Source organism: Zootoca vivipara, chromosome 13 (assembly GCF_965207765.1).
Source record: "Zootoca vivipara chromosome 13, rZooViv2.hap1.1, whole genome shotgun sequence".
Classification (NCBI taxonomy): Eukaryota; Metazoa; Chordata; class Lepidosauria; order Squamata; family Lacertidae; genus Zootoca; species Zootoca vivipara.
Window position 1 is genome coordinate 31,644,349 of NC_142596.1, and position 71,293 is coordinate 31,715,641.

The following is a 71,293-nucleotide window of genomic DNA, read 5'->3' on the forward strand; positions in this document are numbered from 1 at the left end:
TGACACCTGGCTTGAGAGCAGTACATGTGAAAAGGATCTAGGAGTCTTGGTAGACCACAAACTTGACATGAGTCAACAGTGTGATGTAGCAACTAAAAAAGCCAATGCAATTCTGGGCTGCATCAATAGAAGTATAGCATCTAGATCAAGGGAAGTAGTAGTGCTGCTGTATTCTGCTCTGGTCAGACCTCTCCTGGAGTAATGTGTCCAGTTCTGGGCAGCACAGTTCAAGAAGGATACTGACAAGCTGGAACGTGTCCAGAAGAGGGCAACCAAAATGGTCAAAGGGCTGGAAACGATGCCTTATGAGGAACGGCTTAGGGAGCTGGGTATGTTTAGCCTGGAGAAGAGAAGGTTAAGGGGTGATATGATAGCCATGTTCAAATATATAAAAGGATGTCATATAGAGGAGGGAGAAAGGTTGTTTTCTGCTGCTCCAGAGAAGCGGACACGGAGCAATGGATTCAAACTACAAGAAAGAAGATTCCACCTAAACATTAGGAAGAACTTCCTGGCAGTAAGAGGTGTTCGGCACTGGAATTTGCTGCCAAGGAGTGTGGTGGAGTCTCCTTCTTTGGAGGTCTTTAAGCAGAGGCTTTGATGGTTTTTCCTGCTTGGCAGGGGGTTGGACTGAATGGCCCTTGTGGTCTCTTCCAACTCTATGATTCTATGAAGTATTATGAGTGAGTAAATGCTATTTTTACCTTTTACAAGTCTGTTTGTATAATTATTGTTTTATAGGGAGAAAGAGGGGAAATACCAGGAGAATCCAGTCTGTCTTAACATCATCATCATCATCATCATTGTATTATTTGTACCCTGCCCATTTGGACTGGGTTGCCTCAGCCACTCTGGGTGGCTTCCAGCATATTACAGAAACATCAAACATTAAAAACTTCCCTTTAGATGTCTTCTAACGGTTATATAGTTACTTATCTCCTTGGCAGCTGATGGGTGTTCCACAGGGCGGGCACCAATACCGAGAAGGCCTTCTGCCATGATGTTGAAAAATAGATAAAGAAGCTGAAAACCAAGACCAAAAAAACCAAATGAAGACAACCTAAGATATATATATAAACCTTTCCCTCAATTTTGTCTTTAGTCTGCTCTCCTTTTAATTCACTTCTCCCTTTATTCCCCTTCTTCGAATCCTTTCTTTCCTTTCCGTCAAATAAAGGATTTTTCTTTCTTCCCTGCACTGCCCATTACTCTATTTCCTGAATTTACCCTATCTCTAGTTTTATAATTGTATCCAAGTATTCTTTTGTAATTGTAACCAAGTGTTTTTTAATAATTGTATTTCAATAATTGTATTTTTTTATAATTGTATTTTAAATTTTATCTAGTCCCCCCCCCCTTGTAATTGTGTCTTTAGTACTTGTAAGTGGGAATCCTTGCTGTGACCTTTATGCAATTGTTACATTTGGCATCTTTGCAAATGGAATTGACTCCTTTTATCAGCGTTTGTTCAACTTCTCAATGATTGTAACTACTTTCAGGAAAATAAGAATTGGAACCCATGTATTCAAATTGAATCACTTTATTGTAACCATGAAAGTACAAATGTTATTTTTAGCCTCAAACCTAATCATTTCCACTCAGCTCCCCTTCCTTCTTCCTTAAAGTGCCAGACAACCAGATCCATTTCCTTTGACCCTTCAGTGAGAAGAACTCGGCTTTTAGATAAAACTCTCATGCCTATTGTTATTCTAGAACAGGCACATCCAACAGGTAGATCGTGATCTACTGGTAGATCACTGGATGTCAGTGGTAGATCACAGGTAGATCATTGGCTCCCCCAAATAAGCTGAACAACTGTGGTTCCCCTAAAAAAAAAAGTTCAACATTTTACCTCCTCCCTGAAAATATTTGACCCAACCCCCCCCCCCAAAAATGGGCCTTCCTCCTTCCTAAAAAAAGCTCATCAACTTTGACCTGAACCGCAAAAAGGGGGTAGATCACTGCCAGTTTTTAACTCTTTGAGTAGATTGCAGTCTCTTGGGAGTTGGCCACCCCAGTTCTAGAAAAACCGGATTACCATATCATTTGCCATCTCTCCCTGGATTTCCGAAGTATTACCTTACTTATGTAGATAGGATTTGCACCCCACCTTGTTGCACCCGAACCTTCCTTCTGCACCCTGCTTCCTTATCTTGTAAATTGACGAACCTGTGACGAATAAGACCACCCACAATTGTGACTGCATAAAATTCTGAACTTATCTTTGGGCAGGGTTCCTCATACCTTTGGTCACCTTTGCATAGGGAACCCGGTTGCAACCGAAAAAAGGATCGTTGCTTTCAAAACGCCGCTTGGTTCTTTCTCTCCTTGGTTGGACATCACCCATCTTCTCCGACCATAGCAAACCCCTTTGGGGCCCCGGGCCAAAATTCTAAGTGTTTTACATCAGCCTGATTCCCTGTACAGTGGTACCTCAGTTTAAGAACAGCCCTGTTACGAACTATTCGGTATACAAACTCCGCAAAACCAGAAGCAGTGTTCCGGTTAACGTACTTTACCTCGGTCTACGAACGGAAGCCGAACGGTGGAAGGGCACTGGCGGTGGGAGGCCTCATTAGGGAAAGCGCACCTCAGTTTAAGAACGGACTAAAACTACATGCTGTTTATTTATTGTTGCAAGTTGCTTTCAGTTACTTTCATTTAAGGCAGTGGTGGTTAACCTATGACACGCGTGTCAGCACTGACACACATAGCCATTTTCGGTGACACGTGGCCACATGCCGAGACCTCACTTCCGGCTGGCGGAGGAATGCTGCAGGCGACGCATCTCTGGGGGCCTTGTGGACTTCCGGCGAGGCAAGATGGCGGTCGGCCTGGAGATGCGGAGCTCCTGAAAGTGACTGGCGCTGCGGGAGCTGCCGGACAGGCTCCTGAGCCACCGAAACAGCCACCGCCCATACACTGGGGGCCACCAGTGCAGCAACCGGGGAGCTGCCGGACCCCACCCCCACCCCGTGAAGCTGACAGATGGCCTTGAGGCACTCTGGAGGCCAGAGGAAGAAAAAGGAAGCCCCAGCCCTGCTGCCGCTGCCGCCGCCCCCGCAAAAAGGAGGAAGAAAAGAAGGGAAAACAAGGCAAATGAGAACAGGGGTCCGCTCGCTCTGTTGCCGTCCCCATCACCCCACCTCAAGGGAGAGGAGGGGGCCCTTGGAGGAGGGAGAAGAACCCCAACCTTGACCTCGCTGCTGCTGCTGCCACCACTGCCAGCTCACCGCCATCCTGGGAAGGGAGAAGAGACACCCAAGTAAGCTGAAACCCCTTCCCTGTTACCCCACCGTCGCGCAAGCATAGCAGAGTGAGGGGAGAGGTGGGCTGAAGAGGGCCACGAGGAGGCACAGGTCCAACCCGAGCCCACCTCCCCAGTAGCAGACCCTGAGCCCAGAGTCCCACTGGGAAAGACCTCTGGGTTTTGCCTTATTTTTTTCCCCTTTTTAAAATTTTTTTTTAAAAAAAAAACTTTAATAATTTATCCCCTCTCCTTTTTCTTTTTTTTTAAAAAAAGGGGAAACAATTATACATTTTTGTTATTTAAACTATAAATATCGCGAAATTGTGGTTTTTTTCCTCGAAATGACACACCACCTGAGTTATGCTCAGTTTTTTGGCAAATTTTGACACACCAAGCTCAAAAGGTTGCCCATCACTGGTTTAAGGAGTGACTAATAAGTTTCATAAATAATTATCATCATTAGCAGCAAAAAGGAATAAACTGTTCTTAACTTATTAGATGGCTGGGCTTCAATTATGTTGTGGTTGTTCTTGCCTTTTTATGTTACTTTGAATATACTTTTTTCTACGTAAAGAATACAGATACACTTTTAAAATAACTGCAATTCTTACGACATCCAGTTAAACCCCAGTGATGGCTTGTTCAATTTGCAAATTATGAGTTTAATACAATTTGCCTGCTGGATAGGGGGTAGGTGAAGAGGAAGAAAATCTGGGGTTTGATTTGTGGCATATCAAGCTTCTGAATCCAATGTTACTAGGTACACTGCCCCAATAATGCTAATTAATGCTGGTTTGTTTTCCCGAAAACCTCATTAACTCACTGGAGCGGACATATTAATTAGCAACTACATCCTGCTTCTTAAAAACAACAACAACGCACAAAACCAAATCCATAAACATTCCCTAAAAGAGTCAATTATATCATTAGCATAATAGCTCTCAAAAGAGTCTAAATACAAACCCAGCAAACGAACTAATCCCCTAACAAGCCCAGGACAGATCCTGAAACCAACTTAATAAAGAAATTATATAGGCAGTGGGTAGACATCGGTGTTCATATACCTGGTTGCTAAAGTGCAGAGATTTGGCTCTTCCTGCAACTGGTTGAATTATCCAACTGAGGAGCGCAATGAAATCACAGGGTCAGCGAAGCAATGCCAGAGAGAGACTCTAGAAAGTTGAGAGGTCAGTGTTGGGGTAAGGCGTTGCAGGACTCATAGGAGAATATAGGAACAGAAAATGATCTTGGCTGCTGCATCAGGGCAGTGGTCCATCTAATCCAGCATCTTGTTCTCACATTGGCCACATTGAACTTAAGTGCAACAGTATTCTCCCCACCTTTGACTCTCAGCACTTGGGATGAGAGAGGGGGGGGAATTCACTAACCACTTTCTCTGCACTGTGCACCATTTTATGCACTTCTATCACATCAGATCTTACTCACCTTTTCTCTAAACTAAAAATCCCCAAATGCTGCAACCGTTCTTCATAGGGGAGTCTTTCCCTCCTTTGATCATTTGGGTCACCCTTTTGTGAGCCTTCTCCAACTCTGCAATATTCTTTTGGAAATGAGTTGACCAGAACCGCACGCCGTACACCTAATGGAGGCTTTCAAGGTCAAGGGGTTCTTCAGTATGTCTGACATTGTGGAACTAAAACTGACAGATTCGGCTATCCCGAATTGTCAGGAAAGGTTTCCTCCTGCAAAAAGTCAGAAAGAATGAGAGAAAAGCCAAGAGAGTTGTGGGTAAGCCAAACGTAAGCGACAGCAAAGATGATCTTGTTAGAAAGACACTTTTAAGCGTTGCTATAGAAACAGCAGCATGCATCAACGGCCGAATGATCAAATAGAATTTACCAGTTTTACCGTGGAGAAATCATTGCCTCTTTATTCAGAGTGCTGGTTGTTGCCAAGGTTGATTGCTTGAGTTTAGCAAGAGCTGCATCAAGATGTGTCAGCTCATGAAAATTGGTTTCCTCTTCATCAGCAACTTGACTATTCCAAGGTTGGTGTAAGGTTTTTTTGTTTTGCAAATGGAGTAGCATCTCCATTGTTTTATCACAGTCTGGCTGATGGAATGGCTGTCAGACTTAAATGAGTTTGCTGCCCCCCCAAAAAAAACAACAACAACAACACAACAACAACAACCCTGTAGCATTAGACTACCGGTAACCAAAATATTATACCAACTAGTGGCCATTGATCATATGCTGCCAGAATGAAGATCTAAAGACAATTCAGTGGTGTTTCTCTGAGGCTGAGGGGACCACAAAGCAGAGCCCAGTTAATTCTGAAAGCCTTCAGATCTCCTTTTGTACTTCTTTCAAAAGCCTTAATAAAATAGCTATCGAATGCCAAGGAACTCTGCAGCTCATTATTTCGACAAGAAATACATGGCTGGCACAGATTTCTGGCAATATTCCTGAGCAAGTCTCCCAGATGTGGCTAAAATCCACTCCTGATTCTTTATTACCACCATCCTCTTGGCCGAATTGTCAAGAGCTTAGTTCTGAAGACACTTCAATGGTTTTATTAAAAAATCTAACTCTCTTTTATTACAATTAATATTAAATTTATATCCTACCTCCAAGGATCTCAAGCTGGTGTACATAGTTTCCCCCGCCATTATGTCATCCATTTAATCCCCACAATAACCCTGTTAGGCAGGTTAAGCTGAGAGTCTGTGGCTGGCCCAAGCTTCAGGGTTGTGTAGGGACTAGAACCCTGCTCTCCCAGGTCTTAGTCCAGAACTCTAACTACTACACCACACAGGCTCTTCTTTTCATCGTTCCATCAGCTGGCCTTCTCTGTTGTGGACTCCAGACTTCGGAACACTCTTTTCTCGGAAGTCCAGTGGTGGAGACTCTGATGATTTCCCAACCATGAGCTCCTTCTTCCAACAAGCCTTCTAAGTGGGAATTTTGATTCCTATCAGTACGTATCTGAATTTGTTTCAAAATGTTTCATGCATGGAGTTCTTTTTACGCAAAACTAAGCCTTATGAGGAGCGCTTGATGGACCTGGGTATGGTTAGTTTGGGAAAGAGGAAACTGAGAGGAGGTTGTTGTTGTTGTTTAGTTGTGTCCGACTCTTCGTGACCCCATGGACCAGAGCACGCCAGGCACTCCTGTCTTCCACTGCCTCCCGCAGTTTGGTCAAACTTGCCAGGACACAGAACAAACTTGCTTCAAGTGTTGTTTGATGCTTTCATTACTATACACTCTGGTTTTTATTGTAGTGTGAAATTGCTTCGATATGCTTCATGGAAAGATGGTTAAGAGCGGTAGTCTTGTAATCTGGCGAACCGGGTTCGCGACTCTGCTCCTCCACATTCAGCTGCTGGGTGACCTTGGGCTAGTCACACTTCTCTAAAGTCTCTCGGCCCCATCACCTCACAGAGTGTTTGTTGTGGGGGAGGAAGGGAAAGGAGAATGTAAGCCGCTTTGAGACTCCTTCGGGTAGTGATAAAGCGGGACATCAAACTCTTCTTCTTCTTCTCAAATGAAATAAATAATGATACTCCTGTCCTCACTGGCTTTTACAGTAAAGTAGTAATCACTTTTCTTCAGTTTTTGTCCTAACGCTGTTGTTCTGTCGCTTGTTTTTATTAATTTGGATTGTTTTTCATAATCATAACTATGATGCCTATGTTTTCCCTCCACTGTCAAGGCAGTAAATGCCTCTGTATACCAGCTGCTACGAAGACTGTTGCACTCAGGTCTCGCTTGTGAGCACCTCATAAGCATCTGGTTAGCCACTGTGAGAACAGGATGCTGGACTAGATGGGCCCGCTTTGGCATGATCTCCTCTTTTGCTTCCCCATCAGTTGCTCCAGAAGAAAAAGGAGCAGGGAGGCAAACTTCTGGGACATCATTTAATTAGCCTCTTTGCCACAGAGGCTTCTGATGTACTTCAAAGCACACATAGGTCTTCCTAGTCCAGCATCCTGCATACGTTACCATCCCTCAGATCGGTCCTCGGCAACTGAATACCAGCCACTTGGGAATGAAGAATTGTGGGAGAGGGACAATGCACACAAGTCCTGCATATTGGCTCCCAATAGGCACTTGGCTGGCCACTCTGAGAACAGGATGCTGGACTAGGTATAAATATATATAAATAGATATTAGTCATTGATGGAAACCACCCTGGGATGTGATGATGGGTTGCCTGTAAATGATATATTTTATATAAATGATTTGCATAGGGGTTTGTTTGATTTTTGTTATGGAGGATTTTGTAGTGCTGCATCGCAATCTCCTATTTGGACCAGGTTTGCTTGGTCAGGGTGTGCGAGGGGGAGCAAAGGAGAAGGCGGGTTTTTAAATGGCAGTTCCAAACAGCAGCAGGGATCTGAATAAAGCAGGGATGGAGGGACACAGAGGAGCTGTGAGGCGATGGAGATTTGAGTGAGGTTTAAAGGGAAGAGGGAGGGGTAGACAGGGCTGGTGAGCAATATGAACAGGGACAGCAGCCCCTAGCATCTCCTTATCTTATCTGATCAATAGTTAACTTGTGTGTGCAGGTTTCAATTTTTTGCTGAATTTCACATTCATGCACATTTCATTTCAGTTCTAGGGCATGAAAACAATGCAAGCCACGCGAACCAGACACAATTCCCATTGTGGTCCCCTTTTATAAGCTCGTGTCTAGACTTGCTTTCTTAGGTTTTGTTTCATTCTAAGCTTTGTCCCCCGTGGTCCTGATAACAAGCTTCACTGCTTTCTATATAAGTGTGCCTCCTTGTCGCAGAATTGCAGAATTGTTCTTTTTCTTTAACTTAACCTACTGGTGCAATATTTAAGGGAAATGATAAAATGCTAAAATTCCGGGAGTGGTGATGTACGTAAATAACTGTGCACCCTGAAGCACTTGGAATCTTTACCAAGAAAAAAGGAGTCTGCTAACAAAAGATTATGGCACGAGACAATGGAAGGGACTTCTGAATATTCAGAAGCAAGTTTTAAATTAGTAATTACTAAAGCACAGCAGTGTAAAATATGCAGCACCAATACCCTAGCAAAGGTTTTCTGGAACAGAGTCATGTGTTAACCTCTTTCCTGACAGAGAGGGGTGGGTGCCAGGGCAGACCCCGCCCCTGGAAGAAAGCTTCAGGGGCCTCCACTAACTTGGCAACCTGTTCCATTTAGGCCCCACCTGCACTACCCATTTGAAGCACTATGACACCCCCGTAACCAGTCACAGCTTTCCCCCAAAGAATTCTGGGAACTATTGTTTGCTAAGGATGCTGTGAGTTGATAAGACCCCTCCCAGAGCTACAGTTCCCAGAACGCTTTAACCATCGATCCCTCTTCCCAGGGAACTCTGAGAATTGTAGTTCTGTGAGGGGGAATCGGGGTCTCCTAACTCCCAGCACCCTTAACAAACTACAGTTCCTGGGATTTTTTTTGGGGGGGGGGGGAGTGATACGACACAGCTTTAAATGTATTGTGCAGAAGGGGCCTCAGAGACAGGTGGCATCACAAGGACAAAAATACTGGAAGGCCTCAGATGATGACCTAGGCAAGCCTTCCCTGACCGAGTGCCTTCAAGATGAACCAAAACTTCCATCAGCCCCAGGACCCTATGGCCACATGGTCTACTATCGGCACATCTGTGTGGGTTTTGTATTCCAAACATCTGAAGGGCCCCAGGCTGGCAAAGGCTGACCTAAGCAATCAAATGCTTCTGTCTGGGAAATGTGTAATTACTAGGGATTTTAAAATAGAGCGCTAATTGTACTTATTTCTCTGGGTGATGATTCACAGGTAGATGTTGTTGAATGTCATGCTTATCCATCATAGATCATTAGAACTAAGGATCTACCTTGCAATTACTCCGCATTATTTATTTTTTAAGAGAAAAGACACAACAAAGTTTCATAACTGCATTAATCTCCCAGCAGGCGGCTCGGCAATTAAGCCTGATAATCGCCTTCAATGGCATTTCAGCATTTAACTGACGTTGCCTTCAGATCTGGCACTGAAAATGCAAGCGCTTCCGCAGCAGCCCGGCTGGATGTTTCCATGGCACGGACCAGGATGACACAAAGGGATCGATACTTGCAAAGATGCTATTACAAGGTCTTTTAGAGCCTGTGAAAAGATCCAGAGCTCAGACAGTTCTGATCAGTTCTTTTTGATATTAGTAGCTCATTGCCAACATTCGAACGATTCTGCGATTAACCATCTTTTGTCCAAAGATCAATCTCTCTTTAACACCCCCCACAACCCATCTCTCCTGCAAGCAGCACATCCTGCTTCTCGATAATGCCTTGTTTACACATATTTATCAAGCCTCATGCCTGAATTCAGCCTCAAAGAAAGATGGGAAGTCATGCTGTGTCCAGAAGCCTTCTTCGGGCTTCAGGGAGCGCTGAAGTCAGAATGCAGGAACGAACATAGGGAGCTGGATTAAACCGTTGATCCACTGGCAGCAACGGCTCTCTAGGGTTTCAAACAGGGAGTCTGTGTGACTCTGCAGCAGGAGACTGTGTGGTAGTGCCACTCAAGCCTGTGGAAAACTGTTGCCTGAAGATGCATGCAAAGCAGATCAGGAATAATAATAATAATAATAATAATAATAATAATAATAATAATAATGTTGTTGTTGTTGTTGTTTAGTCGTTTAGTCGTGTCCGACTCTTCGTGACCCCATGGACCAGAGCACGCCAGGCACTCCTGTCTTGCACTGCCTCCCGCAGTTTGGTCAAACTCATGTTCGTAGCTTCGAGAACACTGTCCAACCATCTTGTCCTCTGTCGCCCCCTTCTCCTAGTGCCCTCAATCTTTCCCAACATCAGGGTCTTTTCCAAGGATTCTTCTCTTCTCATGAGGTGGCCAAAGTATTGGAGCCTCAGCTTCACGATCTGTCCTTCCAGGGAGCACTCAGGGCTGATTTCCTTAAGAATGGATAGGTTTGATCTTCTTGCAGTCCATGGGACTCTCAAGAGTCTCCTCCAGCACCATAATTCATTATTTAATTTATTATTTATACTAATTATAATTTATTATTTATACCCCGCCCATCTGGCTGGGCTTCCCCAGTCACTCTGGGCGGCTTCCAACAGAAAAACAAAACACAATAATCTATCAAACATTAAAAGCCTCCCTGAACAGGGCTGCCTTCAGATGTCTTCTAAAAGTCTGGTAGTTGTTTTCCTCTTTGACATCTGTTGGGAGGGCATTCCACAGGGCAGGCGCCACCACCGAGAAGGCCCTCTGCCTAGTTCCCTGCAACTTGGCTTCTCGCAACGAGGGAACCACCAGAAGGCCCTTGGTGCTGGACCTCAGTGTCCGGGCAGAATGATGGAGGTGGAGATGCTCCTTCAGGTATACTGGACCGAGGCCATTTAGGGTTTTAAAGGTCAGCACCAACACTTTGAATTGTGCTCGGAAACGTACTGGGAGCCAATGTAGATCTTTCAAGATCGGTGTTATGTGGTCTCGGCGGCCGCTCCCTGTCACCAGTCTAGCTGCCGCATTCTGGATTAGTTGTAGTTTCCGAGTCACCTTCAAAGGTAGCCCCACGTAGAGCGCATTGCAGTAGTCCAAGCGGGAGATAACTAGAGCATGCACCACTCTGGCGAGACAGTCTGCAGGCAGGTAGGGTCTCAGCCTGCGTACCAGATGGAGCTGATAGACAGCTGCCCTAGACACAGAACTGACCTGAAAACAATACAGCTCTGAAGAACAGGGCAGGGGATCTTTGGCCTCATTAGAACCAGCGGCTTTTCCTGAGTAGGGCTGGGTGATATATCAACATATCGTCCACAGTGGCGGAGCGTATGCCCATGCTGCCCAGGGCAGGTGTGCTCCTGAGGGGGGTGGGGCGCAAAGGGTGCCCTCCTACACGCCACAGTTCAGGGTAGGAGAGGGGCGGGGAAGCTACTGCTCACTCTCCTCCTGGTCTCCACAGCCGGGTCTGACATGACCCAGCAACGGAGCTGCTGCTGCCAGGAGCCCCTCGCCACGGCTGAGGAGGGCTGCTGTCTGCCACTGGGTCAGAAGAGCTGCTGCCTCCAGGCATGAGGTGTGCCGCCCACTCGCCTGCCATTTTGTGACCCCCCCCCCCAGTCATGACACCTAGGGCAGACCACACCCACACACCCCTTTCTACGGCTCTGATCGTCCAAAACCAGCTTGAAGTCCATATTGTGATACCGGTATCAGGTTTTGACCTGGCAATATCATGATGCGTGTTAGGGCTGGGCGGTATATTATCCCAAACCAGTTTCAAGTCCATCTCATGGTATTGGTTTCGTAATTTTTGACCTGGCAATATATTGCGAATTGTGGTGTGTGCTATGCAAAAATCACAATGTGGTGAAAACCAGCCAATGCCTCTACATAACTCCATCCTTATTTCAGACATCACATCGTTATATCGTGATGTTTAGCTGGTGATATATCGCAATGTTGAAAACCACAGGTACCACCCAGCCCTATTCCTGAGCTCGCCCTTTCTCCAGGCCAGGAACAGATGAGTCAATTGCTCCCAAAATAGGTCAGCCAGGGCCCTCTCAAAGGCATTCATCAACTCACCTAGGTCTTCGCTGCTCCAACTGCTTCAGGTTCCTTTGTGCTTCCTCCACAGAAAGGAGGACCAGCACTCACTGATTTTATGGCGACCGGGTCAGTTTGTGACCAAGGTGAGATGGGAACACCAGAACATACAGTACCAGTAATAGGAAGCTGCCTTGTGACAAGTCAGACTTCTTGGTCCATCTGGCTCAGCACTGTCCACACTAGGGTGATGACTTTTTCATATTTTTTTCTCAAAAATTATTTCCTGTAGCACAAATGAATGAACTTTTGCCTATTAATGACTCAAACGAGGTATATTCCATTGAAATATTAAAAAGGGTTACGCACAAACCGTTTTTAATTTTTTTGTATGCCGTTTTACCATTTCATAAAATTGTATTAGCAATTCTATATATATTTCGTATCGAATTTGGACACAACACCACATTCCACAATGGGGAGTGTTCTTAGCAACATAGGGTATACAAATGTCACACCTGCGCAAGGTAAAAGGCCCTTTTTGGGACCTCAAAACTCAGCCAGCAGACCCTGCCGGGCATGCTGGGAAAAGAACCTACAGGAGAGGTAGCAAAACATCGTCCTCTAGCGGCATCTATACTGTTACTGCAGCTAAAAAAAGCTTCCTTGTGTGTTTGATGACCCTATATACTGTTGTATATATGTGACTCTAAAGCTTGGGTTCAATTTTATATCTGCTTACAGTGACTTCAAAAATGGTCAAAAAAACTGATAAATTTTTTAAAATCATTTTGTGAGCGAGGTTTTTTTTATCAAATCTCTTTGAAAGATTTTATCTAATCTTTAATGAGAGCTCATCAAATTATGATACAGGGAAATGAGGTTGTAAAAAAGTCATCACCCTACTGCCCACACTGATTGACAGCAGCTCCTCAGGGTCTCAGGCAGGCAGCTTCTCCTGCGTGGAAGTGCCAGAGAACAAACCTTCGACCTGCTGCATGCAAACAGATGCTCTACCATTTCCTTAAGGACGTAGCAGCTTGCACTCTTCGCCACAACACCATGTTTTGAGGACACTACCACCCCTCCCCACGTCGGGGTTTATAAACCACCAAGTCTCCCAGATAAAAGGCTCCAGTCTCCAGCAGACAACAGTCCACAACTCTTGGCAACATGTCTGCATTTTATTTCAACACAAACCAAAAACTGGGGGAGGGAAGAGAAGCTCACATTCCTATGCAACTGAATTTCTCGTCAGTCGAGGCAAGTGGGTCGCTCTCCTCTACCGGAGGGAGCAGTGGCTACTGATATCCTGCTAGTCTAAGGATGGTCGGGTATCGCGATCGATGCGCCATGCATTTCTGCCTGTCAATAAAGATGCTGTTGGCCTTCACGGCAATCTCCTTCTCAAGATGCATCCGAGAGTCGTCGAGGTTGCGCAGCGCCTGCTCTGACTCCAGTAGCTTCTTCTTGAGAGCCTCAATGGACGCTGTCAGTTCTTCGATTTCACTGACCAGCCTGGAAAGTGCGAAACAGAGCAATGGATGTCAGAGGTGCAGGGAATAATTTTCTTTTAAATAAAGAAGGTTGGGCTGGAGGAGCGGGTGGTCCAGCCTGCCTAGAAACCACACCATCCAACATTTATTTCACAAAATTTATATGCTGCTTGACTGTAATAAAACCTTGGTGCAGAAAGGTTTTCAGAAAGAGTAAAACAAAAAAAATTACAGTGAAGGAATCTGTCTGGTGTTCATAGGCAGGGAGTTCCAAAGTGAAGGCGCTGCCACAATAGAAAAATATAAAATCTATTTCCTACAAGTGCAGAATGAGTATTATGTGGTGCCTGTAACAGAGTCAGTTTCACAGATTGAAGCAGCTAAGTGGGCATATATGGGGATAAGGCAATCTCTTTTTCTTTTCTTTTTTCCAGAGCTGTTAATAATACTTCTTTTTTTAAAAAAATTAATCACTTTTACACATCAAACAAAAAAAGAAAACAACTATCCATCACCACAAAGAGAAAGAAGAGGAAAAAAAGGAAAGGAAACTTGATATATCAACTAATATTCTCCTAATATTGAAATAATAATTGTATTTTTCTGTCATCTACTCCCCACCTCAAATTCTCATTGTTTATACACTGCCACAAGTTCTATTAAAGTTTGATCATCTTTGATCTGACTTATCTTTTACATCCTACTTAAAACTACTGCTGAAATTATTCGAACGCTGCAACTGACTTTAAACTACCATTGTTATTTTTTCAAATAAGTTTTAAAGACTTCCCATCTTGATGTAAATACCTGTTTTGGTTTGTTTTTTATTTTCTCTGACAAGCTACGGTATCTAGTTCCGCATATTTGGCCAACTTTTTGAATCCATTCTGATCTTGACGGAACTTTGTCACTCTTCCAATTTGTCGCAATCTGACAGGTAAACTGGCCCCAGGTTGTCAAGGGCTTTATATAGCAATAACAACTCGGACAGATAGCAAATGTCTGTCTCTATGCTAATGGGGTCTCACTCGTCAGCAATTGTGCAGCAGCAGTCTAGGCAAGCTATAGATTTTGGATCAAGCGCAAGGGACACCCCACAGAAAAGCGCAATGGAGTAATCCAATCTCAAATGAAAGAGGACTCCTCCTCATGCAAAGCAGGAGCTTCAGATCTAGACTGGTCAGCAATTCTCCTTGCCATTGTTTGCATTTGCCTCTGGACTAAAAACCTGCCTACATCGTTTATGGCTCATACAAAATCAATTTTGTAATACTGTACAGGGAATGAGAATTGCGGGTCATTTTTGCATGTCTAGTGAACATCTTCTCTCCTTGGAGCTGTTCAATGCCTGTTTCTAATTTAGAAGACCAGCAGGTGAAAAGGCATCAAGCAATTTCAGCCTTTTCTTCTCCCTCTTCTTTTCTCGGGTGTTCCGTTTTGTACAAACATGTCGGTGACGGGAGACGTCCGTCAAACATGTTTGCAAGCTGATAAATGCCCACTTTGTTACTTCTGCACTCAAGAGTTGTAGATAACCTTTCTGCCGTAATGGCAGGCCGCAATTAGAAGCACTGCAGTGAAAAGATCGTGTATGTGTGTAGGTTTTTAAAGGATGTATTAGTAATATGCTGCAACCTGGAATCAATCTGTTCTGTACAATCCTGTACCCTAAGTACAGTGTACAGTCCCGCCCCCCGCCCCCGAGTACCTTTTTGCAAGTGAGTTTGCTAAACAGAACTTAAGAGGAGCTGTTAGAATTCTGTCTCACTCACTCAAAACTACCACAAAACACTTGTCTAAACATAGATACAGGCCCATGCAGCTCAGTTTCCTGGGAGCATCTATGCTGCTTATATAACCAGAGGTGTAGTGTGTGTTTATCAAAGACCTGTTACTATTTCTTCAGCAGGGTCCCAACAAGGTCCCCGTCTCCAGTATCCTAGAACCACTCAACCAGGATGAAAGGGGAGCTTTTTCCTCCCCAAGAAGATTACTTTCCCCCCATTGTGCTGACAAGAGCCAATCAGAGTAAAGGAGGCGAGTCAGCCTCAGAGGATTGGCTCCTAGGGTCCCTCTAGAGAAGATGTGCAGGAAGAACATCAAAGAGTTGTTATTCTGTAGGCTCCAAAGCTAAGCATTTAGGAACACTGGCCACAAAAGGGGCTCCAGTTTCAAGGGACTGGTGTGCAGGTTCTGTTACATACAATGGAACTTCAAGGAAAATTAAGTCATTCCAAAAGGATGTATTGGAGCACTCCAAATCATTTGCCCACGTATAGGCATAGAACCTAGTAGATCTAGCTGAAGGGCAACACATGGAGATCTGAATAGAACATTGCAATGCATTCCAAGTTCTTACCATTGTATATTTTTAAAATTAATATGAATTCTTAGAAGGGGCTGTGAGGATGAGTGGCTGCGATGATCATGAAGGGATCCCATATTCTTAATTTGCCACTACATCATTCCATGTAACATCGGAATCAAGCTGAATAGTGAGTGGGCCCAACCTTGGAACTGATCATCTTGGGCAGTTTGAGAGCCAAACTGTGCATCACTTTAGAGGTCCCCCATTGGATCTGCCGGCGCATTTTGCTCCATCAAGCGACACCCAAAGGAAGCCATGGTTTGATTTCAGGTAGAGCTGCCATACATTACAGGGATTTCAAAGGTGGAACTGACATCCAGGGAGGATTTCTGAAAGGCGGTGCTTTTGGTTTTTTTGTAATAAGTAAATAAAACTTAAAAATAAAATAAAATGGGGCCACCCCACTCTGCAACTCCAGCCCAGTCCTCGCCTTCAGAGCTGCTATTAGTCATGGCTGGCCAGCAAAGCAAAAGTGCTTGAAATGAAATCAAATGAATCTGTTTCTGGCCTCTTTCATATTTTTACCCATAATTCCATTCTGCCCTATATCCACAATAACCTATGAATTATTTTAAACCTATGAGCATATATTTTTGAAAAATAGTCAAAATATGTGTTAGTGTATTTTCTCGCCAAATGAGCTTTTACTATTCTCTCCCTAAAAGAAGTGTTTTAAATGGGCTTCCCCCCCACACACACACACTTGATGTATATTTAAAGGCATTTTTCCAGAATTCATGTTTAAATGTATATTTTCTCTGAAAACGGGACTTAAAATTCATATCTCTCCCATATACGTATTTTTTCTTGCAAAAAGGAATATTTAAGTTGCTGAGAATCATGTTACCACATTCAGAGAAGTGCAAGGTCTGCTGGGTAATTCTATTCCAATGGGCACATTAGGTTAGTGAAAATTAGGTTATTTCACAGAAAAACTAGCATAGATTTTTTTAAAAAAAAAATCCCTCAGACACCCCCCCCCCCAGGCTTGAACAACACTTACCTAAACTGGGCAGCGTCTCTGCAGAGATCCACATTGGGCCTGAATGAACGGTCATAGAGCCTCGTTTGAGCTACCTTGAGTGGAGTTTCCTTGTCTTTAATAGCTTGCTTGAGAGCTTCAATGTTGTGCTCTTGATCTCCAATTTCCTTAAGAGTCTGTTTTAAAATAATTAAAATAAATAATTTTTTTTTTATTTATACACCACCCAACTGGCTGCATTTCTTGGAGGCTTCCAGCACATACACAAAAAGGGGAGGGGGACGCTTTAGAAATACTTTGGGGCATGTTTAGATGTCCAGGTCTTTTATACACAAAGTACTGTATTTTTCCGTGTCTAAGACGACCCCTATTTTGGGGGACTCCAAATTAAGTAAATGGGGAGAAATGGCCAAGAGTTCTTGAGCTTTATGGGGGGTGGGGGGGACTGCCGACAATCGCTCACCCGTCTGACCGCCGCTGCCAATCGCACACTTGGCCAAAGCCGCTATTGGTGTGCCCGCTCGTCGGCAGCAGCCGCAAATCGCCCAAACAATTTCCACAGCAGCAGCCAATCGCCAGCAGGCCTTGCCGCGGCCACCAATCACCCGCCCAAATGCCGCTGACAATCTCCTGCTCACGGCGGACACCAATCACCCGTCCCCCCTCCGCACTATCCGTGTATGAGACGAGCCCCAGTTTTAAAGATTTATTTTCAATAAAAGAACCTCGTCTTAAACACGGAAAAGTATGGTAAATCTGCTTGCAGTATCCTGTTAGGCAAAGGGTGGTGTTGGTTTGCGAGTGAAAAGTCACTGCTGGAGACAGAGTCAGCGCTTCAGTTAGAGAGCTGTTCTGAAAACAAGGAGGATACACCACAACACTTCAAACGGAAACTACAGTGGTACCTCGGTTTATGAACACAATTGGTTCCGGAAGTCTGTTCATAAACTGAAGCATTAATAAACTGAAACGAACTTTCCCATTGAAAGTAATGGAAAGTGGATTAATCCGTTCCAGACGGGTCCGCGGAGTACTTAAACTGAAGCGTTCATAAACTGAAGCAAACTTTCCCATTAAAAATAATGGAAAGTGAATTAATCCGTTCCAGATGGGTCCGTGGCGTTCGTAAACCGAAAATTCGTAAACAGAGGTGTTCATAAACCGAGGTTCCACTGTAATTTGAAGGTATAAAGTGCACTAGCTGTTGCTTTGTCAGCGGCCTGGTTCCCACCTAACACTAAACCACAGGTTGTCAACATGCCCACCGGCACCTTCTATGGCACCCACTGGGGACCCCCCACCTCCCAGGAGAAATTTTGCTCAACTTGCCCAAACACTTATTTTCTTCCCTCCAATCTCCTCCTGTGTCTCTCATCATTTGTATCTCCCTTGAGGTGAATGGTGGATGGGGAACAGGGGGCAAGTCAACTCTACTGCAGAGTAATATGCTCCTGGCCGGAGATCAAGACGGGGGGTGGGGGGGTGGAGCAACAAATATCTATTTTACCTTTGTACAGTAGGCTAGTTTCCACACACACACACACACACACACACACACACACACACACACCATCAAAGCAAGCAAGGGGCATTATCAGAGTTCAAGGACACACATTCCAGCCAAGCAAAAACACTCGAGGAGGATGTGAAGCAGACCCAGTGAGGGCCTGTGGCCTAGGGACAGTTCTACGGACAACATTGGGGCCTTAGGTTTCCTAACCCTGCTTTACAACATGCCTGGGCTAGTGTCAAGGGCCGGCCTATTCAGGTATCTGTCAAGCTGCCACTGTCAATGTCATACCCTCCAACATGTTGAGTCCCTAAACCGGAAAATGCATCTTCCTGTCTGTGCTCCCATGTGAGATCACAGAGCCCAAAAGACATGCTTTTTCTGGGACTCAAAAACTCATGTTTTTACACGAGAACGGGGAGGGGGGCAAGATCTTGACGCTAAATTGTGCGAGATCATGGCGCCCAAAATAGCGACTGTGCTCTCACAGGGGGAAACAGGATGTCCTCGTTTTCCTCTGGGAAACTTGTAGGGTATGCAAGGTCTCCCCCTGAGGAAGTAAATTCACTGAGGGAAGGTGCCTTGCTCAAGCAACCCCCCCCCCAAACCCAGTGCTGATATTTGGGGTGGACCAATCCAGGAAGCTTCTCCCGTACTTTCTTCAGGTGGTGCTCCAGCTTGTGCTTGGCATCCTCCAACACCTCCAACTGCTTGGCGAAGGCTTCGTTCACCCGGTTGCACTGCATGCGAAGGTCCTCAGCCGTGTCACGGAGGATGTTGTCGATCAGGGCGCGGAGATTGATGGATGCCAGCTTCTCTCGCTCGGCCCGGTAGATGTTGTCGTGGCTGTGCTTGGCCCACGTCTCGGGTGTGGAAGCGCTGTGGCGTGGGCCCCGGGGAGGAGCGACAAGGGCAGAAGCAGATGGGAAACAAAACTGTGAGCGTCACAGCATCCGCCATCCCCAAATGGGGCTAGGGGACATTTTGTCTGACTGAGGGCCACGTTCCCTTCTTGTGGGGAGCGGGAATGCCACATGGCAGTGGCGGACGGGGCCCGAAGCAAACGTGGGCAGAGGAAATGATGCAAACGTTGCCTATGTATAGTAGGCTAGCTTCTACACAGATGCACACACTGCTCTCTCTCCTCCATCCAGCCAAGCAAGAGGCATCCTCAGGGTTCAAGGACACATTCCAGCCTGGCAAAAATCAAGGAGGCCTGGGGAAATTTCCAAGGGCCAGACAGAGTTCAGTGGGTGGCATTTGGTCCCCACTCCTGGACTGCAGGTAAAAGGTAAAAAAAGGTAAAGGACCCCTGGACGGTTAAGTCCAGTCAAAGGTGACTATAGGGTTGTGGCACTCATCTCGCTTTCAGGCCAATGGAGCCGGCATTTGTCCACAGACAGCTTTCCGGATCATGAGGCCAGCGTGACTAAACTGCTACTGGTGTACAGAGGGTCGTAACAAGTGCCAGAGCACATGGAAACGCTGTTTACCTTCCCACCACAGTGGTACCTATTTATCTACTCGCACTGGCATGCTTTTGAACTGCTAGGCTGGCAGGAGCTAGGACAGAGCAATGAGAGCTCACCCCATCGCAGGATTCAAACTGCCAACCTTCCGATTGGCAAGCCCAAGAGGCTTAGTGGTTTAGGCCACCCGCGCCCCATCTTTGGGACTGCATCTATCTGGACTGCATCTATGGGGCATTCACATTTAAAATACAGTGGTACCTCGGGTTAAGAACTTAATTCGTTTCGGAGGTCCGTTCTTAACCTGAAACTGTTCTTAACCGGAGGTACCACCTTAGCTAATGGGGCCTCCCGCTGCTGCCGCCGCCCCACAAATTCTGTTCTCATCCTGAAGCAAAGTTCTTAATCCGAGGTACTATTTCTGGGTTAGCGGAGTCTGTAACCTGAAGCGTCTGTAACCCCGAGGTACCACTGTACTGTGTATGGTTCTGCTCACCTCACCAGGGCGGGGGGTGGTGTGTTGGGTAAATTGTTGGACTTTGGGGAGACCCATGTTCAGATCTCTGCTCAAGCTGTGAACGTCACTGGACGGCCTTCATCCTGTAGAGGTTAGTCCATTGGGATGAGTGGGCCCAGCAACCTCAGCCTGCCTTTAGCCAGCCCCTCCACCCGCCTTTCTTACTTGCAACCAGTTCAGTGGGGTAGCCCTCCCTATTATCTTCCTCTTTAGCTTCAATACTGTCTTTGTACAACTCAGCAGAGGGGATAGTTACAAAACTAGAATTAGTTGGCTACGCCTGTCATCGGCTTTGGCGCCACCTGCTGTTGGTCTCCTGGCCTTCCTTCCTACCAGTGGGCTCCAGCGGCCGCTGCAAGTATCTCTCAAATACTGTACACAAATGGTGACACCTAAGGGTAGATACAATGGATTCCTTACTCTGTGCCGCCTTCCTTCCCAGGTGTAGGTGATCCAGAGGTACTCACCTGTCCTCGAACCTCGATGTGTTTGGATGGAACTGGATGTTCGTGCTCTGGTTATTGTACCTCCCACATTTCTCGTCAATGTTGTAAGTTTCAACTTTGTCAGACCAGTCCATTTCACAGATCTCCTTGTGATCTCGATTTAATCTGCAGAATCAAACACCGCAAACCTCAGAATGGAGGGGGGCCTTGAAAGCACACTCCTTCCCCACCATTCACCTTTGTTTTGTGAGCAAAATGCAGCCTACACACCCAATTTTAGTCAGCCCAAGAAAACCTTGTGAAGTTCAGTTCCTCAGAGATTTGTGTTTCAGAGAGCAGCCTGTCTAAATAGGTACTGAATGCCTAACAGCAGCCTTGCCCAGCCTAGCATCCCTCCAGATGTTTCGGACTACAGATCCCATCAGCCCCAGGCCGTGCTGCCGTGTTTTGGGTTACAACTCCCATCAGCCCCAGCCAGCATGGCTGAGCTACCAGAACTGTATTCCCATACCCTCCAAGAACAGTCCCAGAATTACGAAAGCCAAATGTGATAGCTTTGATCCCCTGCCAGCGCCTCCAAGCTCAGGGAAGTGGATGAGCCGGCCCTCGTCCCAAGCGGCGGTGGCAGATGCAAGGGAGCATCCCGTTGCCTCTCAGGGGCTGCAGTTGCCAGCCTCCTCCCTTGGGCAGCTTGTAGTGGTTGCTGGAGAATGGGCGACGAGGAGGCGAAGCTGCTGCTGCCAAGGCCTGGCCCCACACAATGCATTGGCTCTGAGAGGCAGGCAGAGGGCCAGGACCAACCTAGGCAGGAAGAAAGGTGGGGCAGAGCAGAGTGCAAGGAGTCTTTTAAAAAAAACTTTGCATCCGCGTTCAATCTTGCACCTTTCTTAAAATATATATATATATTCTTGGTGTGTGTTGTTCTTTTTGCAACTCTACCAAAGAATAAAATAAGATAAAATCGAGTTTAAGGGGTTTTCTCAGCACGGTGGAGGGCATATGTGCTGTGTCCCATTGGTGTAGTGATGGTGGCGGCACTCGTCTGTCTTCTGATAGGAAATGCTAGGGAGTGAGAAATGCCCTTATTTTCATCTAAGGAGTGTTGGAAGGGATGTATTCCCCAAGGCATCTGCAGGCCACCAGAATGGAGAAGGCTACCCAACAGCCTGAAAATGTTGGAGAGCCCTGAGATTTGCCTTCATACAGTACCTTATATGGTTCGACACCTCAATAAAAAGACCAGTTCTAGGGGGGGGGGAACCCTTCCATTTAGATTGCTATTCACAGATAGATTTCACTGTTGGATTTGAATCCCAGTGAATATTCAAAAAAGGCCCTTTCCTTCCATCTCTCCATATGACACCTGGTGGCAGTTCCAACCAAGAAATGCGAGCCATCAGCCTTAGCATGATGTTATGCAATGCTGAGAACATTTCAAACTGAAACGCTCATCCAAGAGTAAAATCCATCCTTGACGCGCTCAAGTGAGTGCAATTAAAAGTAATTAGAACATAATTTGAGAAAGGCAAATCAAGTAATTCAGGGTGCACATCAAGATCTCACTTTATATAAAAATTAGAGACAGTCATATTTGCCAAGAATGTTAGAAATGTTTTTTTAAAAAATGTCTGGGAAAAGCCAGGCAGGTGCAAAATGAGGCAGAGGTTGTTTTTTTATTCTGCCAACAAGGGGAACCTGTGACCGTCCTAGTGGCTAGATTACATTTCCCATCATCCCCAGGCTAGCTGCAGCTGATGGGAGCTATAGTCCAACATCATCAGGAGGGCCACAAGTTCCCTGCAAACTTATATGCAAGGCAAACCCACACATTTGTGCTATGAGACAAAGGCATTATGCAGCTTAGGAGACCAGAAACCACCAATTCTGTTTCGAGTTTCTAGTTCTTTGCATTTACCCAAAGGGGGAGCTGTGTTCTTTCCTCCTGCAGTGCTACACACAAGCTTCATATATTTTACTCATCACTTGGGAAGACAGGTGAACTAATATCAGTGTACTGGAAGAAGCAAAAATCACCAGCAATGATTCTTCAACATCAACTTCGTTGGACTGGTCATGTTATGCGGCTGCCTGATAATCGTCTTCCAAAGCAACTACTCTATTCCGAACTTAAAAATGGAAAGCGTAATGCTGGTGGTTAACAAAAGAGGTTTAAAGATTGTCTCAAGGCAAATCTTTAAAAATGTAGTATAAACACTGACAACTGGGAAACACTGGCCTGCGAGCGCTCCAGTTGGAGAACAGCTTTTACCAAAGGTGTCATGGGCTTTGAAGAAACTCGATCTCAGGACTCAAGGGAGAAACGTGCTAAGAGGAAGGCACGCTTGGCAAATCCACACCATGATCAGCTCCCACCTGGAAACCAATGTCCCCACTGTGGAAGGACGTGTGGATCCAGAATTGGCCTCTAGTGTCACTTATGGACCCATTGTTAAAACCGTGTTTATGGAAGACAATCTTACTCGGCTACGAGTGATCGCCAAAGAACACTGTAGTGGGAGAGGGACACAGGCTCTGCTGTGGACGTTACAAACAAGCGTGGGGGACAGGACGCTTCAATCATGGATGATACTCTTCCCCGAAACCATCCCTTTCCATATTATCCAAAGCTGTTCTGCAGCTTGCCTGTGTGTATTCTTGTTTCTTAGTTCATACTGCCATCTAGTGGCAACTGTAAGAGCACATTTTCTCTCTAAAAAGTTATATATATTATAAAGGAAATCGAACATTAGGATGGGGCTAGTTTTGGCTGTTTGGTAGCCAACCAAAACTATGCTCTTACTATGCTCTTACCCACAGCTCCAGGAGGAAGGGGGACAAGGTCATCTGGCATTACACTAAGCTGAAGACCCTGGGGACGTAGGAACACAGCCAGCTCAGAAGAAACTGGGCTTTGTACACTTGATACCAGCATCCATTTATTGTGAAATACCCCAGTATTTCACAGGCAGCCAAGGGGGATATGATCCTCCCTTCACTGCATTCTGTAACAGCTGCAGCTACCAGGCTGCTTCCAAGGGCAGCTCTATGAAGACTAAATTGCAGCAGTCTAGACAGGAGGTTATTAATGCATGAATCCCTGAGGCAAGTGTACTGTGGTCCACTAAAAAGTCTCATGCCAATCAATGATGCAATTAACCATTAATCTCCTAGGACTCTGGTAACATGCAAGTAGATTTGTCATGTTATTATCATTGTTTTATCAACACAATCACAACCATTTGCAAAGCAGTTCACACACTTATTACTTAATTACAGTAGTACCTCGCAAGACGAATGCCTCGCGCAACGAAAGACTCGCTAGACGAAAGTGTCTTGCGATGTTTTTGGTGACTCTCAAAATGGAGTTTTCATTGGCCGCGCTTCGCAAGACGAAGTTTTTCGGCGGTTTTTTGTTTGTTTGTTTTGCCGCAGCAACCCGCGCTTCGCAAGACGAAATTATCGCTAGACGAAGCGACTCGCGGCGCGAATTAATTTCGTCTTGCGAGGCACCACTGTAGTTCAATTCTACACCCACCTTGCTTCTATTATGAATTGAAACGGGGGGTGTGTGATAGCTGCCAAGTCTCCCGCCAAAAAAATGCGGGATCAGCAGCGGCGCGGCACCGGAAATCGCTTCTACACATGTCCAGACATGCGTAGAAGCAACTTCCGGTGCTGCGCTACCCATGTATGGGCACCGGAAATCGGGCGGCACCAGGACCCAAAATGGAGCCTCCCTGGCAGGTAAGAAATCCGGGGGATTTACGGGATTTTTTTTAATCCAAGCTGCCAGCGGGAAACTGTTTTAAATATGGGGGTTTCCCACAAAAAATGAGAGACTTGGCAGCTATGGTGTGTGTGTGTGTGTCCCATTTGGTCTCCCATCTAGACAGTGACCAGATTCAGAGCTGCTTAGCTTCAGAATGCTGGCTGGGCTGTGCATCAGGGGCACAGGATACCAAAGTTACAAGGTATCAGTTCACACATCCCACCCTCTGCAGAGCACAATGCTTTGATTTTCCTCCCAATCGATCACACGTTACACCAGGACTAGGTTCAAGAGTTAGTTAGAACACCAGCAACCCGCAACAGTGGAAAGGGATCTTACTGTATCTGATTAATAGCTTGCTTCACAGTTCGTTTGAGTAGCTCTTGGATGTTTCTGATGAGCTCAGCTTCCTAGATAAAAGCAGGAGAGAGATTAGCAGCTAGCCGGGGCTGCTGGAAGTTGTAGTCCAAATCATCTGGAAGGCACCAGGTTGGGGGAGGGTGTCTTATAGGAACTGCCCAATCTTTAAAGGAGGTTCTTGCCTGGGTGCTCCAAACTTCCAAAGGTTATGCAATAGCCATTCCAGTTTGGGCATTCAGTGCCCGTCTCCCAACCAGGCACCAACATGAGTGTCTTTTAGATATCATATTAAGGCTATGATATTCTCCCAAACTGAACTGTGCTCCTTCTGTTTTTCGTTTGATTGTGTATGGATAGAGAAACAAGGTGCATTCCGCCACAGGAAATAATTGCATTAGTTTTCCTGATTATAACGCTAGTCCTTCTGCCCCATTTCCTAATGTTCCTTCCACACTGCAGTGACTGCTGTGTGATCGAACTGTGGCTTTTTGACCAATATGCCAGCATTTCGCGCCAAATTTCATTCACACCAGTGGGCATGGTGTGGCACAACAATAAATGTCATTGACAAGATCGCTGCTCCCCCACCTTTTATGCACATGCCTCCATCTCTCCCCGCCACCCCAGAAGACAATGGCAGTTCAGGAGTGGAAACAGCGCCTGCCCTAAACCACAACCGTTGTGACATGCCCCCCTCCCAAGCCCTGGACAGAGGGCCAGATAAAATGCGGATCTGGGAATGGGGGGGGCACTTCTCTTCCAGACACAGTGCTTCCCATAGGCAGGTTTTAAATGCATGCAAATATATACACTGTATATTTGACTGGCAGCATTTCTCTAGGGTTTCAGCCAGGGAATCTCTCCCAGCCTCACCTGGAGATGTCAAGGACTGAACCTGGGACTTTTTAAGCTTTGGCCGTTTCCCATTAGAGACATGGGATATATATAACCTTACATCGAGTCAGACCATCAGCCAATATAGCTTAGTGTTGTTTCCACTGACTGGTAGTTCTCCAGGGGTTCAGGCAGGAACCCTACCTTCTTGACGATGCAAAGCAGGTGCTCTTCAACTGAGCTGTGATGCTTCTCCAAAAGAAACGAGGCCACAACAACATTGATCCTTGAGAGCCAGTGTGGTGTAGTGCTTAGAGCAGTGATGGGCAACCTTTTGAGCTTGGTGTGTCAAAATTCGCCCAATAACCAAGCATAACTCGGGTGGTGTGTCACTTCGAGGAAAAAACCATAATCTCGTGATATTTATAGTTTAAATAACAAAAATGTATAATTGTCATATTTAACTGTATTTAATAAACCAAAAACTAATTATTTAACCAAACCAAACCAAAAAACCCTTATTTAACACAAAGTGCCCAGAGTTGTTGAGCTTTTTGGGGGGAGCTGCTGGCCAAAGTTTTGGAGGTTTTTTTGGGGGGGGGATGCCCCAAAGCTGCTGCGCTTTTTGGGGGGGAAGAGAACAGAAATAAATGACGGATAATACCTTCGCTGGAACTTATACGCAGCACCAACATAGTCTGCCAAAGCGCCAAAAAACCCAGCACAGAACGGGTTAAAAAATGAACACTGTTACACCCAATCATCATCTGCCAAAGCACCAGAAAAAACAGCACAGAAAGGGTTAAAAAACCAAACTCTGGCTACCAGCAACAACAACAAGAAGAAGAAGGATCCGGGTTTTGACAACGGGTTTTAGCAGCGGAGGCAAGCTGTAGCGTGAGGAGTGGGGGAACAAACAGGGGGGGGACGACGACAACAACAACAGAGCGATTGGGCCGATAGGGCACGTGCCAGCAGTGAGGGCTCTGCGTGTCACGTCTGACACACGTGTCATATGTTCGCCATCACTGGCTTAGTGATTGCAGGGGCCAGATTGGGGGGAAGCAGTCCTTCATGTCCTGAGGTTTTATTGGTCCAAACCAACCTCTTAACCTGAGCCCAGAATGAATAAGTAAATGTCCTACCTTGAGCAACTCCGCCTCCACCTGGTCCTTCACCAGATCGGGAGGCAGCCGGCGCTCGCGGCACTGCAAGTTGTCCATGGCAATGCTGTACGGGATCTCAGTAGCGTCGATGGCCCTCTCCAGGCGCAGCTTCTGAGCTGCCAGCAGGTTCGTCTCCTCCGTGAGGTCCTCAATCTCCCTCTGGAGCTCCGACTTCCAGAAGTGGATGTCCTGGAGGCGTTCGCCTACCTTAATGGTGGAGTCCTCCTGGGTGCGCTGAGCCAGCTCCGCCGTGAAGGCGGCCACATTCTGGGACTCGATGCGGACTCGCTCGGAGTGGTCGCGGTCGGCAAAGGCCTCATGGTACCGGGCATAGTTGTGCTGGTTCCATTCCTCGGGCAGGTACTTGGCCGTGCGGAAGCCAGCGGTAGCCAAGCCACTGGAGGAATCGGGGCCAGTGTTCAGCGCTACCTCGTAGACCTTCATGGGCAGCTCGGAGACGGGGATGGTCTGGGGAGCCGGCTCCTTGGTCAGGAGGATACCAGGGTAAGACATGGTGCCAGGAGCTCTTCAGGCCAATCACAGGTCTAATAGAACTCCACAAAGAGGATTCCCCCAGCCAGGAAAGTCCCCAGGCTCAGTGGGGATGCTCACCTACTAGGAGAAAACTGCAAAGCCTTGCTGAGGCTCCGTGTTGTCCTGTTGCCCCTGGTGACGCCTGAAGCCAATGAGCCATGTGGGGAATGTTCCGTTAGGCCTGACACGGCCTCTTGTCGCCTAGGGAGACTGCAGCGAGCCAATGGGGAGACAGGGACGGGAACATCATTTGCAAATGAAAGGAATCTGGAGCTGAGCCCCCAGTGCATTAAATCAATGTGGCTACAAATTGCCACGTTAGTAAAATAAAATATATAGCAGCATCATAATCATTTCAGCCTTGTTTTTCCTTGTGCTGTAATTACAATGGAGCTTCCCACTGTTGTCGTCAATTGCTTTGCAATTCTTGTAATCAATTTTTTGTTATTGCTTAATTACATCTTACAAAACCCTCCCCCCTGGAATTAATTTTAATCAAAGGACAGTATTTTAAAAATAGATCTCGTCCCAAGGCTCTGAACTCACAGGAGATCTTAGGCAAGCGGTGGGGAAACTTTCTCAACCTAGACCCTTCTTAGGGGCACGTCAGTGGTGGGCGAGGCCAGTGGCAAAGGTGGGTGGAGCATCAACTCACAGAATCAGAGCTGGACATCGAGTGGGCAGCAGCTGCAGCACATGATGTAACTGAGGTGGGGGGGGAAACAAAACTGTCATAGTTTACGGCTGTCTCAGGGCCTAGAAACATCAAGCCCAGGGTCAGATGTGTTCCTCCAGGCCCCTTTATCTGTTTGCTGGAAGGTATAGGCCACATCCCTCATGGCTTTGCCTGGCTGCACTATGCCACTGAAATGTAAGGAAACCCTTGCTTGTATGCATGCATTTTCAAGAGATGGGGATGTAGCATACCACACATGAAGGATAAGAGCTGCCCCCACTTTTAGCTCCAGCCACCCCCACCACTGCCATGTGGCTCCCACCACAAGGGAATGTGGATTTGGGGCTGAAAAAGGTCCCCCCACCTCTATTATAGTGTAAGTGATGGAGGGACCTCGGTTCGTTTCCACTGCTGTCACTTGAAAAGTACATGAATTTACAAAACGGGTACCAATTATCTGTACATGATCCTGGTCAACACTCAAAATTGGATTTATGGGTGGGAGGGGAGGACCTTTGAAACAGAAAATTCATCAAGTCCGATAGTGAGAACCAACATAAGCATCAAACGTCACTACATCCAATATTGCACAACTTTCAAAAACAGACACATCCATTAAATTGGGAACTTAGTTATTGAAATATATTAAGTGCTTTCCTGTGCAAAGCAAAATACTGTAGATTGCTCAGGGATCTGCTGGAGGCACACTAATTGTCAGGGTTGTTGCGACTACTCTTGAGTAACGACCCTCTGCATGCTTGTCTTTCAGAAGTTTTTATTAGTGCACATTATTTACAGTGAAGTGAGCTGCTGGTTGCATGTCTTGTCAGTCCGAATCAGAATCCGGCACTGCCCCCTTCCGCGATTTGGACCAACATAAGAGCCTCGGGACAGTGAATCTCCTCCCTCTTCTCCTCCTCCTCAATTCTGGTGTCGCGGGGGGGGGGGGGAAGGGTCTGCTGTCTGCCTTATTCCTCTCCCTCTCTTCCTGCCTGTGGAGCAGGGGCTCTTGGATGTTGCCAGAGCCTGGGCACTCCCTTTCCCGTCTCCTGACTTTCCTCATCCTCCCCTTCGCTTTCCTGACTGCTTGGAGATGGGCTGCTTCTGATGAGGGGGGCCTGTTCTCTATAAGCCCTTCCCCTTACATCCACCCCCCCTCCAGGCCCGCCCATCTGGCTGGGTTTCCCCAGCCACTCTGGGCAGCTTCCAACAAAAAAATAAAATAAAATAATCGAATAAACATTAAAAGCTTCCCTAAACAGGGCTGCCTTCAGATGTTATTGATGAGACCAATGATGAGACCATTGCAGTCAGACCATTGGTCCAAACTGTGTGCTATCCTCAGCGAGTTGTTCTCCAGGATATCCGGCAGAGGTCCTTCACAGCCCTCTCTGGAGATGCCATGGGTTAAACCAGGGACCTTCTTCTTGCAAAGTAGAGGCGCTACCAAGACAAGGCTCTTCTCCAGGGATCAAGTTTGGTATTTTTGATTTAATGCCAAGGGTTTTTTTATTCACAACTCCCATTTGAAGCAGCAAATGAAACAACTTGTTGCACCAGACCAAGTACTTCCAGCTAACATTTGTAAGATAAATGGTATCAGAAGAGCCCTAAGTAATGTATTTTGACAGCTGCCCACAAGGTGGTGCTTGAAGTACAAATCCTATCAACATAAATGGCTGCTTTTTGGACTACAGCTCCCATCAGTCCCAGCAGTATATTCCTGCAGCTGATGGGAGTTGTAGTAAACCAGATTATCTTGAAGAATACAAGTCCCTTTTTTGGACAGTCTGCAGGTAAACATACCGTAGTTGTCTGGCCAAGTGGTGAGAATTTGCAGGCCACACTTTGGGATTTCTAAAGAGGGGTGAAGATAGTTATTTCCACCCCTACTTGGAGATGTCTGTCAAGGATTACTCGTGTCTTTGTAGCCTAGCTGACAACTCTTTAACCCCCCTACGTCTTTCTGAGTTCTACAACTCTACTGGCACAATAGCTGGTGGCAACTGGGAGGATTGGAATGGATTATTACAATGTGCTCTCAGTGGGGCTGGCCTTGCAAATGATGTGAAAACTTCAAGTGGTTCAAAAGGCAGTCCAAGGAAAGTTTGAAAATACTGTAACCCATTTAAAACAGCTGCATTGCTTGCCAGTTCATTTCCAGGTGTAATTCAAGGTGCTCAGGTTAGTGTTTGAAGCTGTAAAAGTCTTAAGCCTCAACTACCTGAAAGACTGAGACCCAGGTGGCGCTGTGGGTTAAACCACTGAGCCTAGGGCTTGCTGATCAGAAGGTCGGCGGTTCGAATCCCTGTGACAGGGTGAGCTCCTGTTGCTCAGTCCCAGCTCCTGCCAACCTAGCAGTTCAAAAGCACGTCAAAATGCAAGTAGATAAATAGGAACCGCTACAGCGGGAAGGTAAACGGCATTTCCATGTGCTGCTCTGGTTTGCCAGAAGTGGGTTTGTCATGCTGGCCACATGACCTGGAAGCTATACACCGGCTCCCTCGGCCAATAATGTGAGATGAGCGCGCAACCCCAGAGTCGGTCACGACTGGACCTAATGGTCAGGGGTCCCTTTACCTTTACCTGAAAGACTACCTCCTTCCCTATGGACTATTTCAGGTGTTAAGATCATCAGGGTGGGGGGCTAGTTCCACCATCCTCAGAAGCTCAGGATGTATGGCTCCAGACAGGGCCTTCTCTGTGGCAGCCCCTAAATTGTGCAACTCCCTCCCTACAGAGATGCATCTAGCAACATCACAACAGCTTTCAGCCAATGCTGAAAGCAAGCCTCTTAACCCTGGTCTTTGCCACCCAAGATGTAAGCCTACCTTTTTGTGACTGCATGTTTTGTAATTGCACAATTTTAAAGCTGTTTTTAAGGTTGTATTGTAAATGTTTGTAACCCACCCTGGGATCTTAAGTGAAGTGCAAGTAATAAACTAAATAGTAATAATCCATGTTTGAATGGGCTAGCACACTGCCTGCAGCCCCCGTGGTAACAGCTTGAGAGGCTCAGCACCAAGGTGACTTTGTGGGTCTAATGACCCCCTCAAATGCCAGAAGGGGCATCACATAGAGCAGGCATCCCCAAATTGCGGCCCTCCAGATGTTTTGGCCTACAACTCCCATGATCCCTAGCTAACAGGACCAGTGGTCAGGGATTATGGGAATTGTAATCCAAAATATCTGGAGGGCCGAAGTTTGGGCATGCCTGAAGAGGATCCCATTTCTGGCTTTGCAGGGGGACATGAATTCCTTTTGTGTTCTTAAGTCCGGACAGACAAATCAATTCACTTTTTTTGTAGAAAAGGAGAAGGGACAGTAAGTCAGTTTCCTTGGAATCTGGGAAAGGGCTCCTGCAGCAGGTCCAGTCATCTCCAGGAAGCTGCTTTATACCAAGGGAGGCAATTTGTCAATCTCGCTCAGAACCATTTACACTGAATGGTTGCGGCTCTCTAGGGTTTCTAGAAGTCTTCTCTCAGCCTTACTTGGAGAAACCTGGGATTGAACCAGAGAAACTTCTGCATGCAAAGCAGATGCTTTATCACTGAGCAATGGCTCTTTGCTGCAGCTCAGAAAGCACACACACACCCCGCCTCAAAAACCCTGGCAAGCTGCAGTAGACTGCAGAGATTATGAACCTGTGGCCCTCTGGATGCTGCACTAACTCTAAAAACCCCAAGCAGCACAGCCAACATTCATCTGGATGGCTACAGATACCCCATCGCAGGTACAGACAATACTGAGCTGAACCAATGGTCTGACTCCGTACAAAACAACTTCCTACACTCCTGCAATAAAAATGGGGGTGGGGTGGTGTTGATTTAGGTCATAAATGACACACAGGCAGCATAGCAGTCTGGAGTTGCTGAGCCAATTCATGGGTTTTCTCTTGCATACATTTGCAATGAACCAGTGAATGAGTGATTAAGGATAGAAGCAGTCGCTGACCCAGAAATATTACTTTACGACATAATCCACTTTGGCCGAATACAAGGCTAGTTGTATGTAATGCTTGCCCAAAAACACATGTTTACTGGGCATGAACACAGGTCCCCTAGCAGCTGGGCTTAATCTTTAATAAAAAGGTTTTTTTTTAAAAAAAAAGTTTCCCTTGCAAAGGCATTCTTAAAATCATGCAGCCAATGGCAGCTGGTCTTGGAAACCAGAAAGGTGGCCATCCAAGTAAGTCTGGTAGGAGCATGGGGGCAGGACTAGAACAGTACATGTATTCTTAGTGCAGAAATACCTTTTCTTGGTGCAGAAATATCTTCAGCATGGAGGCTACCCAGTACTGATGACTTTGCTGTAATTTGGTGGAAGGAAATGGAGGTCTGTGTGCAACTGTGCCAAGAACACTTCTGAATTCCACACCCATGTACTATTAATGCCACACATGGCCTAGCAAAACCTGGGTTCAAATTCCTAGTCCTGATATTCACCCAGCGGCCATGGGCATGTCAACTCTTGCTCCAACCTCACAGGGTAGCTTTGAGGAAAAAGCCACCACATATACAGGCCTGGGCTCAGAGAGAAGTCTACAACTTGCTCAGAGAAATCTACAACCAAGTGTGAGAACTGTCACAATCACTTATCAGGAACAAAAGGTTACCCATTTTAGAAGGAATCCCTTCCTTCCCACCCTGGATCAGATTTGACAGGGACTCCATTTCCCCTCCATTCTGCCTATTTTATGGCTTGGGCCAATGGCACTGCCTGTACATGCCACACACACAGGTCTCTATAACCTAGGTTGACCTGTGTTTGTGCATCCTACAAGTGAGATGAACTCTATCAGGGATGGAGAATCTCCAGTCCGCACTCTGCAGGCGAATGTTGGCCCAGAAGCCCGTTCTCCCCCCCCCCAAAAAAAAACTACAACCACCTGTCAATCAGCCATCACTAGGTGAAGCAGATCCCTCCCCTCACTCAGTGGTGTTAGTAAATTCAGTTCCACCCTATACCTTAAGGATTAGACATGTTGCTGAGATAGTGCGTCACATGTCTAGGCGTTTCTGATATATGCTGAGTTTGCTGTATGTTAGTAGTCTGAAGTTCAGTCAGGCGTAGCCATGTAGCCATCATGCTGAGCTGTAATGCTGTATGCTGTTACTGTAAGAGTATAGGAGAAGCACTGCTCGCTCTCTCTTCTAAGAGTTCTATGATGCTGTAAATAAACTGCTTATGAAAATACAAGATGCCGCTCATCTGCCTCATCCTCTCCACAAACACTGCTGACCCTGCATGGATAAGCTCTGCTAATTACGTGCCCAGGCTACTGCGGTCCCTGGGTCGTATTCCGCTTGAGACACCGGCTCCTGGAGGGAGAGAACAAGAAGTGGTGCTGTCGGCTCCCCAGTTTCGGTGAATGTCTCTCAACAAGTGGATGGGAGGAACCATCTTGATTGCCTATCATCATTATGCCACATTACTGACAGGTGGGTAGCTCCGCACAATGGGAAAAGTTGACCTGTAGGGTGAGAACACAGATCTGGCAGTCTGGGCCTGAAAGGCTTCCTCCTCCTTTTAACAACAGGGACTTTTACACCTGTACATCTCAAACTCTCTGATGTGGCAGAGTGGCACTCCCCACCAGTCAATGTGCCAGATTTTGTCCTTGAAATGTCCCACCCAACTGCGTTGTGATGGAGTCACTGTGGTCCAGCAGCTGGTGGCTCATGGTCTGTGAACCACTGCTTCTGGGAAGCAGTGTTTTAGACCCTCCCTTTATAGCGCACCTCTCATTCCATGAAACTTCTGCTACTTCTACCAAGCAGAGAAAGGATGCGCCGTTACAAAGCAATTCAATCCCAGCCTCTGAGCAGGCAGCTTCGGGACTGCTGCCATTATATTCACAGCCTCAGCGCACAAACACATGTCTGAAAACAGGCAGTAACTGTCCCACATAACATACGCACAGTATGTTAAAACAATGGTGGCAATAATGTTCATAAAAATCTAATATAGTTTGATCATGGTGGGGGACATTATCCATGTTAGCATTGTGGTAGCAACTAACATGGGTAATGTTAGTTAATCCAGCCCTGGGACCACTTTCCTTATGGGCTACCTTCCAGGAGCCACAGGCCAGTGGGGGGTGGGGCCAGAGGCCAAACTTTTACCTTTGTACAATAGGCTAGTTTCTACAGACATACCTACCTTTCTTTCTCTCTCTCTTCCATCCAGCCAAGCAAAGATCATTATCAGAATCCAAGGACACATTCCAGTCAGGTAAGCACACGGGCACTAAATAATGCCAGTGAAAATTGTGGCTTGAGCTTACACCAAGACCCAGATGGAGATGGCCACATTTGGTCCCTGGGGCCCCTTGATCTGATGGCAGCAGCTCTCCAGCATTTTGGGCAAGAATCTTTGTTAGCCCTACCTGATCTACCACAGAATAATGGCTGTTCTCCCAATGTATGTGAAGAACTGTATAAACATTCTCATGTTCTACATCCAAAACGATACAAATTAGAGCTTTACTTTCAGTCATGGCACAGCTAAACACACTCAGAAGTCTCCAGGACGCCGAGAAAATGGAACTAATCATTTTCTTCTTCTTACAAGTAGGATTAGTCCTCCATAAATGTGAGATTTTAAACAAGCTATGTTTGACCTCGTTTGAGTTTGGAGATACTTCCCACCCTCTTTTCCGGATGCCTAGAGAAAGTGAAGAGAAGTATTAAAAAACCAAACGAGCTAGGTTGGTTTATTTTGAATTTTATTAGGGTTTTAAAAAGGTATCTATTTCTCCAGCAGGGTAAGTCACATTTGAGGATTGCAGGAGTTCAGTTTCAGACAAAGGAAGAAGAAAAAAATCAGCTTTGCATTACTTCATTATAGCTCATGTGTTTTAATATTTAAATTTAACTTTTAGTAATATGCAAGCCAAGCTCAGCTTCAATGCAGGATACACTATTATGTAAAAACTGCCCCACATTCATGTTAAGTTTGGTTTACATGGGGAAAGAGATGAGACAAAGGTCACTGGAAGGCATTCAAATTGAACCAGATAAAAATGTGGAACTGCAATCGACTAATTTCCCACCACATCCCAAAGCGCTAAACATGTCTGTTTTACAATAGTCTTATTCTTCCAGAAGTCACAACCAATGGAAATAATCCACACTGGATATTTAAGTTAATTCATTACACACCCATTTCCCAGATGAGGCCATCATGCAGTCTAGCTTTGTTTGTTTGTTTTGGCAGGAGGCTGAATATTTCAACAGCAAATACAAGGGTTTCAAAAAGCAGTAAAAATAAAGTTTGTCGAAAGACTTACAAGCACACACACTATTAGTGCAGCTAGATTATCAAAGCCAGCTTTTTTTTTTACCAAAAAGGAAAAGAAATGGCACCAAAAATATAAAAAAAATGCTTGACAAATTTTGTTCAGAGGAGCTAGACTGATAGCAAAGCTTCAAAGCATTAGTGAACAGAGGAATTATTATATTCTATCTGGTAGGGGTTGAGGGAAGAACTCCACACATCAAGATCCACATTTCAATCTTTTCAAACTCATTAAGCGATAAAACAAATGTATCATATCCTGCTCCACCTAGCATTATGGGCTGGCCCTCACTTAACTACTTTGGAGAAAACATACCACTGATCAGAAAAAACCCAGTGTTTAGTGAAGCCCTAGAAAAACCTTCCTCTACTAGTTCTGTACACCTATGAACTAAATCAATTTAGGAGTGAGGGGGTTGGGGAGCATAGCAGTGGCAGACGTTATTATGCGACGTTTGTCCATTCCAGGCTGATTGCTACCAAAAATACAAGACTCTGCCCACTGTTCTGGGCTTCTCAATTAAACAGTCTCCTCCTATGTTTCTGAAGTGCCACCTTTTTGGCAGAAAAAGCTGGTGGGTAGTCAGGTTTCTTGCACTGTGGTCTTGAGTCACTACGGCACATACCAGTGTGAATTCTCACGATGGAAGCTAGTCCTGGACCACATGCAAATTACAAATGTCACACAGAAGCCGTGGTGCACTTTTTTTAGGTCAACAATAGTGAACTAGCTGTACATACATTGGCAACCTTTAGAAAGTGTCGTCTCTGGGTTTGTTTTAAAATCCACGCATAGTATCATGAACTACACAGTATCATGTAGCCACAAACACCACGTAACTTTTTTTTTTAAAAAAAAATCTTTGTTTAGCAACTCCCCCAAGCTGTTTGTATTTTAGCAATACTTAAAAGCTCTACAAAAGCAAAAAAGCAACATGCTTCTTGCAATGCATGTTCCTGGCCTCAGAAAGTTATACAAGTACCCTGTGGTTCAAAGCAGACTTCTTCTAAATGGTGACAAAAGGGCACCTGTGCCAGGACACCTCAAGGCAGAAAAATTGAAGAGCTACTTGTGACTTGATACCAGCCAACTAGTCATGCTGTTGCATCCCACGATCCAACAGGGTTCCCTGTAGGTATTCGAAGCGTAAACAGATCCCCCCTCCCCTGCCTCACAACAGCCATTTGCAGGGCGCTTCCAGCCAGAAAGATCCAAATGCATTTTGAGCTCTCCATCCTGTTAAGTGAAATGGGGAAGTGACCATGGGGGTGGAGACCTGGGTTTGCATTTGCATTCTAGGGTTTAAAGAGGGTGATGATGCTGCCTAGCTGGTCAGGCCAAGCAGTGTTTAAATTGAATTACTTGCAGGCTAGGCTGCTTTAAAAAGCCCCCAGTTAGGTAAGCAGAAAGTAGGCGAGACATCATTCCATTCACCACTTGATTAAGACTGGGTAGATCTCAGGAACTAGGCATGGGTGGGGGCCTTCTGCAACAACTGTCTCAGTTCACACGTAACAGCAGCTAAACCATGGCTTAAGTGTGAATAGTTTGAACAAGTGGTGCAAGGGTCCCTGGACTGAGAACAGCTGCCCCAGCGCCCTCCCCACGGTACCCCACTAGCCAGGGTTAAGCCATAGCTTGGCTTAGCATTACATCCAAACCAGGCCTGTGGTTTTGTCTCTCCCAGAGTGAGAAACCAATAACAAACCATGGCTACAGTTCATGGCTTGTCTGCCCACTGCAAGCCCAGGTCTGGGTGCACCACTAAGCCAACCATGTCTAACTTCACTGGGCAAAGAGAGTAACAGCTGCAATCTTGGGCACAGGAACCAACCAGCCCACTTCCTCAGTTGCGCTAAGCCACTGTTTTGACTTTCCGTTACATGCTAACTGGGTCACTGTCACCGGTTTCTTTCCCACACAGGTGGTGGAGAATAGCCCTTACATGCTGGTCCTCTTCTAAGCCTCCCTTCAACATTCTCCAAGGTTCACTTAGCTGATCAAACACACATGACTGACATTGAGAAAATATGGTACAGCCAGAAACCTGCTTCACCAAGGGTGCCACAGGGTGGCAGAACTTGGCTATTTGCTCACATTCAAGGCCACACCAGCTTAAACCCAAGACTTTTCTTTCAGTTTGTGTCTGCTGCATATTGCACTGAAGCCAGTGGAAACATTTCAGGATTATTTCCTAGAGAAATTTATTTCATGGGACTTTGAAAACAGCCACAACTTGCCCCAGTCGGAAGACCTGCACTGGCTGACTTTGGTGATTTAAGTCATGTCTCCTTAAGTGGCTTGGAAGTCATACACAACATAGTGAGAAAACATCCAATATCCTTAAAAACAAAACAAAACAAGTCCCATTCATCCATTTCCTCATCATTCCACAATGATAATTTCTTCACAGGAAGCACACAATACAAGTCATGTAGTACCCAAGCTACCTGTTCGCCAGTGACAGAACATGTTCCTCTGTGGCAATTAATGCAGAATTATGCTGATTACTTACAAGGGAATACTCAAGTAATAATGGGCAATCAGCTGAAAGACTTCCAATTAAAAGTTCTTGGGCCAGGAGGCTGTGGAAGGTGAGACTGGTGCAGCAATGTCAGAGTTCTCTCACACACAAAGCAAATCCAATGAAGATCCTTTTTAGCACTGATTTAGTTTCCATTGCAGAACCATCGTAGAACCTCTTTACATTGCCACACAGCCACCATCAACTGCTTTGGGAACTTAAAAAAGGGTACAGGCCAATACTTAATTATAAATTTGCACACTTAACTATATAGAAATTAATGCGCCCAGTAGAACTTTTAAGAAGAAAATATTTATATATTTATATATATATATATATATATATATATATATATATATATATTCAAAAAAGAAGCCTGCAGGTCTTACATGCCAAGTCATGTTTTTGACACTGTTGTCAAAATGGCAGTACTGTTGAAGCAAGTATTTAAACACAGCAAGAAAAAAAAGGACAGAAAAGCATTTCTATAACCAAATAAATGTCTTGATATTTCCTTTTTTCCCTTTAAGAGTACAAGTAAGGTCACTTTTTAGCCTTGGAACGGATGCATGTTCTGCCTGCGATGAGCTTGCTAGCTACTACACAACATTGGAAGTCCTCTGCTAAAGAAATCTAAATTTGAAGAAAGCTGTAGTTACAAGAGAAGAATCTACTGTCAGTACATAAGCTTTCCTTTATGGCAATTATTGAATCTGTGTGACTTGGGAGGAGAGCGCCTCAGGTTTGTTTCCCCAGCAGTAGGTACACTGTGGATCGAGTGCCTTTAAAGCAGCATGGGGAGGGGGGAAATGAGGAAGAGGGAGAGGTGGGGATCAAAAGGTTTTGCCATTTAGATCATACGATTGCGTTTATGGGTTGGGGAGTCCGTAATGCCATCACCACACTGGGCTGAGGTACGCTTTCTAGTTCCACCATTGTCCAAGTGGAGTGCCATTTCTTCGGATATGAAAGTGTTCAAGTCAACGTCATGGAGTCCATTTCTCCTTCGACTACTGTTGGAGCCGCTGCTCACATGAGTGGGTGAGCCCGGGGTACTCGAACGAACACTTATACTAGCCATTGCGCCACTAAGACCTGAAGGAAAGAAGGAGAAAGCAGAAATTAGAAAAGAGTCAGCATCCAAAAAAAAAAAAGCTCCATCAGCCCAACTCCAAAGTTAGACAGCATGTGTCTTAAGGACCGTTCCAAACCCTCACGATCAAAATTGCAAGACTGGCAGAATCAGAAATCACAAGTCACACAGAGCAATGCACAGTGTATTTCAATTCATTAACTGAGGCCTAGGGATCTTCAGGGGCTTTATGGCTTTTGAGGATCTCCAGAGAGCAGCCCAGTGGGCATAATCAAATCAGTTAGGGACATTAGAAGAGCCCACATACTTTCCACATGCAAGAAGTTCAGAACAAGGTGGGACAAGTTTATGTACTGTAAAGTACTTCCTGTGACCAAAAGATCAAGGTCAATGATTGAATTGGAATTCCCCCCCCCCAATGAAATTTCTCTTATGCAGATTAGGGTAACTTACATTGGAAAATTCTCTTGTGCTCTAATTTAGTATGTTGACATAACAACAGAACTGTTGGATAAGGACAAAGTCCATCTAGGCTCAACACCCAGTTCTCACAGTGGTCAACCAGATATGCCTCTGAGAAGCCTGCAAACAGGGCCTGAATCTACTTGCATTTAACAAAGCCCAAAACTGCAGAGCCTGCCAAATATTGTATTCACAATGGCTATTCATTCATTGTTACTAATGAACTTATCAAACAGCAAACCTTCACACACAAAAAGTACAGTGGTGCCTCGCTAGACGAATTTAATTCGTTCCACAGGTCTTTTCTTATAACGAAAAATTCGTCTAGCGAATCCCATAGGAATGCATTGATTTTTTTTTTGCCCATGGGAACGCATTGAATTTCAATGCATTCCTATTGGAAACCGCGATTCGCTAGACGAATTTTTCGTAAAACGCATTCGTCTAGTGAGGCAACCTCCGCTAGAAAAAACCTTTCGTTAAGCGGAAATTTCGTTAAGCAGGGCATTCGTTAAGCGAGGCACCACTGTAATGGCATTTTGGGGAATGGGGATTTTCTGCCCCACATCACTGATCACAAGCAATGTTCTAGTCCAGCCTTGAGCCCCCAGCTATTGTTGGACTACAACTCCCATCAGCCATCTGAGGACTCAACATTGGAGAAGGCCACCCGAGCCCTCTTGAGGCTTGCACGGAAGTGCTCTGCTTCAACCAGCATCTAATGGAAGGTATCCTTTCCTGGCCCCCTTTTCCCTTCCCATGTAGAGTGCCAATTCAGGCAAGACTGGGAAGAAGACCAGGTTCTTGGTTGCCTTGGTAACCCACAATGTTATACAAGGGATTGGGAATTCAAAACATTTTTCCAACTCTGCGTTCTAGTCACTTGCTTAAGCCACAGTATAAGAATTTCTGAATTGGGGGCAGGGGCTTGCTGTCTTTCTGTGGTACTTGGGAATCTGCACTTTTGTTACTTGTCAGAGCATTAGTGGTAGGTTCATCAACCATATAAGGGTAATCTGGGTAGGTTTATGAGAAAGTCACATTAAACTGGACAACACCAAATTCAGTCATTGCAAAAGCCACAGCTCATCCACCTAACATCTAAACCAGGCATGGCCAAACTTGGCCATCCAGCTGTTTTGGGACTACAACTCCCATCACCCCTAGCTAACAGGACCAGTGGTCAGGGATTATGGGAATTGTAGTCCCAAAACATCTAGAGGGCCAAGTTTGGTCATGCTTGCTAGGTATTACTGCTGTAACTTCCTCATCAGGACATACCAATTTCTGGGGAAATATAGTTGCCAACTATACTGAAAGATACACAAGTTGGGGAGGGCAAGCTGTTCTAGGAGTATATCATTTTTTTTATCTGTATATCTCCAAGAAGCACGTCAAGACTACCAGGGGAGAGAATTTCAAAATTCCATTGTCTGACAGCAGAAGGGAGCCTAAAGGACGTAGCACTATTCCCAAGAAAGTACATGATGGAATGAGATGCCCCTTTTAAGGAACTTGGAGGCAGCCTGCTGGAACAGCATGCATTTAACTAGCTAGTGGGCTTGTCCAGTCACAGCTTCTACCTAAGAACCTAAAAGCCTGCTGGTTCAGGCCAAAGGCCCATCTTGCCTAACATATCCTGTCGTCTTGTCCTGTTGCTCAATGGTGCATGCATTCAGAGGCATATTACAGTAGCACAATGGCACATTTAAAGTAAAATGTTTTAGCTGGTGGTAAGTTTCAATTCACCTTGGCAGATAAGGTTTCACATGTTTATAGAATAACAGTGTCGCGCAAGACGGACATTTCTAGCACAGGCTTTATGGATATGGTCTGGAGTTCTCCAAATAGTCTGTGGCCCACCCAAGCCCCCTCAGCCTTATAACCGTACACACAGACAGACAAGGTTGCAAGGAGGTAACATGCAGATTTATGCCTTGTAGCAGCAGTCTGTGGAACAATTTTTAGGGCCAGGCTGTTAACCTACACTGGCACATAGCTCTAGCCAAGAATCTGGTTGATTGGTTACAAGGCGAGTGATCAATTACGTTTTAAATTGCATATCACAAGACCCTTAATATTGGTGGTAATACCCTCCCCCTCTGACAGGGTTGCCCCAGCCAGTCTGGGCTGCTTCCAGCATAATAAAAACACAGCAAACATAAAAAAACCTTCCCTATACAGGGCTGCCTCCAGATGTCTTCTAAAGGTTGTGCAGTTATTTATCTCCTTGACATCTGATGGGAGGGCATTCTACAGGGTGGGTGTTACTACTGGGAAGGCCCTCTGCCTGGTTCCCTGTAGCTTCACGTCTTGGAGTGAGGGAATCTCCAGAAGGCCCTCGGAGATAGACCTCAGTGTCCAGGCTGAACAATGGAAGTGGAGATGCTCCTTCAGGTATACAGGGCTGAGGCTGTTTAGGGTTTTAAAGGTCAGCATCAATACTTTGAATCGTGGTTGGAAACGTACTGGGAAGCAATGTAGACTTTTATATATTGGTGTTACATGGTCCTGGCTCAAAATACCAGCCATTAAAAGCTACTTTCACTGTTGAAGTTTTGGTTTAGTTCAGACATTATGTCTGTAGCCATATTTTGAAGTAGCCACGGTGCATCTTTTTTGCTTATTAATAAGCAATCAAGTCACAATGATGCTCAGAGCTACACATTTACAAAAATTAAAATACAGTACAAGAGAATCTGCTTCAGTCAGATGATAAAAATGAAGCATAACTGACCACCAGGTCGTGTTACTCTGCTTCAAGGGTTTAAACTGAAACTTTCAGCCTCAGAATGACAACTTTCTTTAGCAGTTCTAAAAATCACAGAATTTATTCCTGAAGAGCACAGATTTGATGGCAATGATTTACAAAAGTCAACAGTACTCCCCGATTCAAGAGCACGAGGCTCAAATCACATCCATGTTGATACCCACTATAGACCTCTGAAATACTTGCTTCATTTAACAGTCAAACTGTAATGGCCAAATGCCTGCACAATAAAACTGAATGTGCACAGACAGTATGTAGTTTCCAAAGGCAGGCACTTGCAAACCAGCAGTCAAGAAACATACTAGCAGGCCCTTGAAAAATACTGGATCAGAATCCAGAAGAGTAGCATTAGCCTTCTGCAACAGCAACAACAAAACCTGTGGCACTTTTAACAGAATGTAGCAAGTGCATCTGACATAGGGAATTGCCTGAAGAAGCCTTTGTTAACAAACACATTGTTGAGTAATGTGCACCAGGGTTCTTACACTTGCATCTCCCTGCTTTCAGATCTGACAAGAAACAGTTGTCCTTACTGGTCACCAAAGAATCAGCCACACGAGAAAAACACCTTTTGCCTCACCTCCAGCCTTGGAAATCTTTCCAGATGGTGACACATGAGACAAGTGTCCTTCCCTGCAGAAAGCCTCAGAGGTGGGGCTAGCTTAATTCCAATGAGCACCAGATCAGTCAATTAAATTCCTAACCTCATCCAGTCCCAAATAAGCTTTTTTAAAAAAACAAAGGGACACCTCCAAATCCAACATTCTGCTACACAAGATTCCCAGAGGAAGGAGGAAATAATATCTGACCAAGTCACACATTCAGAAGACTAGCAAATATATATTCCTTTTGAGTTTCATGAATTGGGCAAATCTACCAACTCAATTAAATATACAGTTTCATTTCATGGGAGGCCACATGGTGCCTTCTAGACATCACTCCCATCATCCCAACCAGTGGCCATTTCAACCGGAGAATTATAATCCAACAACAGTATCTGGATAGCAAGGTTTTATACTTGCTCCAGGCTTAATTCCATGTAACCTACTCAGCAATCTGAATTTGAGAACAAAGAACTTCTTAGAGAAGTTGACAAATTCAGTCACTGATGGCAATCACTTCTCTCCCCTAAGCAGCAACTCTCAACCAATGTCCCTCTGTTCCCTTATAGGAGGCTGTCTTACAGAGAAGTCAAGATTATTGGTTCAGCTAGCTCTGGAACATCTACACTGACTGGCAGCATCTTTCCAGTGTTTGGCAGAAGTCTCTCCCAGACCTATCCTGAAAAGCCATCCAGCCAATCCTCGCTCCCAGTGAGTTGCTGAGAGGGACATGACACTGGGCTTTTAATAAGTAACTTCTACTTATTCCAACATCCAATGCAAAGTGAGACAAAGTCCCCATCCTCTACACATGGAAGACACCTGGGAGAGTAGGGGGAGAAGGTATAATGGCTGGCGACAAAGCCAAGCCAGAAAATTGTAGACACATACTCTAAAGATAAGTCTGTTGCCACATTCTGACCGAAATAAGTACTGTTAAGTATAGAAAAGTTGAGGGTTCAGGCCACAACCAACAGAACCTATCTTATGAAATGTGAAGACAGAGGTCCTATAGCCCTCGCTTGCTGGTTAACAGCTCCATACAGGAGTTGGTAATATGAAGTGAAGCAACTCCAAGTACACATTACTGCACAAGTGTACCACAGCTAATGGCAAACCAAGGGGGATGAATTATCGCTTAACACAACAGTTAACAGAATGGGAGATTGAGGCTCACGTACCTGGAAAAGTATCTTCTCTAGTACTGCTCTACCCATCTATTAATATTTGTTCTACTTGTTAATCTGATTTCAACTTCTATTGGGCAGGAGATGGAAATGGCCCCACTCCCCCTAAAATTACAGAATTCCTTCCCAAATAATATTTGATTGTCCCTCGTGCTGGCCTCATTGAGGCTCAAGGCAAAAACTTTCATTTACTCAGGCCTTTGGTATGTAATTGACCCTTCTGCTGCCATTGCTCTTCTGCACACTCTGTTATGTTAACATTTTTGTTGTTGTGACGTGTGCAAAATAGTGTTATCGTTAGCCACTCTGTGCTTCCATGTCTGAGCAGGCAGCCACACCAGTAGCTGCAAGCCCTTACCCTGCCAAGTAGCAAGCCACTTTGACATGTAAAAGGCTTTTGAAAGCGGTTTGCAAGATGGCAGGAAAGCCCCATTGTTTGGAGAGAAATACAAATAGGGAACAGGGCACATCAAGCCCATCTGGGATACGACCCAAAGTAGCTTCTCCTGCTGCAGCCAGTGTGTCGATGTATTTCCACAGTGCACCAGAGAAACATCAGATGCAGGAGCCAATGGCCCTACAGGCCTCTCCATAGGTTACACACCCTGTCAAGCAACATCCCCTCTCCCTACCAGTCTTCACCTGTCCTGCTTTGCACCCTCCTTGGAGTGAAATGTGTTCTTGATCTCCAATAATGCTTGTTTGGCTGCATTATATCTGAATCTGGAATGTGAATGTGAGATATGGGCACAGGAACATGCATGCCATGCTCCTATCTGAACTTTCCTGCATTGGATGGGAAAGCCTGAAGGGGCCTTCTAACTGTGTTTGGGCAACTGGGGCTCCCAATTCTGCATCAACTGAATTTGCTTAGAAGCCCCTTTCAGACCTCCCCACTCAATGAAGAAAGATCAGTGAGGGCATGCGGAGAGGCCAGTGTGCACACCCACTACTTGTTTTCCGAATCCCCATTCAAGCACAATGCCTGAACAGGGCCCAATCTGCTAATGGAGTGGTTCACAGAAAGCACAGCTTTTCTAGGCAACAGCTGTCAAAAGAGGCAAGGCAGAGACGGAATCCTCCATGTTCAGGGCAGCACTTTAGAACTGAAGTTGCTAAAGTCAATGAAAGTCTCCTACGTAGGAAACCCGAGAAAAGGGGCTCAGTAACACTAAGCTTTTCTATCTAGGTTTTTTGAGCCACGTTCAGAAGCACAACTGACAATATTTTGCCATGACTGAGCTGGTGCTTGCTGACCCCAATGACCCTGGTTGAGATTCAGACAAACATGTCCTGAAGATTCTTTTATTTGTTTAACAAATAAAACAAAACAATCTGAGGGTTTAGACTACACACTTAACCGTGTTTGCCACCTAAGTGTAATTCCAGATGACTGTGGGGACCTCCACTGTGTGTACAAGCAGGAAATAACCAGAGCAAAAGACCTCAAGGGAGGAAAAACCCACAGCAACCCCATGTGGACTAAACATGCTACACCACGGCCAGGAAATGCTACCCAAGGCAATGTAGCACAACAGTTAAGAGTACCAGCCTAGGACGTGTGGGGACAGGGTTCAAAAATCCCTTAAGTCATTCCGCTTCACTGGAGGTAAGCTTGGGACAGTTATTTCTCAGTCTAACCTACTTCACAGAATTGTTGTGAGGATAAAATGGGGCGTGGGGAAAACCACTGTAAGAATAAGACTGTAGGGATAAAAATGGAAAGCCAGGGCAGGAATAATGGAATTGAGTATCCTGCCGGGGGGGGGGGTAATGTGTGGCACCCTAATGCATTCCAAACTGCAATAACTTACCACAACCTGAAAGAGTTTCTATTCTAAAGCAACCAAAAAAGGGCAGAGATTTCCTCAGTTCTATCTTCCAAGCCCAGCATATATCCAATTAGCACCTCCATCAATGCAGAAATATGCCCCAATCCTGGTCAATGGTAGCTTTCAATTCAATACTGTAACTTCAGGTTGTTTCTGAAGTCTTTTTCCCATGCACAACAGCCCATGACATTACTAAGCAGCAAGGCAAACACGACAAACCAGAAGCCAAAACAGCTCTACCTTGTTTCCAAGTCATAGCACAGCTATGCCTACCTAGCGCTGCATTGTACTCTCTGACTGGCAGCAGCTCTTCAGCAACTTGAACCCTGTTTCAGGGATCATTTAACTGGAGATGTGGGGAACTGAACCTTGTGCTGAGATGTAAGTCATTGTTCTCAATCCCACACACGCCCAAATAGATGCATAAATACATACGTAACAGAAAGCCTGAGAAGGTTTGCTCTATTAACATTGGGGTTCTCAAAGTCTTTTCTCAGGCTGAAGGCCACATTCCCTTCTGGTCAACCTACTGGGGTTGGGAGTGGAGGGTGGCGCAAGGAACAACAATTTTACCTTTGTACGGTTTCTACATACACAAACACACACACCCCTCCATTTTCAACCCAGGCAAGCAAGTCATTATTAGAGTTCAAGGACAGTATTTCAAGAATTTTAGCCAGCCAGGCAACAACAATCAAGGAGAGTGTGAAGCAGGTCCAGTGAAGGGTGTTGCCTGAGCAAGGGTAAGAGGGGCCTGGAGGGCAGCATTCAGCACTAGAGCCTGAAGTTTCCATTCCTGGTTATGAATTACACCAAAACATTTTTTAAAAAATCTTGCCTTGCTGTGTTTATCCAAACCTAGGCAACATTTAGAAGGGCATCATATATTATGCCTCTAAAAATAAAAAAAATCAAACATTAAAATGTGTTTCTTTCCCTAAAAACAATGCAAGTTAAATGTCACCTCTTTAGTATGTGAAGCTAAGCAAGTGTGGGTCTGATCTGTGCCAGGAAAAGAACCCAAATAAGCTATTCTGGAAGAGCAGGTCAACTTGTTCTTCAAACATCCATTATTGAAATGCCCACACCTCTAAAATCTTACAACCCTGGCGTCTTCCATCTTCTCGAAACTGAGTCATCAGTAGTAATTTATAAGAGAGCTTGCAATCATTCTAAATCAAGCCTCCTCCCCCATACATGCAGGTGACTTCGAATGGTTTTCTATTTCAGTTGCATCAGCCTGCACTTCAATTTGAGCATGTCTGCACCACTGGGATCTTTTCATAGGCATGCACTCAAGTGGTAAGTTTAGCACTGTGAAACAAGTAGGGAATAGCATTTCAGCAGGAAGCATGTTCTTTTCTTGCAAGGATGAAGGTGTCCAAACAAGCTAGTAGTGTTTCAAATTCCCCTATCCTGCAAGAAGGCTGTTAAACTACAGTGGTACCTCTACTTACGAATAACTCTACTTACTAATGTTTCTACTTATGAATGGAGCTCTGTCCGCCATCTTGGATGCAGTTTAGATAGGATTTTTTCTATTTACGATTTTTTTCTCCAAATGCATTCCTATGGGATTTGACTTACAAATTTTTCGACTTACGGATGTGCGTTTGGAACGCATTAAATTTGTAAGTAGAGGTACCACTGTAATAAGTACACATTCATTTGACTGCTGGCCAGCTACAGATTCCAAATTCATGTACACTTAGCCAAAAACAATCATGCATCATATTAACAAATAGAGCATGGATGCAAGCCTCATCTCATGATATGCAAGAAGGTATCAGCCAGTGTACCCAAGCGAAAAGTTTACAAAGCTGGAACTACTTTCACCTAAATTGCACCTTAGACTTTATGATTCTTGCTCAAGTCCCTGGGAAGACAAAATGGCTGAAAGCATAGCTTAAAGAGCCACAGGAGCAAGGCTGTCCCATGCACAAACAAAAAACTGCTTAACAGTTTACTATCATCAAGCAACATATCCATTTTGTTAAATAAAAATAATCAATTAATAGAAACTCCAAAACTTCACATTTTTGAAGTGCCCCCTTTTCCCTCTGGTAGAAGACGAGGGAAACCAAGCTTTTTTCTTTTCCCAACATATGTTTCTTAAGCCCTGCTCAACTATGTTCATAACAAGAAAGTGGGTTTTTTGTGTATTTGGAGCTAGCAGAGTTAAGGAACAGTGATTCAGAGCTATACAACCCTTTGATACCAACATGGAATATTCACTGGAAAGTGCACTAACCAGCTTCTAGGGCAAGAAACAACAAATTACTCTACAGCTAGATGCAACTGCAGAAAATGCAAATGAGGTGTCAAGCTACTAAGAGCCAGTCCAACGTGCCTTTACTCTTCATGTTAGCTGCCGTAACACCTCACGGTCATTAAAGAAGTTAAAAGAGTGTAGAGGCGTGAGCTTTAAACACCCATTCCTATAAAAAGCATTGAAAAAGCCAGAACCATTACCATGGAGAGCTATGGCTTCTCGGAAGGGCTGCAAGTCCGTCTCCACAGAGGAGCTAGTTTCTGTCGAAGTAGCTCGGTTAGGGGATACTACAGTTAGTCTTGGGGGAGCTCTAGAGTTTCGTGGAGGAGGCGCTTTCCCACACAGGAAGCTGATTAAGTCTTCTCTGCGAATAGTTCTTCTGCGCTTTTTAACCCAAGCCAACACATCCTTGTTACGACGCTGATAGCCAATATGGATTCCTACATCGAAACTCCGCTGATGGGCATCCACGCTTTCTGGAAAAAGAGAGAAGAATTTTAGGAGGTGCATTAAGTACACAGTTACAATCTGCTTCTGGGGTCAAATACTGACTTCATGTGACTCACTTAAAACACTTTTGAGCCTCTTTGTGCAACCTGTGAAAAGTAGCACTAAATGTATGGTTTCTTTGCTTCCCTCCACCACTTCCCATGGAGTTGCACACATTTGAAACCGGTTTTTGTTTTTAAACATCTCTTTTCTGTGTGAAGTTTCTCTAAACTTACAAGTGTCCTTTTAAAAGTTGTGCTCTGCTGGATGCAGCATGAAGGCAAAAACCGCTCTGGTTTGCTCAACTAGCAAAGGGGGGGGGGGGTGAGGGGAGAAGAAGCAATGAAAGTTCAGTCAAAAGAAGCAAAAGAAATTAAAAAAGGAGCATACAAAACAAGCTGCCAGATGTCATGGCTTTGCTCTGAGAATGTTTTATGTCTCAGGGTGAAGAGATAATAAAAATAAAGGCAGGAAGCATTTATTTCATGATTATGATCACATAGAAAGATTGGTCTGTTTCCTGTATCCATCTCCTCCTTGTCTCACTCCAATGGGATTAAAATGGGATTTAATCCTATTAAACTTTTGTCTGATTAAAAAAATCTTTTGCCAACCTGATGCCCTCCAGATGTTTTGAAGAACAGCTTCCATGAGTCCCAAATTTATGGCAAAGTTGGCTTAAAAGGTTAAGCATATAAACCACATACATAGTAACTGTATAATAATGATTGTAGCAAAGTAATATTTGATTTTTTAAGCTGACAAAATCTTTTGGGGGGCAACACTGACAAGAGTTCTTGCCACACATTCAAGAGCATTATCTTGTGCTGCTATAGGCATGCAATGCGGAAAAGCAGTGGCACACTCTTACGGGGTTTCATGTGAGCCATGATGCATAGTAGTGCTCATTCAAGTTGGGAGGGTGTGCACAGTAATATTTAACACAGGAAAGTGTAACCTACAGATAGTGTCAGTGCTCATTAACTCAAGGGGAAGATTTGAATTAAGCATTTTTGAGCAGACATGTAATTTTAGCCCAGGAGTTCTGGGATATCCCAAGGTAAACAGACTCTTGACATCAGACAGAAGCATTAGGAATAAGTTTAGGAGTCAAGTACAACCTTATTAATCCTCCAAAAAGGTTACCAACATCACATCTGGCAAACTATTCATGCACGCTACCTAGAACAAACGATTTCAAATTTCAAGTGGCATGAAATTTTTGAGGAGACATCGTTTATACAGAAATACCCCTCAAGCACTGCAAACTGCACTGCTCATTTTACAAACATGAACAAACGGGAAATCGTAAGACTTGCCTAGCCAACGCAAGGAATCCAGCAGCTGATGCCAACTGCCTCAACCCAAGCCAAATGGTATCCATGGTAGATCATTCTAGCTCTTGCAACCGGCAACAGACTGGCCTACTTTACACAATCATGCTTTCACATTTGATGAAAGCAGCACCCCAACAGTGGCCTACACGTATGATCAAGACACACTAGATCCTTCTCCTATCAGTTCAGCTCAAACAGAATGTTTTTCAACCAAGTCAGTTTGCATATTCAGCAGTGAGACCATCAGATGTTGAGTAACCATGCACAACAATGTGACCCAGCCCTTGAGCTGCAAACAGAGTAAAATATACATTTATTCCCAGGAGAATGCCATGGGGCCTAGCCCTACAATCGAAGCAAAGCCAGAAATTAGAACAGCCATAAGTTGTATCAAAACTACTCTGGCAGTTTGAAACTGCACGCATGCCTTAAAAGTCAATTTAACAATTGTTCCATTCTTCCAATTCAAGAGAAAATTATATATGATAAGTTCTGAAATAATAGCAGAACATTTGGCATATGCAAGAGGCTTGCTTCACACAACCATTGTGCTTCACACAACTCCACCCATTCCATTACTGGATGAGTATCTATTCTTAACAGGAAAATTTAAGCCATTTAGCATACTGTACTAAACCCCTTTTCACTGGTAGATGTTTGGGAGGGGGATCTAACACCTATGAAAATGCGTAAATCTTTTCATGAGCTCTAGAACAACTATTCGATTCTCACACTATACAGCAATTCCATTTCCAAATTCATTCACAAGGCAGCCAGAGCCCACTATTCAGGATATCCACAGCTGGTATCATATCAATAGGTTATCAAGATGAGTGGCTGTTCGCATGGGGTTCAGAACTGAACTATAGTTATTCTGCTGCTGACCCAGCAACTTATAATGCAGAGCTATGACTACTAGGAAGAAAAAACTACACAACGCTAAAGCATTTGCATTAGAATATTATAACCTTCAGTTTCTTCTATGAAGTCTCATTAAGATCCCTTTGGTAGAGTTAATCTGAGCACAGACACCAAATGCCTTGAAGTAACTGTTTACTGCTGATTTATTGCTGTTAACTACTGCAGGAGGTGCCCCATGGCTGTAGCATTTGCTCATGGCCAGTGGTAGTTTGGTGTTAAGTGATGGCTACAAGCGTAAGGAATAATTTACAGGAACTACAATAAATTACAGTACTCCCTACCCTCCTGCAACCAACACAGCTATTAAAGAATTGTGTTTATTGTATTTCATATATCACTTTTATTGTTGGACACCTTGACCTTTAGGGGAAGTAGAAGTTTAAAGCAAATGAGCTCAAGTCAAGAGCGCCCTGAGTCACTTCCTCCTCTCTGGGTCTACTAAAGCTGCCAGGGGTCAGTAACAGATGTAAGGCACATGACAGCCAAAATCAAGCCAGACAAACAGATCACAGAGGAGTATAATGGGGGTAGGCAATAAAAAGAAACAGGTGCAATCTGACAGCCACCTTTATGCTTCTTGAGAGGGAGGGTGAGGGGAAAACATCTGCTATTTAGCCCAGGCAGCACCATACTGCACCTTTACCACATTATACAAGGGTTTTGATTACACGCAACTGCCATTGAGGTGACCACCACCATCAGTTATTAATCTCAAGTGTCACAGTGTTTATGCCCATTACCACCTTCCAGTGGGCATCTTAACTTTCATTTATGAAACTTTGTTCCAATACGCTTATCTTATTGGTATTGGGGAATTAGGAGAGTAGACCGAGCAGTTTCATCAATTTGATCCCAATCTGAACGAAGAGCTTGCCCATGGGAAACAAGCAAGCTTAAAAGTCTCCTAACGTAAGTTTTTACAAAATGGAATTGCATGCATAGAATTAATGTTAAAAGATACTTCCGCGACACAGAAATTGCCAAGGAAGCAAAAGCAATTTTCTCTATCAATATACTAATGCTTATTACATTAGAATTATATAAAAAGCATACTGAGCTGCTTTTCAACAGTAAATACCTGTCTGCAAAGGCGAGACAGAACAGAATGAGAAGTTACCCAACTCACTTAACATGTTTTAAGTCCTACTTCTTATGACTGCACACTGACAACCATCTATGCTTGTATCTGCCCTCTACAGATACTTCAGCTAGCATCCAGAATAGACACACTCAAGAGTTGTGTGACACCGCATTCCAGAGTTGCAGTGACAAGAAAAGCTTATGATCTTCATACCAGCCAAGTAGTCACATGTCATTTCAAGCTGAAGGAACTGAAAACAAGCCTTCCTTCAGCTTTGTTTTTAACAGACCTTATAGGGAGACTTCAAAACATGAGCACTACTAACAAAAAGGGTAAAATTATCTTGCTTTTATTGGGCATCTTCAACCACTAGCAAACTACACAATTTGGCAACTATTTACACCACCACTGGACCTATATATTAGAAACACTCCTAAAATTTGCTCGACTTGCAAAATCCTCAGCACAAGTTTTTACCTGCTAAAAAGTGTTGCAAGTTTGACCAGCTATACTCTGCACTTTCAATCCTATCCTTACTGAGTTAGGAAATACATGCATTCCACTTTGTCCTTGGCAACTTTGTAAATTGCACTGTGATTTATCAACAGCAATATATCAAAGTGAGAACTACAGTCTTAGACTGACACTCCTTGTTTGTACACATCTTCCTATTCTGACTAGTGCCATTATGCTTGGCATGATTATCAGCAATTTTCTTACTTGGGGTTAACAGACTGACCTCCCACTGAACAATTAGAACTACTGCACTGTATTGACTGGGCGACAAAGCCAGTTCAGAAAGCAAATTGTTTTACCTTGAAAGGCCACCGTCAGTAGGATCCAAATGAAGAGACAGTTGTTTACTTTATGTATTATGAGTAATTGAACGATGGTGGATGGACATTTTTGTAGGACTGCTAACACATATACATAATGTGAAATTGTGTGTGCACGGTGTCAAAAGGTACCTGTGTCCATTCTTGGTGTGGAAATAGCAGTACACAAGTCTGGCAGTAAATTAAAAATTTGACACCTTTTTCCTAGTCAGATTCATACATTTAGAATAGTGTTCCTTACTCAAGGAGCTGTTCCAGTTTTGAAAATATCAAAGCAGATTTGCTACCTTGGTTCTAAGCACCCTTTGAAGATCCAACTGGAATTAATGTTGCCATACGAGTAGAACATACACACATAGATCCAGCTACTAAGGTTGAGGTGGCAAACTCAGTAAGAACAAGTCTATCTGCAAGACAATGTCAATCCATGGCAAAAGCGAAGTAGTTGCCTCTATCTTAAATATTATCAATGTGTCAATTTGAAAGTCAATGTAGTACAGTGGTTAGCACGTTAAAGGAAGCACTGGGAAGACATGGATTCAATCCTGCACTGTTAAAGATCACTGGGTGGCCTTGCCCCAGTCACTCTGAGCCTCTGACCCAGTCACTACATCACAGAATTACTGAGAGAATAAAATGTGAAGGAGAAGGGCACATGCTACCCCAATATAAGAGGAAGAGCGGGAAGCAAACAGCATTTATACACAATTTTTGCTGTACTATATAATCCTTACTAAATTACATGTACGGATAGGTCAGTACAGATGGAGGGTGTAGAGAGAGTTATCTACACAAGACTTCCTGGTGAGTCCATAGCCAAGACATCTACTAGAGATTTCACAGCTCGCCTTTTTACCATTGTGCTACAGTACAGGGCCGGGCGATACCTGTTTTTCAATATCGTGATAGATCACCAACTAAACATCATAATATATCAATACATCACAATGTCTGAAATAAGTATGGAACTATGTAGAGGCATTGGCTGGCTTCATGGTTTCTCCCACATTGTGATTTCGCAAGATATTGCCAGGTCAAAAATTATGACTCCGGTAACACAAAATGAATTTCAAACTGGTTTTGGACGATTTGTCTACCTATTTGTGTAAGAAAGACCTGTAGCTCAGTTGAAGAGCACATGTTCTCCATGCTTAAAAGGAGCCAGAGCTTGAAGCTGTGGAGAACCACTGATTGTTCGTGTCAACAGTGCTCCTGAAGTCGTGCTCACTACCGGTATAAGGCAGCTTTCAGTGTTTCTATGTTCTTATATGAGCTGATAGGATTTCAGGAGAACCTCTGCTCAAGAACTAGTGCTGCTGCATTAGCACTGGCACAATTTCCTGCAGTATCCTGCAATTTAAGTGGGCTGGGCTACCAGCCTTGGTAAACATCCTGTCCCAACTTCACCTACAGTTGACTTTCCACAGCTTTAAGCAATGCTCCTGCACTGTCCTAAGCTGCCCTGTAGTACTCAGTGCTCTGGAAAAAGCAACCATCTACCTCTTCCCACCCACTTTCTGCCTTGCACAACTGATGGGCAGGATGCAGTTACAAGACTTGTCTAGCCCACAGATCTTTTGACTCCACATGGCAAATTAATGCTTCACTCTTTACAACACAATTCCATAGGGTTTTTATTTTTATTTTCAATAGGTACATTCATAAGCCAAGTCACTGCTATCACACAGATGCCTTCTCTTACCAAGCAATAAACAAGCAAAATGGCAGCTGGCTGCACAAATAAGGAAAAACAGCACTGACTAATACTATTGGCTGAGTTGGCAAAGACCTCCCTTGATGACTAAGAGCTTGCCATTTTGAGTGTTGCATTCCATTCAAACCACTACACACTGGAAGCTACACCATCTAATTACACCTATTGCTCTATAGCAAGTTACTCACACGATTGCAGAAAAAGTTATGTCTGACTAAACTATTGTTACCCCACCATACTTGGTCAAACGTATCAAAAAGGTAACCTGTGGTTTAACTGAAACACCATTTTGTCAGATGGCCCGTTACTCCTTGAAGAGTCTCCGTATAGGAAATGGGAGCAACTTCAGACTAAGCCAGTAGCATGTAGTCCTGCCTTCAGTTTTCCACCATAAGTGGATGGAAGAGAACCTGTGAACCTTAGGGATGTACCAGTAGCTGGCAAGCTATTCTAGTCTTAGTGTGCCAAGATTCCTGTGCTGGTCTGCAGTCCATAAATCACCAAAACCCCAACCCACAAAAACCCATAATCACATTCTTGACCCCTTCTCATACAAGGCAAACACAAATTGATGTCTATCAGCATAGCACAGCTCCCTAAGTTGAGGGATGAACTGCTGTTATTTAGTTATATTCTGCCTTCCCCCCCCCAAGGCAGCTTACTGTTAAAAATACAAAAATGCAAATAAAATAGAAAAAGCTAAAAACATAGAAATGACAATCATTAAAAGTAAAAAGAGTTATATTAATACCCTAGCAACCAGTATGCACACCGTCTTCTCTGACTGCAAAAAGTAACTTAGATGCTTTGTCATCTACATTCTGGATCCCAACTGATTTGCATTTCACTCAGTGCCACTAAGATCTAAGGTTTTTTAGAAGACAGTATAAATAGCACCAGACTACTACTAGATCAGTTCTCTCCAATGTCAGCTACTACACAGCCAAAAAGTATCAAGACCCAAGAACCACTTTGTTCCTATGGGAAACTATGCTATTATGTCAAGCTGGACACTATTCTAGGAGTCAGCCTCCCCAATTCTGGGCTGTCTGCTTGTAACATAACTTACAGATTTAACCACTTCTAGACTTCCTTGTAGACTCCAGAAATTCCCCTTGCAAGTGTGAAATCAACTTTCTCATGATTCCTACAAGAATGGAGGCTAGCACTGAGTCACAAAGCAACTTTTCAGCCAGTAATGTGCTAGGTTACTCAAGACCCCCATTTCAAACTGTTCAGAAATTAGCTTGAAGCACACCTAGGTTTCTTAGCTGAATAGCTATCTGGACTCAATATCCAAGGGCCAGGTACAGTATACTACAATAGGTGAGACAGAAGACAGACAGACCGACCAAGGTAATTCTGTCTGTGTTGTGATAATGAAGAACCTAGAAAGCTCTTAAGTCATTCCTATGAGGCAGAGGGTCAGAATGAAGGGAATGGAGACACTGATGACAACTTGGGGCACCTCAACATTCCTCTGTTCCAGGGATAGGAAAACTGTGGTGCTCTAGGTACTGTTAGACTCCCAACTTGTATCAGCACTGACCATTGCCCATACTGGCTTGGGCTGATGGGAATCCAACAACATCTGAAGGGCCACAGGTTCCCCACCACCATTCTATTCTATCACAGTTAGGTCTCAAGGCTTACACCAATTCCATATTCTATAACCAAATCCACTGAAGGAAAAGGTGGATCTCAGACTGCCTTATGCACAAATGTTCAGCAATACCTAGGTTTTCTTAACTTGCAAGGCTCTTTTGGTCAAAACATAGTTTGAGAAAGGCTTCTGTAATGAATGGACCTTATCTCAGCGCACTTGTTCCTAAAAGGTGCTCGGACCCAGGCAGACCTACCAGACTGCTGGTAATGCAGGTCAAGGACAATGCAGCACAAAAATGGCTGACATTCAAGATAGGGAAAGGAATGGACAGGTAGGCTCCAAACACTGGAGCAGTTAAACTGATTCATTTCTTCTTCCAAGAACTTTGGCAACAGTCACATAAAAAAAAAAATTGGCTCTATCATTCTGGCGAAAGATTCCTTACAACGAAGATTTTGTCACTCACAAACTCCAAGAACAGTGAAGGGCATGTTTTACATCTTAAAAAGCAGAGACCTCACCTTGCCAACAAAGGTCCGTATAGTTAAAGCTATGTTTTTTTCCCCCAGTAGTGATGTATGGATGTGAGAGCTGAACCATAAAGAAGGCTGATCGCCGAAGAATTGATGCTTTTGAATTATGGTGCTGGAGGAGACTCTTGAGAGTCCCTTGGACTGCAAGAAGATCAAACCTATCCATTATGAAGGAAATCAGCCAGGCAGCCCTGAGTGCTCACTGGAAGGACAGATCGTGAAGCTGAGGCTCCAATACTTTGGCCACCTCATGAGAAGAGAAGACTCCCTGGAAAATACCCTGACGTTGGGAAAGATTGAGGGCACTAGGAGAAGGGGACGACAGAGGACGAGATGGTTGGACAGTGTTCTTGAAGCCACCAACATGAGTCTGACTAAACTGCGGGAGGCAGTGGAAGACAGGAGTGACTGGCATGCTCTGGTCCATGGGGTCACGAAGAGTCAGACACGACTGAACGACTAAACAACAACAACAATCCATATGGTGGAAGCAAAAGGCACTCAATACTTCTACAGGAGTTATTTAGATGCAGGCACCTCAACACATATTATAATTAACAATTATTAACACTGGAAATATCATGGCACCATACTCCAGAGGTGTTGTTCTCTAGAATGGAAACAGTTATCTCTACAGTGTGCAGCAGTATTCTGGGAAAGGGTGGAGTAGGCCTTTTTCTACAACATAGGGCACTGATTTCCAGACCTCAGCATTCTCAAATTTATGATTTATGAATCACTCCTTTCTTCCCAGAAGTCTATCATACATGTCTCTTGTTTGGGAAATACCCAGCTACACACTGCAAGTCACTACTTGAAGGCCAGTGTTCTTCAACCTTGTAGTCCCAAGAGCACCTGGACTACTGACTCCCCAGCCAGTTTAGCCAATGGTAAGAGATAATGGGAGCAGTGGTGCAGTACCTGGAGACTCAAAGTGCTAGGCCATTTATAAAGAACTATACCCCTGCTACCCTCCCAACCAAATATGCAACTCCACAACATTGCATTTTTCCCAAGCCATCTGTAACCACCAGCACCCTATTTCCATATTTATTGTCACAAATATACAACTGCACTGTCCAGCAATGCTCACTGATTGTATGGGAAGGCAAGAGGGAAAACCTGGCTGACCAACCTAACTTTGAAAGTGGCAAGTTATTCTGATATCTGTAACTGCAGTACCACAGTCAGGTAAAGCACAGCAAACCTTTACCAAACTGAAGAACTGTGTGGCCACAATTTGTGCAACTACTGCAACAGAAACAGAGGAGGGGAGCAGGAAACTGCACAACAGTCAATGTGGTGTAGCAGATAGTGTTGGGCTAGTTCCTGGGAGACCAGGTTTTAAATCCCCACTTGGCCCTGAAGTTCACTAGGTACCCTGAGACAGTCGTCTCACAGTTTGGCCGACCTCACAGGATGGCTGCAGGATAAAATGGGGAGGGAGGGTTGAACTATGTATGCCACCTTGAGCTCCTTGGAGAAAAGATGGCCTATAAATGCAGTAATAAAAATAGATAAACAAACTAACATTTCCTAGCAAACACATTCCCCTGCCCCCGCTGGAGCAGAAATGCCCAAAAGTATGAAGTGCATTTATTAACAAGACTATGATTGAAGGAGGTAAGAGATGAAGAGGCACAGCGTGACTGTCAAACAACCACCACCACCACCACCGGAAAAATAACTCAGTTGGAAACAGCTATTCCTCTACTTGTCCTCTTTAGGCCCCATTCATCCTGCCACCCTCCCCACAACCCACTACCAACCTGAAATCTCTCACCTTTGTACAGATTGGTGACAGCAGTGGCTGCATTCTGGAATGGGACCCACAAGGAGAGGCCCGGCTGCTGACACACACGGTCTGTGCGGGGGGGGGGGGGGGGGTGCCAAGAGGAGGAAGAACAAAAGAACAAAAATGAGAAAATGAAGGGAGAGAAAACCACCTAACTCGCTTTTATCTCTTTCTCAGGCTCTGCTTATGATCTGTCACTCAGAATGTCACTCGGCCATGTTGGGCTTCGCCATTTTGTTCAGTTGCCCGGACGGCGGAGGGAGGGGGAAATGGGAGGCCTTTTTTGAACGAGGGGGACAAAAAAAAGATTGAAAAATCAGGATATGAAGCATCCTGGAATTAACCAAGTCTTAATGGAGAGGGGAAGGAGACTACTGGAACCAACCACATGTGAATGGAGGGGGGAGTAAAACTGCTTCCCCTCAAGTAGGGAGAGACTGGAAGCAGGAGGAGGGAAAGACAAACACCATTAAAAGAAAGGGGAAAGGGGAAGCCTACAATAACTCCTTTTCACGTCTTCTCCTCTCTCTCCTCCTTCCACAGGCCCCTCCCAACCCGAGCCTCCCTCTCGCCATTTTGTCGGTGGGAAGGGCCGACGACGGGAAGCTGAAGGGAGGGGCCGGGACGAACCCACTTGCCAACTGCGCGGGGGGGGGGGGGAGCGAGGGAGAAAAGAACGAAGGAGAGACCAACATGCCTTTCTCCCCCTCCGCCCCCCACCCTCCTTATATTTATTTCGTGAGGGGAAAGAAAATGGGGCGCGAGGCGAAAAAAGGAGGGCGGAGGGATCCGCCTCACGCCATTTTGTGTGCGCGCCCGCCGTGTCTGTGTCACGGCGGCCGACTGGAAAGGCCGTGACGGGCGGGCGAGGCCTGGAAGGAAGGCAGGCCGGCCGGTCGGAGGTCCCCCTGACAGGCGCTTCCCGCTCTCCGCCCGCGGCCACTTCCTCCTCGCCTCCCCCTGCAGGCCCCGTTCCCACGAAAGAGAGGGGGGAAGGGAAGCGAAGCAGACACGTCGCCGCCTCTGCCCCTCTCACACGTATCAATGAACACAGACCGCACGTGTGTACGTACACGCGTCAATGCCCAGACACATGAGAAACGCGGAGGCAGGAACGCGTAAGGCACGCAGGCACACGCGACTGCGCACGTATGAACGTGCCGTGTGTTCACTACACGCATTAGCGCGGACACAGGCTTCTCCTTTCTCGCCCTACCCCAGGATACTCAACAGCCCCACGTAGAGGCAGAGGAAACCCCCTTCTCCTATTAAGCAGCCCATTGAGACCCGTCTGTTCTTTGATCTGCTCCAAACCCGCCGTCTTCTCTACCTGTCCCTCCTTAATAGGGGGGTCCCCCTTCCCCAGTTCCATGCCAACTGGCTTCCCCACCCCCTCTATGGATCCCAATCTTCCTCCAAAAGCTCTTCGACCTACCCCGAGAACCTCTCCAGGGTCTCCTCCTCTGCCTTCATGAATGGGGATCCCCAATACCCCTACATGAATAGGGGTGCCCTTCCACATCCCCGCCTCTATACAAGGAGGCCCCCACTAACCACAAGCTATTCGACGTGCCTCCAAATCTACTCCCCCATAAATAGAGGTCCCTATCTCCCTGCTCCTCCCTCCCCCGAAAATAATTAGGAGACACACTTCCCCTCCCCCGCCCCCATGAACTGGAGATACCTCCTAAAACCTCAGTCTCTCCTCCCCAAAAAGAAACCCCTCCCCCATGGCCCTGCCACTTCCTCTATTCCTCCTCCCTCCCTCCCAGCCATCTTAAGAGGGGGCGCTCCCCGTTCCCTCCCCTCTCCCCCTTTTATCCCTCAGGGTCTCCCCCTCCCTTCCTCCTCACCCTTGTAGAGCTGCGCCACGGCCGTGGCCGAGTTCTGGAAGAGGTGCCAGAGCTTCTGCTGCTTGTGCTCGGGCTGCGGGGTGGCGGCGGCGGCAGCAGCGGCGGCGGCCTCGTCGTCGTCCTGCAACTCGGGCGGCAGCGCCCCGTCGTCCTGCTCGGCCTCCGCCAGGCACTGCCGCTCCCACTTGCTGAACCAGTGCTCGGGCCCGTGCAGCTCTTGGATCTCGGCGTCACCTTCCTCCTTGGCCGCCTTCTCCTCCATCTTGCCTCTCCCGCTTCTGTCGTGCCCCGCCGCTCAGCTACCTAAAGTGGGCGCCTCTCGACGGGGACGGGGACGCCATTAGCGGCCCCATAACAACGACGACGACAACAAGGCCGGGGAGCGTCCGGCCCCTCCGTCGCCTCCGACTACACTGAGCCCGAGACGCCGCCCCGAGCGCACCAAAAGGTGTCACCCGAACATGCTGGCTGGGTGATTGGTTGGCTGAAGCCAAAAAAAAAGAGGAGTGAAAAGAAAGGCTGAAAACCCCGCCTCCTCTGCCTTCGCTACGCCACTGCCGATCGTCCCTTTGGACGCCTCCGCAAGCCCATTGGGTGGCTGACGTGTCCATCAATGTCATAAAGGAGACGGAAACGAGTCGGGTCTTTTTTCTCTCTCGCTTTCCTTCCCCCGAAACATATTATGAGCATCAAGGTTGGTTGCGCCGACAAAATGGAAGGGAGGGAGAGAAAATGGGAGTGGAAGGGCTAGTTTGCGCAAGCGCGGGGTGGATGTGAGTGAGTTCGGAGTTCTCTAGCTCCCTCGGTCGCCCTCTGGTCTATGCTTGTGCGCAGGCGCAGCTGCTTTCTGTCTCTACCTAGCGTGTTGTTCTGAGCTGTGACCCTCCCCTAAGAGGCGAGTTGGGGGAGGGAGCAGAAATGTCCAGAGTTCTCTGGTGATTGCAGAATAATTAATATTTTAAAGATTTCTACAGATTTATCAAAGATTAATTGGAAGTCTTCCTTCGTCCTTGACTCCACCAGGCCCACTTAATAAATGTTGATGAACCTATGGCCGCGGAGGTGTCATTTATTTAATTAGGCGTATGCATGAATTGGAACTCATTTTTAAAAAAGCATAAAACCTATAACATTTGCGGGTTAAAATTGTATAGATCGTTTGTGCACATCCTAATTGCCTTATGAACACAAATGTATCATAAATGTGCAATAAGAAATGGCATCTTGATTATACCTCCACCCGTCGGATGGCAGTTGGGGCATTCCAAATTTAAGTAGCTACAGTATTATGAAGCAAGCTAATTTAGCCATATGGTGGAAATCGTGTAATTCAATAAGAGAACCTAGTGGCCAATACTGGAGGATATGGAAATTGGTGGTGTTCCTATGGGGTACTATAGGTAAAGGTAAAGGGGCCCCTGACCATCAGGTCCAGTCATGTCCGACTCGGGTTGCGGCGCTCATCTCGCTCTATAGGCCGAGGGAGCCAGTGTTTGTCCGCAGACAGCTTCCGGGTCATGTGGCCAGCATGACAAAGCTGCTTCTGGCGAACCAGAGCAGCACACGGAAACGCCGTTTACCTTCCCGCCAGAGCGGTCCCTATTTATCTACTTGCACTTTGATGTGCTTTCGAACTGCTAGGTGGGCAGGAGCTGGGACCAAACAACAGGAGCTCACCCCGTCGCAGGGATTCGAACCGCTGACCTTCTGATCAGCAAGCCCTAGACTCTGTGGTTCAACCCACAGCGCCACCTGGGTCCCATGGGGTACTAGCATTAATGAAAAATCAGCTTTGATTGTTGGGTTGGCTTACTCTTCCCAATTGTTGTTTACTCGTCTTAGTCGTGTTCGGCTCTCCATGACCCCATGAACCAGAGCATGCTTTGGAAATTCTCCTTCTCAAAGCTCCTTTTTTATGTCCATGGGGTTTTCATGGCAAAATACTGGAGTGGGTTGCCAGTTCCTTCTCCAACTCTTCCCAATACATTTGTGTCATTTATAATATAGAAAGAAATGGGCAAAAGTTTATTTCAAAATAAAAGCAAATTATATAATGTGAAGCCATGGAAAGAACACCATTTTTATTTGAAAGATTACTATACAAAAGGTCAACCTCTTACAGTTGCAGAGATTTAAGTACGTTTAGAAAATAACCAAATTTTATGGCTACTAGGATATCAATTGGGATCATTTCTTACAAATATACAAATTAAAAATGAAGCAACAAGGAAAGTAACAGAATGTGAAAAGAAAGTAGTAAGATACAGCTCAATGGATAAGAGATTAGTTTACCATTTATACAAAACATGTGTATAAAGACAATTATGAAAAAGTATGGAATGAGATTAAAAGGAATCTAGAAATACTCGAGACAGTGTTCTCAAAGCTATGAACATGAGTTTGACCAAACTGCGGGAGGCAGTGGAAGACAGGAGTGCCTGGCGTGCTATGGTCCATGGGGTCACGAAGAGTCTTACACGACTAAACAACAAAGAAATACTGTATGGAGTAGAATGAACCTTTCCCTACTAGGAAGACTTGCCGCAGTAAAAATGAATGTCTTGCCGAAAATGCTCTTTCTTTTTCAGACAGTCCCAGTAATGGTTAAGGATGATTCCCTCAAAAAATACCAAAAGCACATCTCCAACTTGTTGGGGGTTTTTTTTGGGGGGGAGCATAAGATACTTACAGATACCAAAGAAAGAGGAAGCTTCACCCTCCCAGACCTTAAACTGTACTACGAGCCTGCATGTTTGGTTTGGATCAGGGACTGGATAAAACTGGAAAAGGAAGAAGCATTGGATTTGGAAGAGCATGATAACAGATATGGATGGCATGCATACTTATGGTATGGGAAACGAAAAGTTCACAAAGGTTTTTACAATCATATAATTAGGAGATCATTAATGAGAGTGTGGGAGAGATAAAATAGAACAAAAAACACCTTGGGGGTTATCACCAATTGAAGCTTCGTTGCTCAAACCACTTGGCAAAAAGGGAAAGTGGCCTACACATAGAGATCTATTGAGAGATCAAGAAGGGAAATGGAAATTAAAAGATTATGAGGAAATTAAAGAATATTTTCAGAGTTGGCTGCATTACAGAAAATTAAATGAAATGTACAAGGAAGATAATAAAAAAGGATTTAGTTACACAACCTCCAGATTTCAAAGAGAGGATAAAGAAGAAGATGTGAAGCTACTGAAGAAAGCATATAGCATTCAGCTAGAATGGGAAACGAAAGACGAGGAGGTTAAATCGGTCATGATTAAATGGGTACAAGATATAGGACATAATATACAATTCGAGAACTGGGGAAAATTGTGGAAGGTACATTTGAAATTTACAGACTGTTCTCTTTTGAAGGAAAATTATATGAAAATGATGTATAGTTGGTATATTACTCTAGAAAAATGGCGAAAATGTACAAAACTGGGTCAAACACATGTTGGAAATGTAAAGAAATAGAAGGTCCGTTTTATCATATGTGGTGGGAAAGTTTTGGGAGATGATATATAATGAATTTAAAAAATGTTTAAAATGACATTTTTTTTAAAAAAAACCAGAAGCATTTTTGATAGGGATTTTAGGACAAGACCCGCCAAGAAAAACAAAGAATTAATTTATGTATGCTACAGCAGCAGCAAGAGTCTTATGGCACAAAATTGGAAGAATGAGTAAATCCCGACAAAAGAACAATGGCAAGAAAAGTTGATGAGTTATTATGCGGAGATGGCAAAGTTAACATACAGAATACGTGAGAAAGACAACCATGACTTTAAGGAAGAATGGGAACTTTTCACAAATTACTTAAAAAGACAACAAAAGGACTTGGACTCCTTCGCAGGTTTTGAATAAACATTCACAAACTTATTGGTAGAACACATGACAGATAAAGGAATGATATGTACAAATTTATAACATGCAGAAAATAATATGTACTGGTATTAACAAATCAGAGTGGGGAGCTGAGGGAAGTCTCAAGGGGGTGGGAGAGGGAGGGAGGGAGGGAGGGGAGGGAATAAAAAAGGGGGGAAATGTAATTGACTATATTGATTGATAACTTGTTTTGCTAAATTTGTTTAATAAAATTTATATATTTTTAAAAAAACTCTTATTGGGAATATAACTTTGCTCTCCCCCAAAATAAAAAAATAAGCTGGTGGGAATTAAATTGGGATATAATACAATGCTTTTTCTGGTGGTACCCAAGGGTACGCAGTATCAGCACCTTTTTTCTAGAATAAAAGCACTGGTTAAAAGTGTGGCACTTATTGTAGCAACTTAATGGTGAGTCCTGGCACATTTTTTCTAGTGGAAAAGCACAGGATATAAACATTGAAGAGAACAATGGAACATATTATGGGCAAAAGCAGCATGTAAATTTCTGTCAGCAACTACTAGGGAACATCCACTTAAAATTGTTTATGTATGAAACAGTATTTAACACTGAGGTGCCTATCTTATATACAGCCCAATAGCTCTCTCTTCTGTTGGAGAGGATGCCAAATTTAGGTACATAGCAACATATGTGGTGGGATTGTCCACAAATAGAACAATTTTGGGGGGAGGTTTGTAAAGAGATATCTCAGATTACAGCTCAGACAAACCCAATAACCCCAGCATTATTAGTCCTACTAATTTATGTACTGTACTTCAGATATGGACCAATTAAGGAATAAGGAATTAATAACACATTTATTAACAGCAGCTAAAACAGTAATAGCCAGAGCTTGGAAAACATTGCAATTAATGAATATTTTTTTTAAAATATATTTTATTAATTTTCCAATTAAAACCAATTATATCACATTCATTATTTCAAATTATACACACATATATATCAATCAAACCGAATGTTATGCCAAATCATCTAAAGAATTTTTTATTTGGGTTCCCATGCTTCAAGAAATTGGGGATTCCTCGCAACCGTCCACTGCCGTCTTTTTTCTAAAGTTCAAATCGTCCTCCAAGTTCATAATAATCCAGATCTTCCCCTTACAGTCACATAGATGTTTTCCACTTTCAACCGATTGTTTCCCAGCTGCTGAGATAAATATCAAACGAGGTTTCACAAATGTTCTTTCTCCTGTGTGGGTTAATCAGTCCAGCCTCCCCATAAATCTTCTTAGTCTGGAGCTCCCTGTTGCGTCGAAGCAGCGCCATCTTAAAAAGCTCAAATCACTTTCGTTTTCTCTCATAGCCATGAAGATTAACGATCTTTATAAAATTTACAGCTTTTCCAGGCAGAAGACCCAAACATCAAACCATAAACTCTTGGTAAATTAATGGATCTCCTTGCCCTATAGCTGAACTTAGCTTCAGGTCGCTGCTCCAATTCAAAGTGCGTCACAGCTCATAAATCCTCCGAACGCGTCCAGGACTCCTTCCGTCCGACTAGGGGGGGGGGCTTTTCTCATCGGCAACTCCACATCTTTAAAAATTATGCTCAGTAACAACAGTTTATAAAGTTCAACTCACACAGTCTTTTGCTTCTCTTTCACTCCAAACAAGCCAGGACATCGCGTCTGGGAAGGTACGAAGTAACTCATATGAAGAAAAATAAAACTCCATTCCCTTATCGCTCCGTCCCCATCAATCCTTCTTCCAGATGATATACAGCCTTTAACTCCTCTCCCTCAGCAGCATAGATTTCTCAGCAGTAAACAGCGCTTCTTCCCCTCCTTCTGAAGTATGTCCATAGATTTAAGCCTAATTATCTTCTTTAACCATGGAAATCCCCGCCATGCAGATTAGCGTCCGGGAGTCCTGGCCCTCGTAAGTGCTTTTCAGCCCAAGCTCCCCCCACTCCATAAACAGTCGGAGTGGGTCTGGGGGCATCGCGGGCCAGCGGCCCCTCTCCGTAACCCCCGGAGAGGGTAGGGGGTTGCCATTTACTCCCCTAGCAACCGCCAAATTCCTTACGAAGGTCAGAGGGATGGAAAACAGGTCCGCCATTCCTGCCGGCGGAAACCGGAACCGCAATTAATGAATATTGATCAGTGGTAAACTAATATAGTCTGGCAAACAGCCACAATGAAAAAGCTGTCACAAAAATTGAAGGTGGCAAGGGGAAAGAAAAAAACCAAGATAACGTTTGCACTTTATGGTGTGATTTTATTAAATATTCATTTGTAAAAAATAATTTTTATTAAATTTTCCAAATAAAACAAATTACATTTCATCTTAAATTCACCCTTCTCAGTCTTTTCGCTCTACCGAGCTTATGACTTCCCTCTCTCCCGTCATTCGGCTTTGTTGCTCACTCTCATCTCGCAATTCCTTTTTATAAAGATAAACAAGTTCACATCGTAGGATTTATTTCAGTCCTGCAAGTGTCTTCAAACTTCTACAGTTCTTCTCTATATAGTCAACGAAATTACTCCATTCCCTCTGGAACTTTGTCTTTCCCTGGTTTTGGATACCGCAGGTCAACTTTGCCAGTTCAACATTGTCCATCATCTTTGTTTGCCACTCCTCAATCGTTGGTATCTCCTGTTATTTCCACTTTTGGGCTAGTAAAGTCCTCGCCACAGTTGTAGCATACATAAACAATCTCTGATCTCCCTTTGCAATTTCCTCTCCCATTAAACCTAATAAAACTGCTTCAGGGGTTTTTGGGGAAAGTATACTTAAACATCTTTTTCAACTCATTATATATCATTTCCCAAAATCCTTTTACTTTCTTGCATGTCCACCACATATGATAAAATCCATCTTTATCTTTACATTTCCAGCATGTTCTATTCCTATACATTTTGGCTAGTTTCACCGGTGTTAAGTATCATCTATACATCATTTTCATTCCATTTTCCTTCAAGGCGGTGCATGCAGTAAATTTCAATATTTCATTCCATAATTTCAATCATGCGTCATATTCAATATTGTACCCAAAATCCATAGCCCATTTTATCATCACTTCTTTTGTCGTTTCATCTTTTGTAAACCATTCTAACAAAAAATTATACATTTTCGATAATAATTTCTCTCTGCCCTCCAACAATTCGATTTGGAATTTAGACTTTTTATCTTCAAACCCTATTTTTTAATCTTTTGACAATACGTCATTCACTCAGTGGTACTGCAACCATCCAGTCAAAACCTCAATTTTATTGTATGGTTTTAATTTCCAACCTCTGTCTGATTTTACCAAAATCTCTTCATGTGTGGTGATTTTATTAAATATTCAAATGAAACAACACACGGATGAGAAACACCTACAACATATATTGCAATATGGCGTAAATAAGCAGGCACTGCTCTTTAGCTCACTCCTATTACTCTGTGATTTCCAAGCTGATTTACAGTATTGACAAATTCATTTTATTGGCTTATTGTAATCACCTCATTATTCTGCATTGTAAAATATGTTTGGTATTTTACCCATTTTTTTGTTAGTCATGCCATGTCTGATAATTTATGTGTGTAAAATTGGCAACAATTTTTATTTATTTTTGAAGACATCTAATATGAAAATGTGCTTTCCTTGTGCATTATTTTAAAAATGGCGGCAGATTCCCAATGAACCACCATCAGCAACTTATACAACCCCAAAGCCATGTGGGAAATTTTCCGTCTTTTTTAGTATCCTGAGACATCATTTCGTCTAGGGTGCAAAAAGAAATAAACTTCACAGATGGCACAGTGTGAGAGTTAGAACAGTTTTAAGGAAGAAGTGGCGATTGTGACCATAAATTTATTGCAGTGTGGGCACACCTAACACCAGCCTTCCCCATCCTGATGGGAGCTGCAGCCATCGTGCAAAATTTGGTTACGACCTCTTACAAAACGTCCAAATGCATAGCAAACAGACTGACAACATTGTGAAATATTATTTATTAACACAATTTCTATAGTGCTAATAATAATAATCTCTAAGCCAGGGGTCAGCAAACTTTTTCAGCAGGGGGGCAGCTCACTGTCCCTCAGACCTTGTGGGGGGCCGGACTATATTTTGGGGGTGGGGAATGAATGAATTCCTATGCCCCACAAATAACCAGAGATGCATTTTAAATAAAAGGACACATTCAACTCATGTAAAAACATGCTGATTCCCGGACCGTCCGCGGGCCGGATTGAGAAGGCGATTGGGCCGCGTCTGGCCCCGGGGCCTTAGTTTGGAGACCCCTGCTCTAAGCACTGCAAAGAAAACTAAAGTAGCAACAGACAACTGACAAGTTTACAAAATTACAAAAATGCAAAATACAGTACACAGTTGACATATGAACATCTGCTATTGATACAGAATTACTAATAAATATCAACCAATACCAATTCTTTTGCCTTTGGACACACCCTCCCTCTCCTCGCTCTCACCCAGTACTCCACCCACCCACCCACCTCGGCTCTCAATCAGAGTCTAAGCAATCTCTCAGCTCACCCACAAAAGTCTCACAGCAAGAAGGGTTGTTGCTGACATCACTCTAGTCCAGGCATCCCCAAACTTTGGCCCTCTAGATGTTTTGGACTACAGTTCCCATCATCCCTGACCACTGGTCCAAGTGGTCGAGGAGCAAGGCGAAGGCTCAAGGAACAAGAAGCAAGGCGAAGGCTCAAGGGTCAAGGAGCAAGGCGAAGGTCCAAGGGTCGAGGATCAAGGCGTCGGCCAGGCAAGGGTCCACGGAGCAAGGATCAAGACGTCGGCAAGGCAAGGGTCCAAGGAGCAAGGATCAAGACGTCAGCAAGGCAAGGGTCCACGGAGCAAGGATCAAGACGTCAGCAAGGCAATCAGGCAGGGATAGCGTTGCTGTGGCAAAGAGCTGAAGGGAAATGCTGAGCTTTTATCCCTCCCAGCTAACTGCCACCAGGTGCAGTGAGGTATCAAGTGGCCTCACCTGAGTGACCACTCCTTGCCTCTCCAGCACAAGCTGAGGTCTTCACCTGTGTGGCCACGCCTTGCTTCTCCAGCACAAGCTGAGGCAGGCCCCAGTCCTGCAAAGCACTACAGGCCCCAGAGCCTGACTCCTGCCCATACTCCTGACAGGGAGCTCACCCCGTTGTGGGGATTCGAACCACCGACCTTCTGATCAGCAAGCCCTAGGCTGTGTGGTTTAACCCACAGCACCACCCGCGCCCCTGTCCAGCTCCCATAGACAGCACTAATTTTTGGAGTGTGCGTGGTTACATAGGAAACTGCCTTATCCAGAGTCAGACCATTGTTCCATCAAACTCAGTACTGTCTACACTGACTGGCAGCTGCTCTAGAGGGTTACAGATGAGGAATGATCCTATACTTGGAGAGGGCAGGGATTGAAGCTGGGACCTTTGCATGTAAATCAGACATGCTATATCAGAGCTGCAGCCCTCACTTGGTTTGGGGAAGGTCTTTCAGTGTCTCCCCTTTAATCCAGAAGATGCAGGGCTTGGAACTGAGAATTCTGCTGTCCTGCCTTTGACCCCACTGGGTGCCTCTGCCAAAGTAAGAGCAGAAGTGTTAAGGTAAGGGCTTTGCTAGCTTTAGGGTGTGTTACCACCTTCTGGATCCATCCCTTGCCAGATTTAGTAAGAGGTAAAGTGCAAAGTGCAAGCCAGTCCTTAAAATGGAAATAGGGAAAAGGAAGAGGGAGGTTCTGCCATATATTATCCACCAGAGGGCATCCTTATACCCCCAAGTAAAAAAATGCAGTGGCAAATCACAAACTGTTAAAAATTGTTATAGGCACTGGCAGGCTGGGGTGTGTGTGTGCAAAATGCATTTCGTGTGCCACTCACCTTGAACACATGTGCATGCATTTGGGGGCCATAAAGTGGGAGTACTGAGCTGCTCCTGACATCTAAGGCAACTTTGCATACAGGTAAGGTATTCAGTATAACATAAAAAGGTAAAGGGACCCCTGACCATTAGGTCCAGTCGTGACCGACTCTGGGGTTGCGCGCTCATCTCACGTTATTGGCCGAGGGAGCCGGCGTATAGCTTCCAGGTCATGTGGCCAGCACGACAAAGCTGCTTCTGGCGAACCAGAGCAGCGCACGGAAACGCCGTTTACCTTCCCGCTGAAGCGGTTCCTATTTATCTACTTGCATTTTGACGTGCTTTTGAACTGCTAGGTTGGCAGGAGCTGGAACCAAGCAACGGGAGCTCACCCCGTCACAGGGATTCGAACCGCCGACCTTCTGATCAGCAAGCCCTAGGCTCAGTGGTTTAACCACAGCGCCACCTGGGTCCCTTAGTATAACATACCCTCCAACATTTCTCAGTTAAAATAGGGGTGTCTTATTCCATAATAATAATATTAATATTTTTATACTCTGCCCATCTGACTGGGTTGCCCCAGCAACTCAGGGTGGCTTTCAACATACGGTATATAAAAACCATAATAAAACATTTGATATTAAAAAAAACAATTCCCTATAAAGGGCTGCCTTCAAATGTCTTCTAAAGGTTGTATAGTTACTTATCTCCTTGGTTCGGGGGTTGCATAACTCCATACCTTCCAACATATCTCTGATGAAAATAGGGACAACTAAAGGAAAAGCGGAACATTCCAGGATCAAATCAGAAACCAGGGCAGCTTCTGTAAATCTTGGACTGTCCCTGGAAAATAGGGACACTTGAAGGGTCTGGTATATTCCCGGGGGCAAGGAATGTTTCTAGCCAGAGGGAAACATTCCATGAGAGGGAACTTTTGGGAACTGTGTGGCAGTGGTGGGTGTGGCCAGTGGTAAAGGTGGGTGGAGCAACAGAGGTCACTTTTACTTTTTTGAAAAAAAAAACAATGGGCTACATTTCAGTTGCTTAAAAGCCAGAGGTATCTACATCCACCCAATCCTCACACCCATCCAAATTCCAGTCAGGCAAAAGCACTTGAGGATGATGAGGAGCAGGGCTTGTGAGGGGCGTGGCCTAAAAGAGTATTGGGGGCCAGATAGAGTCCGCAGGCTCTTTATTGGAAGAGAAAAATACAGAGAAAATTGTGGTTATTTTTATTTCATATAATTTATGTACGGCTTAATTGGTTTTTTATATTTTTTAAAAAACCCTCCCAGTGGTTTAAAAAAATAAAACAATTAAATCATCAGTTTAAAAAATGGTTTAAAAAGCAAAAGATTTATATGATTTGAAGAGAAACCAGGACGCAGAGTTGTGGGAAGTCCTAAAGAAATAAGAGATCAATTCATGAGTTTTTATACAGAATTATATCAAGGAAAACGGGGTAATTTAGATGAAATACAAAAATATGTAGAGGACAGTGGACTATCTGA

General features: G+C 44.8%; 2 protein-coding genes across 3 annotated transcripts; both read right to left on the reverse strand.

Annotated features, from left to right (window-relative positions):
• Positions 1-12,920: 12,920 nt before the first annotated feature.
• Positions 12,921-28,591, reverse strand: TEKT4 (tektin 4). The gene is made up of 7 exons (XM_035132003.3): positions 27,755-28,591; positions 26,654-27,418; positions 24,654-24,724; positions 20,567-20,710; positions 18,770-18,992; positions 16,625-16,779; positions 12,921-13,275 (listed from the first exon to the last, which is right to left on the reverse strand). The coding sequence occupies exons 2-7, from the start codon at positions 27,185-27,187 to the stop codon at positions 13,059-13,061; spliced, it is 1,344 nt and encodes a 447-aa protein (XP_034987894.1). The 5' UTR covers positions 27,188-27,418; positions 27,755-28,591; the 3' UTR covers positions 12,921-13,058.
• Positions 28,592-34,594: 6,003 nt separating this feature from the next.
• Positions 34,595-60,506, reverse strand: HAPSTR1 (HUWE1 associated protein modifying stress responses). 2 transcript variants are annotated; one of them, XM_035131015.3, is made up of 4 exons: positions 60,092-60,506; positions 58,227-58,307; positions 48,127-48,402; positions 34,595-38,803 (listed from the first exon to the last, which is right to left on the reverse strand). In XM_035131015.3, exons 1-4 carry the CDS (start codon positions 60,351-60,353, stop codon positions 38,559-38,561), a joined length of 864 nt encoding a protein of 287 aa, XP_034986906.1. In that variant the 5' UTR covers positions 60,354-60,506; the 3' UTR covers positions 34,595-38,558. The 2 variants fall into 2 exon arrangements, with proteins under 2 accessions (XP_034986906.1, XP_088513460.1); XM_088657334.1 differs by lacking the exon at positions 58,227-58,307.
• Between the last annotated feature and the right edge of the window lie 10,787 nt (positions 60,507-71,293).

Bases quoted from the DNA above. Each gene is read 5' to 3' on its own strand.
- HAPSTR1 (XM_035131015.3), bottom strand. From the start codon at position 60,353: ATGGAGGAGAAGGCGGCCAAGGAGGAAGGTGACGCCGAGATCCAAGAG. The intron at 48,403-58,226 runs GTGAGAGATTTC...CTCTTTTTCCAG, and splicing joins TGTCACCAATCTGTACAAAG to AAAGCGTGGATGCCCATCAG. The intron at 38,804-48,126 runs GTAATGGTTCTG...TCTTTCCTTCAG, and splicing joins AGAAGCCATAGCTCTCCATG to GTCTTAGTGGCGCAATGGCT.
- TEKT4 (XM_035132003.3), bottom strand. From the start codon at position 27,187: ATGTCTTACCCTGGTATCCTCCTGACCAAGGAGCCGGCTCCCCAGACC. The intron at 24,725-26,653 runs GTAGGACATTTA...GCTTTTATCTAG, and splicing joins TGGAGGCGGAGTTGCTCAAG to GAAGCTGAGCTCATCAGAAA. The intron at 16,780-18,769 runs GTACGGGAGAAG...ATTTTAAAACAG, and splicing joins TGGAGCACCACCTGAAGAAA to ACTCTTAAGGAAATTGGAGA.